The sequence below is a fragment of the Dipodomys spectabilis genome, unplaced genomic scaffold (genome assembly GCF_019054845.1).
Source record: "Dipodomys spectabilis isolate Male_0828 unplaced genomic scaffold, ASM1905484v1 ptg000030l, whole genome shotgun sequence".
NCBI lineage: Eukaryota > Metazoa > Chordata > Mammalia > Rodentia > Heteromyidae > Dipodomys > Dipodomys spectabilis.
The window spans coordinates 7970651-8041525 of NW_024870707.1; the positions used below are offsets into that span (position 1 = coordinate 7970651).

The 70875-nt window shown below is 45.6% G+C and overlaps 1 protein-coding gene across 3 annotated transcripts; it reads left to right on the top strand.

Annotated features, from left to right (window-relative positions):
* Nucleotides 1-722: 722 nt before the first annotated feature.
* LOC122105256 (inner centromere protein) lies at nt 723-32781 on the top strand. Of its 3 annotated transcripts, none has more exons than XM_042676412.1 (19): nt 723-858; nt 4426-4576; nt 5000-5113; nt 6456-7222; nt 15484-15535; nt 16568-16622; nt 16739-16835; nt 18796-18847; nt 19254-19371; nt 19452-19586; nt 20008-20019; nt 21998-22107; nt 22181-22301; nt 22691-22813; nt 23907-24085; nt 25411-25477; nt 25661-25768; nt 29092-29242; nt 30600-32781. In XM_042676412.1, exons 1-19 carry the CDS (start codon nt 849-851, stop codon nt 30809-30811), a joined length of 2634 nt encoding a protein of 877 aa, XP_042532346.1. In that variant the 5' UTR covers nt 723-848; the 3' UTR covers nt 30812-32781. The 3 variants fall into 3 exon arrangements, with proteins under 3 accessions (XP_042532346.1, XP_042532348.1, XP_042532349.1); XM_042676414.1 differs by having other exon boundaries at nt 25664-25768; XM_042676415.1 differs by lacking the exon at nt 20008-20019 and having other exon boundaries at nt 25664-25768.
* The last annotated feature ends 38094 nt before the right edge of the window (nt 32782-70875 follow it).

The following is a 70875-nucleotide window of genomic DNA, read 5'->3' on the forward strand; positions in this document are numbered from 1 at the left end:
TGTGTTCGGAGAGAGGCCGGGCTCGTAAACTCGCCCGGGGTTGAGCCACGGCTGTCAGAAAAACTCGGCTCTGTAAGTGCAAACTGGTGCTATTTACAAGGTAGTTTTGAACTCAGGGCCTGGTCGCTGTCTCTGTTCCCAAGGCTGGCGCTCTACCACTTGAGCCACAGCTCCGCTTCTGGCTGATGGGTGGCTAACAGGAAATAAGAGTCTCACGGGCTTTCCTGGCTGGCCTGGCTTCAAACCACAGTCCCCAGATCTTATCCTCTTTGAGTAGCTGCGGTCAGCTTTACCACGCATTTTATCGGGAACGAAGTTTCGAGAAAGCCAGACGCAAGACCGGCGAAGAGTCAGGCGAACGGCGTCCGCATCCCCTCAGAACCCGCGTCTCATTTCTCTCACTTCGTGCGAGAGTACTTCGCTGAGCCGGGCCTTCGCATTGCACGCCGGGATTTGTAGTTCCTGGAGTCCCGCGCGTCCCGGGCCAACGCAGGAGTCCTCCGTGTTCGACGCACCGTTCCCGGAAGCTGAGGAGGCTTAAAGCGTCTATAACTTCCTTTCCCCGCCTCTTGGTCCCGCAGATTGGCAATCCAGAAATCCAATGGGTGGGTTGACTGATGTTTTCTGCTACTTTATTGGCTTGGAGTTTTGTAACCGCCCTGACAAACTTGCCAACCATTGGCTGAGCCTTCAGGTTTGAAAATCGTAGATTTCGCCCGCGCTGCACCACCCGGTGGCTCCTCCGGTGAAGTGAGCCCTGAAGGCTCGCAGCCGTGGGGGTCCGGGCAGGCTGGGCTTCGGGGTCCGGAGGTCGTGGAGTTGGGTCGGAACAGTCCTTAGGAGACGCGATGCAGTCGAGTGAGTGCGCGCGGGCGGCCAGCGGGGTACGGGTGGGTAGCGACTCGATCGTCCTCGGTTCTGGGCTCCTTCCCTGCCCGGTCGAGGCCGGGGGTGTGACCCATTCCCTCACTCCCGCCGCTTCCGGCCTGGGAATGGAGGGGGTCCGCCTATCCCGGTGGCGAGGTGACCTGCCTTGGTTCTAGGGTCCTGGGTGACGCCCCAACTTCCCATCTTGGCCCGAAGCAGCGACTTCCCGGGTGCCTGACATCTTGTTCTGTGTCTGGGAGACTGTTGACTTACTTAAGCTCCGGAAGTTGGAAACGGACCGGATTGTTTGGCTCAAGTGTGCCCGGAGGCCTCTCCGTACCGTGAAGCCCCTCGTCCAAGCTCCCCTGCTGCTGCGGGGTCTCTTTTTAAAGTGTCCATTTCTGTTTCCTGAGGCCCATGCCGCCCGTTACTTTGACACAGCCCCACCCCGTCTCTGGGAGCTGCTCCTGGGGGGTGGCCCAGAGCCAAGCCTTGACGCCCACCTTTCTGAAGCTGAAGTCCCGGAGTCTCCTCTAGCTAGTGATTAGAGTGCAGTTTTAATCCACGCTTCGCCCTCGATTTCCCGGGGGATGGATTTAAACTCGTGGCCTCAGTTTCCTTATCTAGCTTGGAGGAGGATTCAATAAAAGGGAGTGGCTAGTAGAATAGACCATTCTGTTTGGAGGGGTGGTAGGGAGGTGCTGAACTTCCTACACTTTTAAGTAGTTGTACAAAGGGTTTTCATTTGAGCATGTCAATTTATGACTACAAGGTATCTCAGTCAATGTCAACCTTCTCGTGTACAGGTTCTTAAACCAGTTAAGGATAAGGATTTTGCTACTGTTCACAGGAGACTGATTTTTGTAATTCTGACTCTTTCCAGGGTCACCTCTGTTCTAACAGTGACTTTTTTTTTTCATTCTTTAAAATGGCTAAGTCATGGTCTACTAAAATCCATGGGAAATGCTTTTTTGGATTTTGTGAAAGAAGCATTTTGCAGGTTTGAAATAGGTACCCATTGTTGCTCTCTGTAGCTCCTTTGCATATCTTTCGCTCTTTCTTCCTTTCTTTCTTTCCCTCTCTCTCTTTCTTTCTTTCTTTTTTTTTTTTTGGTCAGTTGTGGGGCTTGAATTCTGGGCTTGGGTGCTGTCCCTCAGTTCTTCAGCTCAAGGTGAGCGCTCTACCTCTTGAGCCACAGCGCCACTTCCAGTTTTCTAGTGGTTTATTGGAGATAAGAGTCTCACAGACTTTCCTGCCTGGGCTGGCTTTGAACTGTGATCCTCAGATCTCAGCCTCCTGGGTAGCTAGGATTACAGGCGTGAGCCACTGGCATCCGGCATCTTTGGTTTTCTTGAGCAGTTTTTTTTCCCCCTTCTGGCCTTGAACTGGGGTTTTGCACTTTGCCAGGGCTGTGATCTGGGTGCAGAGGAATTAAGAGAGATGGCAGAGGAGAAGCTATGCCCTTGATTCCTTGGCTGCAGAGCAGAGATCTTTGCCTAAACTCTCTCTCAATTAGTGTTGCCCTTGGCACCTAAGAGCTGGGCCTCTGGGTGTGTTTTGGCCTGCCCTAACCTGTGCTGAGGTGTTAGTGGTGCTGGTGGTAGGAGGGTGCGGCAAGGAGAATATGTGGCATTAGTTGATGGATGGATTAATTCATTTGAGTACCAGGCACTGTGCTGAGCTCTAAGTTCTGGCTGATGAGCAAGATGAAGGGCTTGCCCTGGGAAACAGTAAGTGGACAGACAAGTAATGAACAAGTCACTCAAGTACTGTACAGAGAATTAAAACCAGTGATTGCCATTGTGGCCTGGGTGATACTTTACATTGGTGTTCATTCCTCCCTGATGATCTGAGATCGGAAGGAGGAAGCCATACAAAATTGGAAACAAAATGTTCCTGATGGAGGGCAGAGCTTGTTTTTTTGTTTTTTTGTTTGTTTTTTTGCTGATCATGGGCCTGGGCGCTGTTCTTCAGCTCTTCAACTCAAGGCTAGCACTCTACCACTTGAGCCACAGCGCCACTTCCGGATTTTTTGCTTATGTGGTGCCGAGGAATAGAACCCAGGGCCTCATGCATGCAAGGCAGGCACTCTACCACTGATCCACCTTCCCAGCCCCCAGAGCTTGTTTTAAGGACAATGGCTAGTGTTCCCCAATATCAGGACCAAAAAAGCCTCCTGAGGCTGCGATCTGACATGGTCTTAAGCTCCAGAAGGATCAAAGAATTAGCATCCTTTCATCCTACATGGATGCTGAGCTAGGCATGATTCTTTTTGCTTTTCATGGTCTGAATCAGGATGGTGGGTCACTGCCTGACATAAGGATTCATTCCGTGATGGCTTGAGACGTCAGACTTTCATTCATCATACTATGATTATAACATTCTTCCTCCTGGCTTGGGGCTTTGGCAGTGATTTTATGATCAGATCCTAAGCTCCTAAGCAGACGAGGATGCCCAAGCTCCTAACCATTTAAAAAATTAAGAAAAAAGCTGGGTGCCAGTGGCTCACACTTGTAATCCTAGCTACTCAGGAGGCTGAGATCTGAGGATCTCGGTTCAAAGCCAGCCTGGGCAGGAAAGTCCATGAGACTTATCTCCAATAAACCACTAGAAAACCGGAAGTGGTGTTGTGGCTCAAGCAGTAGAGCACTCACCTTGAGCTGAAGAGCTGAGGGACAGCGCCCAAGCCCAGAGTTCAAGCCTCACGACCAACAAAAAAAATTTTTTAAAGAAAAATTTGGGGGTCAGAGGTTTGACTCAGGTGATAAGAATACCAGAGAATGAGCAAATGTGTCAGATAATGAGTTCTAGTCCTTGCCTTAAGCAAACAAACAAAAATTTGTGTTCTTTTGTTGTTGTTGTTTTGTCGTCCGTCCTCCCCCCCTGCCCTCCCTGCCCTGCTACTGATATTTGTAGACAGGTTTTCCTAAAAGCAAGGAATTGTTTATCAACATTTCTCTCAGGCTCCCCCAACCCATTTTTAGGTCATTTCAGTTGTGGAGTATGTCTCTGAACCTTTACTCGAACAAAGAACCCCTTTCTAGTCACTGACTTTATAAAGAGACAGCTGGAGTCAATGTCATCACTTGATGGCTGGCATCAGCTCATATTCAGCATAGGTGTCTTACTCCTTTCTTACCCATTTACAAACAGTAGGAGGAGAGCCCATCATAGAGTAAGAATAGGCTTGTGTTTGGGGCAGGGATAGGGTGTAGTTGCAGTTTCTCTCAGATCTAGGAAGGCAGGTGGCCATATCCAGGTATCTTAAGCCCCCAAAAGGCCATTTGTAAGGTTCAAATCCAAATTAGTTGGGAAGCGTGGACTCCTAAGGACAGCCATACTGTGTGTGGGAACTGTGTGTGTATCGGGGAAGGGGGGTTTGAAGCTTCTTTTCCTAGAAATGAGGCCATTGGCTTGGCATTTGGAGTTCTGCATTGGGGAGGAGATGCACTCAGAAGGGTCTGGTTTTTTATGGTGACTTATGAGTGAGGGCTGTGTGGTAGACTCTTCTGGCCCCCAGACTCAAGTCCTTGTGCCTCTTGTCTCTGCCTTTTCCAGACAAAGCCAATATGGAGACCACAGCCCCAGGGCCCATTCACCTGCTGGAGCTATGTGACCAAAAGCTTATGGACTTTGTCTGCAACATGGACAATAAAGACATGGTGTGGCTCCAGGAAATTGAAGAGGAGGCCAAGCGCATGTTCACCAGGTTAAGGCAGGGGCCTGTTGGTGTGGTGGTGACTGGGGGTGGTGGCAGGTGCTGCCAGTGTTGCTGTAGTTTTCTGTTTGACAGGCCAAACGGCCTGTTGGGGCTCCTTCCTGAGCACCTCATGAGCTGGAGGTGAGTAGGGGAAGAAGAGCTTGAATACCTTGCCTGGCTCACAGTGGCTGAGCTGGGCCTCTCAGGTGCAGGGCTGTGGTGACTCTTCTGGAAGCTTGCTTCTTTGTCATGTTTCTAGGAGGAAGCCCTGGGTACCTGGCTTGTACTTCATTTTGGAGAGCTCTTTTGGTGCTACTTGCCCCAGTTTGACCTATCACTGCCAGAACAGGGGAAGAATGGAGGCTAGTGGGAAGGGAGGCCAGTAGTTTCCAGGAAGCCTCAAGTGTGACCCTCCTTGTATTTACAAAACAGAGAATTCAGCAAAGAGCCCGAGCTAATGCCCAAGACTCCTTCTCAGAAGAACCGACAGAAGAAGAGACGAGTTTCTAATGTTCAGGATGAAAATCGGGATCCCATCAGGAAAAGGTAGGAGAAGCTAGGGAAGGGTGAGTGGGGCAGGTAGCCTCCATAGGTGAGCTTGCTTCTAAAGTTGTAACTAGGGGCAGCAGAGCTGGGTGTCGATGACTCACACCTATAATCCTAGCTACTCAGGAAACTGAGAGCTGAGGATCAAGTTCAGAGCCAGCCCAAGCAGGCAGGAAAGTCCATGAGACTCTTATCTCCAATGAACTACCAAATAGCTGAAATAACACTGTGGCTTAAAGTGCTAGAGCACTAGCCTTGAGCACAGAAAGCTCAGGGACAGTACCTAAGCCCTGAGTTCAAGCCCCAGGACTGACATAAAAAAGTGGGGGAGACAACAACTTATGGTCCCCTTGCTGGGGATGAGATGTTACAGGGAAATGAAGTGTTCACTGAGACCAGTTTAGAGTGGGTGTGCCCCTTATTGTGTAGGTGTGTGTTGGGGGGGGGTGGTATTGGTAGGGGTTTATCTAAACCTTGGAGAGGAGGAGAGGGGAAGGACTTCCAGACTGGCAGAAGAAAGAGCAGCTGACCTTTTTTTTTTCTCTTTTTTTTGGTCGGCCGTGGGGCTTGAACTCTGAGCCTGGGCGCTGTCCTTCAGCTCTTCAGCTCAAGGCTAGCGCTCTACCACTTGAACCACAGCACCACTTCCATTTTTCTGGGTGGTTTATTGGAGATAAGAGTATTATGGGCTTTCCTACCCAGGCTGGCTTTGAACCGTGAGCCTCAGATCTGAGCCTCCTGTGTAGCTAGGATTACAGGTGTGAGCCACCAGTACCTAGCAATAGCTGACCTTTTACCTTTTGATCCCCAATCTTCCTATATCTGAGCTTGGTATAGTCAGACATAGGAATGATGGTAATTGGAGTATTAGAGCTGAAGCCCTGGGTCTGAGAGTCAAGGCAGGCCTGGGTGTAAGCTGCTAGCTCTGCCTTAGCAGCTGCATGCCTTAGAAAGTAATCTTTGACTTCTCTGACTCTCTTCATTCCTCCTCCAAAGTGCGGGAATCATGGAGTTCACCTTCCAGGACTACCTTGTAGCAAAAAACGAGAGCACAAGTGAAGTTTGAAGCCAAGGTTCTTAGCACAGCATCATTAACTTAGATGTCAGCTGTTTGGTGAGGCCTAGGTGTCATTTCTAGTTTCTACTTAAGGAGACTGGATCTCATAGAGGAGCAACTGGGATCTGGTGGCTTGAGGTGGAAGAGCTGCTCTGTGACCCCTTTGATCCATACTTCATCCAAGCTGGTAGCCACTGGGGGCATCTGTTATGCCCTAACTTGTTTACAGGGGTGCTTCCTTGCCCTCATGGATTGCCAACAGTCTCTGTTCTGTCACCCTAATAGGTTATCCCGCAGAAGGACTCGGAGCAGCCAGCTGAGCACCCGACAGCTCCGCAGCAGAGACAAGGTGGAGAAACTGGCCACAGTAGTGGCAGAGAATGGCTCCCCTGTGCTGCGGCGGATAACCAGGGCGGCTGCCGCAGCTGCAGCAGCTTCTGTGCCATCGGCTGCTCCTTTGCCCACCTCTGGGTCTCCCATAGAACTGACCAAGAAGGTTACGGTGAAGATAGGCATCAGTGACCGCCAGAATGCAGAGAGGCGTCTCACTGAGCTCACAGCTGCCCTGACTCTGTCAGAAGCTGTGAACCCCACCCCACCTCCAGCTTCTCAGGACGTCTTGATTTCAGATGAAGAACCAACACCCAAGAAATCAGAGGCTGGGAGACTGGAGTCTGTGACAGTGAGCTCCCTGATGACTACCCCCCAGGACCCTAAGAATGGAGGGGCTGGAACAGGGCGATCTGCCTCCAAGCTTAAGATTGCTCAAGCTTCCCGAGACTCAACTGACTCTTCATATTATCCATGGCAAGAGCGAGTGCTGGTCCCCATCCTGCCAGATAACTGCTCCAAAACCAACGGCTCCCGTAGGCATACTCGGTCAATGCGGCACAGCCTGATTCCTTCAGGGCCCCAAGTCTCACTGGCCCAACAGTACTCCCTGGCCCACAAGTACTCCCTTGTGACCAAACAGGATGGTACCAGCCGCAGATCAAGCAGAAGGGTTTCCAAGAAGGCCACCAAAGAGCCAGCTGCTTCTGCCCGCATCATCTGTGAGTGTGGGGTATCCTGGGTTGGGAGTGGTCCTGAGTGCCAGGCTCACCTAGAGGGTTTCTAAGGGACTTTCTATAGACCTGTCTGTGGTGATGTAAATTTTCTATATTTTTGCTTTTCTGTGTGACATGTAGGTCTAGCTAGCCATGGCTGATCATTGAACTCTTAATTTGGTTGAGGAATCGAGGTTATTTGTTTATACCTTATGTTTTTGGTGGTACTGTAGATTGAACTCAAGGCTTTGCACACAGTAGGCAAGTACTCTACCAGTGAGCTATATCCCTGGACTTTAGTATTTTAGAGATTAGAGTCTTTGCTGTGTAGCCCAGACCAGCTTCAGACTCTTCCTTCTGTCTCCTGGGTGCTGGGATTGCAGGAATAGTTTACTAAGGAGGTAAATTTTAAGTGTCACCACATTTTACTCAGTTTAGATACAAATGGCCACCTGTAGCTAGTGGCTGCCATATTGGATAGTAGAGATCTAGATCAACCTTGTTTTTATAGAGGGAACTGAGGTTGGTCCCAGTGTCCCTATTGTATTGTAGATGGCTACACTAAAGCTTGAACCTGAGCCTTTTCCCTAGAGCCAGAGGATTCCTCCCCCTCCCCAGTTCTGTAAAGCCTGACTTAAATTCACCATGTGTGTGTGTGCTGCCTCCTATGAAAGAAACCATGTTTGGTCTGGAGATGTGAGTTCTCATTGCAGCAGGCTTATTGTTGGAGCAGGTGCTTTGCATATCTGCAGAGAGGAGAGGAGGGGAGAATCAAGTGACTCTAGAGACTAATGGCCTGGTTTTGAGTGCAGCTTGACCATCATCTACCCAACTCTGTGACCTTGAACGGGTTATGGAAATACCTTCATAGGCCTCAGAGATTTATCTGTGAACTTGGCTAAGTGTCACCTCTTGAGAATGTTGGGAGCTTTCTTTGATTGGTCCAGATAGAGTGGCTAGGATGGCTCCTGGTATAGGAAGGGCACTGTAATATTAGCTGGTTTGGTTATTCAGATCTCAACTCCAGATGTTGAGTTGATGTCCTAGTGGGAACAGGAGTTTATGAATCACAGAGGAGAGGTGACAGCTCTGGGGGTCAGGGCTGGCTGCATGATGGGGTGAGACTGGGCTGGGAGGGTTTGGAAGGATGCCTGTAATCCTAGTTACTCAGGAGGCAGAGATCTCAGGATTGCAATTCAAAGCCAGCCCAGGTAAGATGGTCTGTGAGACTCTTATCTCCAGTTAAAAAGATTTGTCAGCTTTGAACAAAATAGCTTAAGGCCCTGAGTTCAAGTTCAAGCCTTAGTACTAATAGCTCTCACTCTACACACACACACACACACACACACACACACACACACACACACACACACACACACACACACACACACACACACACACACACACGCGCGCGCGCGCACACACACACACACACGGCCAAGAGGAAGTGAGGAGAGTAGGCAGGGAGACTGGGTAGGAGCTAGTTGCAGGGTCTAAGCCAGAGAATGGACCTAGCAGTAGGACTGATGGAGAGGATGGGCCAGGGTTTACACTAGGGTATAGTCACTAGCAGCTGGATTTGGCTGACACTTCAAGGCTTAACGAAAGAAAAGCCTATGTAATTTGTCTGCAGCACCACCATGGCTTGTCAGCATTTTTGCACTTGAACGGAGAAGGACACTGAGGCATAAGGAGTCCATAGAACCTGACAGTTGGGAAGATGGCTCTAACCTGGCAGTTTTTTTTTGTTTTTGTTGGTCGTGGGGCTTGAACGCTGTCCCTCAGCTCTTCAGCTCAAAGCTAGCACTCTACCACTTGAGGCTTCAATGCCACTTCTGGTTTTCTGGTGGTTTATTGGAGATAAGAGTTTCACGGACTTTCCTGCCCAGGGCTGGCTTTGAACCACGATCCTAAGATCTCAGCCTCCTGCGTAGCTAGGATTACAGGCGTGAGCCACCGGCGCCCGGCTTAACCTGGCAGTTTTAAGCCCTTGTTCCTGTTCAGTTTCTTCCTGCATGTGAGGGGGTCTCTGAGCTGACTGGGGCATGAACAAGTCTGTCTGATGCTAATTCTAGTTCATTTCGTGACTTGAGAGGGACACAAGAAAGCAGAGTCCAGGATCTGGAGTCACTAAGCCCCTGGGTGGCTTTTGGTGTACCCCTTCACTATCTTACTGCCCCATCTATGAAATGGTGATGGTGTGTGGCTTGAAGGTGGAGAGAGACCTTAGTGCTTGTGTATGGGAAATTTGGTTTAAACACAACCTTAAAAGGACTGTGTGGCTGAAACTCAATGGAGAGTGGCCAGGTTGCCCCAGAGCAAGGACCAGCAAGTAGGAAGATATGCTTTCTGGGAGCCTTCTGACACCAGGCTCTGGGGTGGGGCTTGGGTTCCTGTGGAAACAAACTTTGACTTAAGAATCTGCAGGAATGGAGTGGGAAGGACAGGCAGGGAATGGAGACTGGCAGGAACGGCAGGGCACAGGGACCTCTGGAAGCAGTGTGGAGCCCTAGAGGGTAGAGCTGCAGGGAGGGGGCGTGAAGCCCCTGCCCTCTGCCCTGGGGAGGGGCTGCCTGGAAGCAGTTCACAGGAATGGATAAGCAAGGAATAGTGGCCCCTGCTGCAGGATTTCTAGAGGGTTCTATACCAGCCAAGTTCCTCATTGGGTCTCCTTGTCTACTTCTGTATTGACAAACAGCTCTTCAGTCCTCTTGCCAGGGAGAGTGACTTCCCTGCTATCAGATCTGCTAGGAGGCCAGAATGGCATAAAGTGGGCATTGATCATTCCAAGAAGTTCTTGCATTGGTGAAGGTTGGGTGGTCACATGGGCATCTTTTCACCCATCAGGGAGTGTGGATCTGGAGAGATGAGGGAAGCCATATCTTCTGGCTCCAGTGGGAACAGTTTCCTCCTGTAACTGCAAGGCTCACTCTGTAGCTGCTCCCTCGCTGTCTCCCAGCCTGGCTGTTGTACCCCAGAAAGAAGAGGCCCCTGCTTCCGATGCCTTGCTTCTTGCTTGGTTCTGTCTATGTCTTGCTGGTTGGCCATTCCAGCATCTTGCCTGTCTTCCCTTTTTCCTGGGTGCTACCTGGCCTCACGTTGGCTTCCTGTCAGCCCCAGCTCTGGTCATACCCCCTGGTCTATGCTGAGCTGGCCCTTTTCTTCATCCCATCAGCATTTTTCCTACCCATGGGCTTGGCAGGTGCTTTCCCTTCTTTCCAGACCAGTGGCTTTCAAGTTTTGGTCTTAGTACTTGTCTCCAGTTTTACAAATGATAAAGGCCTCAAGGTTTTTGATTATGAGATTATATCTATTGATAGTTACTTTTTTTTTTGATAGTTTTTTTTTTTTTTGCCACTTCTGGGGCTTGAACTCAGGGCCTGGGCACTGTCCCTGAGCTGCTTTTGTTCAAGGTTAGTGTTTTCTGTGTATGTGGTACTGAGAAATTGAACCCAGGGCTTCATGTATGCTAGGCAAGCACTCTACTACCAAGTCACATCCGTAGCCTGATAGTTACTTTTAGAAATAAAAACTGGAATTAACCATTTATAATGCTACTTAATTGTGTGTGTGTGTGTGTGTGTATGTGTGTGTTTAAGTGTGAGACTTGGGCTTGAACTTAGGGCCTGGGCATTGTCTCTCAGCCTTTGTGCTCAAGGCTAACACTAACACTTGAGCCACGGCTTCACTTCTGGCTTTTTGGTGGTTCATTTGGAGATAAGAATCTCATGGGCCTTCTTGCCTGGGCTTTGAACCAAGATCCTCAGGTCTCAGCCTCTTGAGTAGCTAGGATTACAGGTGTGAGCCACTGGCTTCTGACTTAATATTTTATTTTATAGTTTAATACTTAATATTAAAGATTTAAAATATTACCTAAGAGCCAGGTGTCATTGTGTATTCCTATAATCTAAGCTACTTGGGTGATGGAGGCAAGAAGATTGTGAGTTAGAGACCAGCTCTGGCAAAAGTAGCATACTCTATCATAAACACAAAATAAAAACCTGTCAGAATAGGTTAAGTGACAGGGCACTTGCTTGGTTGGGTTTACTCCCAGCAATGCCCCCACCACAAAAAAGTATCATGCCTCTTATCTGTTAACATAAGTTTTTTGTTTTTTGGGGTTTTTTTTTTGATTGTGGGGCTTGAACTCTGGGCGCTGTCCCTTGGCTCTTCAGCTCAAGGCTAGTGCTCTACCACTTGAGCCACAGCACCACTTCTGGTTTTCTGGTGGTTGTTTGGAGATAAGAATTTCATGGACTTTTCTACCTGGGTTGGCTTTGAACTTTGATCCTCAGATCTCAGCCTGCTGAGTAGCTAGGATTATAGGCATGAGTCACCAGCCCCTGGCTGACCTAAGATTTTGTTTTGTTTTATTTTGTTTTGTTGTTGGTTGTGGGGCTTGAACTCTGGGCCTGGGTGCTGTCCTTCAGCTCCTCAGCTCAAGGCTAGTGCTCTACCACTTGAGCTACCAGTGCCACTTATGGTTTTCTGAGTGGTTTATTGGAGATAAGAGTCTCACAGACTTTCCTGCCCTGGCTGGCTTTGAACTTAGATCCTTAGATCTCAGCCTCCTGAGTAGCTAGGATTACAGGTGTGAGCCACCAGTGCTTAGCTAACATAAGATATTTTAAAAATTTACTTTATTGTTATTATAGAGGTGTTATACAGAGAGGTTATATTTATATGAATCAGGTAATGAGTACATTTCCTTTCTTACCGTCTTCTGTTCCCGTATTCTGTCCCATTCCCTCCTTCCATCTCCACTTACCAGTTGTATAGTTCAGTTTTATCAGTGTCCAGTGAGCTCTACTGTTACACTTTTTCATCTTTTTCCTCAAGTTCTGTGCTCTCTCCCCACCTTCCCAAAGATATACATGCAAATACACTGTATATAAGGTAAAGAATACAGAATCATCAGAAAGAGAAAAAATAATTTAAAAAATCTTTTGTTTCCATATCTTAGGAGTTCATTTTAGTATACATGTTATTTTATATAAATGTGAAGAGGTGCTTAGGCATTATAACTTTGTGATTTTCTCCTAAGACTATTCTCTTTTGGTCTCACTGTATGTGAGTATCTAGAATCCTGTGTAACTTGCCATCCCACTGCATTTTAGATCTGTTTTCCTCATATCAGAGAGAACATGCACCATTTGTTTCTCTGATCTTGGCTTACCTCACTTAACATGATTTAACATGAGATTTTTTTTTTTGGTCGGTCATGGGGCTTGAACTCTGGGCTTGGACGCTGTCCCTCAGCTCTTCAGCTCAAGGTGAGAGCACTACTGCTTGAGCAACAGCGCCACTTCGGTTTTCTAGTGGTTTATTGTAGATAAGAGTCTCACAAGCCTGGTGTCGGTGGCTCACACCTGTAATCCTAGCTACTCAGGAGGCTAAGATCTAAGGACCTTGGTTCAAAGCCAGCCCGGGCAGGAAAGTCCACGTGAGACTCTTATCTCCAATAAACCACTAGAAAACCAGAAGTGGCGCTGTAGCTCAATTGGTAGAGCGCTTGCCTTGAGCTGAAGAGCACAGGGACAACACCCAAGCCCAGAGTTCAAGCCCCACGACTGACAAAAAAAAAAAGAGTCTCACAGACTTTCCTGCTTGGTCTGGCTTTGATCCAGGATCCTCAGATCTCAGCCTCCTGAGTAGCTAGGCTTATAGGCGTGAACCACTGGTGTCAAGTGAGATTTTTTTTTAATTAAATGAAAATATCTTTTCCAAAACAAAAATGCAGAGAGGAGACTGGCTTCATTGCACAGTTTACATATCTCTCTTTATGGTTAGGCTTAGCCAAAGACAGCCAGCATCTGCATCTGATTATTCTATTAAAGTGGTTTGGGTTAAAGTATCTGGAAAAATCTGGCCTCATACACTAGTGTAGTTGAAATGAGCTTTTTCAAATAGTTGTATATATTTTTATTACGTCCAATACAATGAGACAGCTCATTGGTCTATCACACACTTTGAAAGGGTTATTTAACTGTGTGGTTTTAGAACTTCATACATTGGTCATTTGGAAGCTATGTTTTGCTGAGTTACATACATCTTCCAAATGTCCACACATTATTAGATAATATTTTTATTTTTTATTTTTTTTTCATTTTTTTGTCAGTTGAGCCTGGGTGCTGTCCCTCAGCTTTTCAAGTGCTCTATCACTTGAGCCACAGCGCCACTTCCAGCTTTTTCTGCTTATGTGGTGCTGAAGAATCAAACCCAGAGCCTCATGCATACAAGGCAAGCACTCTACCACTAAGCCACCTTCCCAGCCCCCTAGATAATATTTTTAAAAAGCACATTTGCATTGCTGCACTATTAGCCAAGTTATGGAAATGGCCCAGGTGCCATAGACAGACAATGGAATTTTACTCATCTGCTAGAAAAAATAAGGTTATGTCATTTGCAGGGAAATGGATGGACCTAGAACAAATCATGCTAAGTGAGGTAAGCCAAGCTCAGAAAGACAAATGAGGCATGTTTCCTCTCATATGTGGAGCTAGATCTAAAATGTAACTGGACATGATAACTTATACAGGTCTCTAGACATTCACACACATTCAGACTAAAGGAGGATACCCTTAGGGGAGGAACCCAAAGGTGTAACTTCTCTGAACATTTAAAATACAATTTATTGAAATAAAGGAAATTAAAATAAAAAAAGACTTGTTTTCTGATCTGTCAGGGATATCTTTAGGTATAAAAAAAGGCTGTGGTGCTTCTGTGTTTTTTTCAAAGTTCTACTTTTGGCCTTTCTTTGGCTCAGTTTATTGTTGTCAATGAGTATGTTGTTTAACAGACTTCATTCAGTCTTAAGAAAATGGCTTCTCTGAATATCTAACATTGAACCACCACAGATTGCCAGCTGTTCTTTCAGTTAGAAACAGTGCTTTATAAATGTCAGGGCTGGGCTGGGAGGGTGGCTCAGTGGTAGAGTGCTTGCCTTGCATGCCTGAGGCCCTGGGTTTGATTCCTCAGCACCACATAAGCAAAAAGAAAAAAGCCAGAAGTGGTGCTGTGGCTCAAGTAGTAAGTAGAGCACTAGCCTTGAGCTGAAAAGCGAAGGGACAGTGCCCAGGCCCAGAGTTCAGGCCCCACGACCGGATCCCCCCCCCCAAAAAAAATGACAGGGCTTAGCCAGGCGCCGGTGGCTCATGCCTATAATCCTAGCTACTCAGGAGGCTGAGATCTGAGGATCATGATCTGAGGATCATGGTTCAAACCCAGCGCAGACAGGAAAGTCCATCCGTGAAACTCTTATCTCCAATAAAAACATCGGAAATCTGGAAGTGGCACTGTAGCTCAAGTGGTTGAGCGCTGGCCTTGAGCTGAAGAGCTGAAGGACAGCACCTAAGCCCCAGAGTTCAAGCCCCACGACCGACTGGAAAAAAAAAAAAAGGACAGGATTAGTTCAGCCAGTTACTCAAATCTGGGCACTTTTCATAGAGACTTGGGTTTGGAGCAAATGGGCATCTTGCATATGCCCACCTTTGTTATGCAGAGTATTACAGAGACACAACTGGAGTACAGATGTAATACAACTGATACCTCTTCAGAGTCATTCCTGAGTGTATGATAGGACACCCTTGATTAGTGTTAAGCTTCATTTTCTCCTTTCCCCTTGGCTTCATTAATGCAGGGCAAAGGGGAAGTAATACTTCAGGATTATAATGAAAACAGAACCTGAGGGATGCCATGAAGTGCTCTTGGGAATTTGTAGAGGTCAGAGAATACTCTTTGCACACCACTGGCCTGAACATCTTCCCATCCTTCATCTTTGTATCCCATCATCCAGGCCAGTCAGGGCTTTCAGAATCCTTTGTTCTTTTCTGTCATTGCACATACCACAAGTGTCCTTTCTGGGGTTTTTTGGCAGTATTTCTGTTGGTTTACCATTGCGTCCCAAAGCCTGTGTCAGAACCCAGCACATAGTAAGTAGACACTTGATGAATATTGTTGTCTTGTATTGGTCTCATGCTGGGAGCTGGGCCCACAGCTCTGGCGACATTGTCTTTTCCCTAAGAAACTCATAGTCCAGCGAAAGAGCAGAGATGTGCCCTTGGATGAGTGTGTTGTCAGGAGACATGAAGCCAACAGTTCTGCTGAGGGTGCAAGGATGAATACAAGTGTGAGGCCCAGGCCTCAACTGGGGCTCTGTCTGTGACAGGAGCGGTTGCATCACTCCTGTTAGAGGCGGATGCTGTAGACCTTTGGTGTGGTACTTGGTTGTTTCTGATGACACCTTTTGTTCCTTTGTGTTTCCTCAGGTCACAGTTACTTGGAGAGGCTCCTGAATGTTGAGGTACCTCAGAAAGCTGGGTGAGTTGAGTTCCAGGGCTTAGGGATAATCCTATACTGAGCAGGACACACTTGAACTGAAGGGTCAAGTGAAGACTGTGGCAGAGGCATTTCCTGGGGCTGAACCTGCCTTCTTCAGCCTGGGCTGCCCATGGCCCTACTGCAGTCCTTTCCTTTTAGTCTAGCCGCCTCCACACCCCTCCCCCCACCCCCGTCCCGTCCCCTATCAAACTAGGCAGTGAGCAATGTGGGTATCGGGTCTCTGTGTAGCACTTGTCAGCCCTGGCTAGCCTTGATCTCTCGAGTATGGACTCCATGGGTTGTAAATGTAGCTGAGCAGCCATGGGAAGCCAACTTCAATCAGGATGGGGGTGTCAGGGAATACTGTCCACTCTAGGGTTACATCTAGGGTTACTTCTGGGGGCCAAGATACAGAGGCCATGTCTTGTCATCATTAAAACTATCGCCTTTCCTCCTTGCTCTGGGGCAGAAGCCAGTGCTTGAGATGGGAGGATGGGATTACTAAGCACAGTGCTGGCTTGGCCAGTCCCTGGTGTGTAGTGAGCAGCCTCAAAAGAGATGGGGTTCTTCTGGGCCCAGGAGATTGAGGCAGAGCTGGAAGTAAAGCTCTCTATTACTGTAAGGAATAACCTGAGATACATTAACTCATAAGGAGAAGTTTTGGAGATTTCAGTCCATGTCCAAATAGGCCTATGGTGGTAGAGACCATACCTGAAGGCTACCCACTAGGCTCCACCCCAAAAGTTTCCACTATCTCCTACTACATTGGGAAACTTTAGCCCCTAGGCCTTTGGAGGACATTTATGATCTAGAATATAGAGGTTCCTGCCTGAATCAGTGTGATAGGATAAGATGAAGTAGAATTCAGAAACTTCCTCTGCTCAAGAAGCTACTGTTCATTGGCTGTGTCCTTGCATCCAAGGGGGCAACCTGTGGTCCAGGTTAGATCATCCCACACTCACCCCATCCCGGAGAGTCAGGAGAGCTTCGATTCCCTGGGCAGCTCTCACAGAGCCTTTGTTCTGCTTTCAGTCCCGAGCAGGATCCCAGCAAGGAGGCTGAGCCCAGAGAGGCAGCGGAGACAGAGGTAAGGTGGCCAGGGAGGGAAGGCCTTGAGGCCTCCAGGGCTCAAGAGCTACAACATGGCTGTCCTGAGTCCTAGATTGCAGGTGCAATGTCCTCAAGCCTCACTTCTCCCTGCAGGTCTCTAAGAATGATGGGAGCACGCTGTGTACCTTTAGTACACCCAGACTGAAGCCTGTGGCATATGGGCAAGAAACATCCCCTCAACAGCAGCAGGGTGAGTACACTCAGATTCCCAGAGCTGCAGTGGGCTGTGGTGGCCTCAGCTTGGCCCTGTTTCTAGAGACAAGAAGCCCCCTTTTTTAGGTAACAGGTCTTTTGGTTGCTGCTGGGTGCTTTGTGTGAATAATGGTGGCTGGCTGGACCAGGAAGCAGGGGGCAGGACCAGAATTAGGTTATGAATATAAAGGTACCAGTGCCATGCCTCAAGCCCTGGTTAAATCAGAAAGAAACCTAGGTTAAATCAGGAAGAGCTAGCTGTAGGTTGGGGGTCTGAACTCTTACATGGCCTCCAGCTTTGTCTCTTCCACTGGCTTGGTTTTTTTAAACTTTTTTTTTTCAAAATTTTAATTTTAATTTGCTTTAGTTTGCTTTTAAGATAGCTTGAGCTAGGTAACAATCTTCCTACTTTCACCTGTTGAGTAGCTGGGATTCCAAGCTTTATCACCACACCTGGTCTTCCGGTGCACTTCTGACTTCTATCTTTTCTTGACTAAAGAGGACAGAGGGCTCTGAGAGCGGGTCTGGATCTACCTGGCTTACAGGGTACTGGAAGAGTCTTGGAGTCTGGCTGATGTCTCCCCGGCAGGGCACTTTTTTTTCTCTTGTGGGAAAATACTATGTGGGTGTTTTGTTTTGTTTAGTTTTTGTGTATATGGGAGCTTGAACTCAGGGCCTCATGTTTGTACTTGCCTTTTTTGCCCAAGTCTGGTGTTTTACCACTTAAGCCATACTTCCACTTCTGGCTTCTTGCCGGTTAATTGGAAGTAAGACTCTCTCAGACTTTTCTGCCTGGGCTGAATTCAAATGGAGATCCTCAAAATCTCAGCCTCCTGCATAGCTGGGATTATAGGCTTGAGCTCTGAGATTGCTGACTACTGGTTTTAAAATCTTCTACAAAGGGGTAAGTGAGGGTGGGAAGGTGGCTCAGTGGTAGAGTGCTTGTCTTGCGTGCATGAGGCCCTGGGTTCAATTCCTCAGCACCACATAAGCAGAAAAGGCTGGAAGTGGTGCTATGGCTCAAATGGCAGAGCGCTAGCCTTGAGCTGAAGAGCTGAGGGACAGCGCCCAGACCCAGAGTTCAAGCCCCACAACTGACCAAAAAAAGGTGGAGGGTTAAAGTGATAGTAGTCATGCTAGCCCCACAGTCCCCAGGGGTGCTGCAAGGGACCGTTTGGAATAAAAGGTGCTTTCCTTCTTTTTTAAAAATATCGGCTAGGAATGTGGCTTAGTGGTAGAGTACTTGCCTAGCATGCATGAAGTCCTGGTTTCAATTCCTCAGTACCACATACACAGAAAAAGTCAGAAGTGGTGTTGTGTTTCAAGTGGTAGAGTGGTAGCCTGAGCAAAAGAAGCTCAGGGACAGTGCCCAGGCCCTGAGTTCAAGCCCCAAGACTGGCAAAAAAAAATACTTTATTGTTAGATAGATGATATACAAAGGGATTACGATGACATGAGTCAGGCACATTTCCTTTCATCCAGTATCTACCCTTCCCTCACTCTCTCCAAGGTGCTTTCTTAAGTGATGGTGAAACCAACCATACTGATTGTCCCTCATGGTGGCCCTGTGTAGGAGGCCTCCCCTCCTGTCCTGGTGGCACCCGCTGAAGGCCAGGCCGTGCGCGTGTAGCAGCTGTGCTAAACACTGCTCTTTGTGTCAGAGAGTGGAGCATGGTGAGGGCTTTGATGGGACTGCTCTGCCATTCCTGCCATAGATGTCTGGGCGTGGTGAGGGCTTTGTCCTGGAGATATGTTTTGGGCTTTGGTTGAATTTAGATTCCTCAAGGCCAGTTGGTGTTAAGCTTCTGCCTCAGGCTACCTAGAGGCTATCAGGAAAGGGAGGCTTGCCTTTGCTATGGTCACTGCCGCTACCAGTGGGCCCCTTCCTTGGGCCCTTCATGCACCCCTTACCCTCGTCAGCATCATGCGTCAATCTTGTTGAAATTGTTCTCTTCCAGAGTCCAAGACTGACCCAGCAGATGGACACAGGGAGCCGCCCCAGAGCATCAGGTTTGTGCTGTGAAGAGGCAAGCCAGTGACTGGGAGGGGCTCAGGAACATGACCCAAGCATGTGTGTGTGGACATGTGGTCCCAAGCTCTGTCACCTGTTGTTTGGGGTGGTGGCCTGGTGTTTTGTCTCAGCAAATGCAGTAGCATGACGCCTGAGATGAGCAGCTGGCTGGGAAATCAGGTGATGTGGCTGTAGACCCTGACTCTCTCTATCCTCCTGGCTGTGTGACTGGACACTTCCCTTTCTCTGAGTAGGCATCATGATTTGATCTGCACAGTCCCTTCTGATCTAGAGTCCTATGGTCTGGGCCCAGATTTGCTCACAGAGTGAGCTCTTGTGAGGTGTGGCAGGGCTGCAGGAAGATTCCTAGATTTGCCCTGTAATGCTGTCACCTGTCCTGGACAGAAGGAAACGTAGCTACAAGCAGGCAATGAGTGAGTTGGATGAGGAGAATTTCCAGGAGGATGAGGACCTACAGCCCCCCAGGACCAAGACCCCTTCTCCGCCCTGTCCAGCCAACAAGGTGAGCAGGTTCTTGCCCTTACCTTGCATTCTGCCCTGTCTGCCCACTCAGTGCTGACCCTTGCTTGCCCTTGTCGGCAGGTGGTGCGGCCCCTCCGGACCTTCCTGCATACAGTACAGAGGAACCAGTTGCTCATGACCCCTACCTCGGCCTCCCGCAGCAGCATCATGAAATCCTTCATTAAGCGCAATACTCCTCTGCGCGTGGACCCTAAGGTGAGAGAGGCTGCCCCCTACTGGGCTTTGCTGGAACTGGAACCATGGCTGAAGGCTCTGGTCTTCTATTAGGCTACTGAGAGCCTGGATCCAGGAGGAGGAAAGTCTGGCCTGGCCCTGGGCAAGGGCCTTATGGATTCTGACTGTAACCCAGAGTCTCAGCCATGTTAGAGAGTCCTGGGCTGGCAGGTAGCAGCGTGGGCATAGCAGACCACTGTGCTTCCCTCCATTCCCCCAGCCTAGGTAGTGCGAGTGGCGTATGAGGATACTTTGTTGGGGGAGAGGGTTGGGTTGACATGGACGTTAGAGGTGCAGGCCCAGAGCAGATGTGCTGCTGCAGTTGGGCGCATGGTCTGCTCTGTGTGCCATCTCCTAGCCTGACATTAACTCTCAGCTTTTTGCTGTCTCCTCTCCTCCACAGTGCAGCTTTGTTGTAAGTAAAGTTTGTCTTGTCCTGTCCTGTAACCAAGCAGTGTGTAGTGGTTTTCCTCTGTAGCCCTGTTTGCATAGCTTATAGTCCTTATATAATCACTAACATCACTGGAAAAGAGATGAGGCCGTGGGAGACACTTGAGGTGTTCATCCATGCTGGGGACCTGTGTCTTCCCTCTGCCATCTCTGGTCCTGACATTGCACTGCTCTGGGAAGGATACAGTGGGGTGTGACAGCCACAGTTTGAAGTGCATCCCATGCCATTTCTTTCCCCTAGCACTGAAGCCTGTGGGTCTGTGAAGAGAACAGACAGGTTGTGGCTGGTCCTTAGAGTCTCTGAGAGATTTATTAGATCACACTTGAGCAATGACTTTGATGGGAAAGGATGGGGAGTTCTGGCTACTGAACCCATGCTGGAGACTGGGTCTGCCCTCTTGGTTACAGTGGAATTGTTGGCAGTGGCCTCTGGAAAAAGATCACCCAAACTGTTCTCTTCTCAGACACCTCCAAGCTGAGCTGAGCCAGCCTGTTGGCCAAGAGCAAGAGCCGTGGGTTGCTCACAGTCCTGGTTCTGTGTCTGTTGCCAAGCTACAGTGCCTTTCTTTATTCCCATAGGAGTTCTGAGAAGCCACTCACTGCCACCCTGAGGTCTTCTGCCTCTAGCTGAGGGCGTTGGCATGTGGGAGGGGCTTCTCAGCAGCTGGCAGTGGGTCTTGAGCTTGCCTCTCTAGTTTACAAGGTGATAGTGCATGCCTTCCAATATACTGACTAGTGAGCTTTGTGGCCTTATGTACCTGTTTTTGTGCCAGGTACCTGCTGTGCACTGGGCCCCTAGGAAGCGTCATGTGTGTTTTTTCTCTCGGCCAATTTCCTGGGCCTGACTACGAGGCCCAGGAAATTACCCATACCTGCTTTGGGCAGTTCAGATCTCTGCAAGGACATCTGGTGGGTATAGCTAGTCCTTAGCTGGTAGACCAGGGACCGAGGAAGGTTCTAGATTCCTGGGATTGTGGACACTCTTCCTAACTTCTGGTCCTAAGTCACAAAATGGAGAGTCTCACGAATACTTTGTGGAGATTTGGTGGCTCCAGGCATGACTGAGTCAGGCACTGAGTGCAGGGTCTGGTATAAAGTGGGGGGTTGGTGCCTGGCAGAGAGAGTGGGCGGTCGGGTGAGGCCTCTGGAGATGGAAGGGCTCCAGCTTGCCACTTCCTCCCACCCTTTGGATCTTGTGGGTGGCTCTGGGAAGCAGGGATGACCCAGCTCACTTGAGGACTGAGGAAGAGGAGAAATTAATTGTATGAGACTCAGAAGCCTTGAATTTTCTTATAAAATTGGTAAAATTCAGCCTAAGAGCATAAGTAATGAAAGCTTGTATCTCAGATTTTCAGTTAATGTATTTCTAGTTCTAAATTCTCCCTTGGCTTTTTCACTCAAGGCTGTTTCTGGCTTTTTGTGGCTAACTGGAGAAAAGAGTCTCATAGACTTTCCTACCCAGGCTGGTTTTGAACTGCTCTTTAGATCTCAGCCTTCTGAGTAACTAAGATTACAAGCATGAGCCACTAGCACCTGACTTAAAAATGATAGTTCTTAAATCAAGCATTAGCTGTAACTTTCTTTCTGAGCTGCCTTTCTGTCTCTTCTCAGTCTCAGTCCCCATTCTCTTTTCAAGTGCACTGTTTAACTAACTGCAGTGTACATGTTTGGTTTTGAGATTGAGTTTTGTGCCACCCACAACTTGGCAGCACCCAGTTGAAGGCACTTGCAACTATGGCTCTGGGAAAGTGTTTGTGTCCTGGTATCAGAGATGGAAGTCTTGGGGCTGGCCTGGCTGGGCACGAAGGGCATGCTGGAACCATCTCTGCATTTAAGAAGCAATCAGATGCTTTTGCTCACTTGGCTGAGGGTTGATGGCACACAGCTGGCAGCCTGGGGGCTCGGGTTTGTCCTCACAACCCAGTTCACCCCCAAACTCCCAGGAGAAGGAGCGGCAGCGCCTGGAGAACCTTCGGCGGAAGGAGGTGGCGGAGCAGCTGCGCAGGCAGAAGGTGGAGGAGGACAAGCGGCGGCGGCTGGAGGAAGTGAAGCAGTAAGTGGCCGGGCTCCCAGCATGTCCTGCGCTGACCCTAGCAGGGCTCCTCATGACTGCCCTGTGCCCACAGGAAGAGGGAAGAGCGCCTCCGCAAGGTGCTGCAGGCCCGAGAGCGGGTGGAACAGATGAAGGAGGAGAAGAAGAAGCAGATTGAGCAGAAATTCGCTCAGCTTGATGAGAAGACGGAGAAGGTTTTGAGCCTGGGTTGGTGGTGGCCAAGCTGTTAGGTGGGCTTGGTGGTGGCCAAGCTGTTAGGTGGGCTGGGTCATAGTTGAGCCCACACATCGCAGACTTAGTGGCCTCCAGGGTAGGACTGGACCCCTCCAAAAGTTTATGGGTTTGGCCTCATCTGTCCCTTGGGTCCTTGGGTCCATTCTGAGCTGAGAATTTGGTATCTGGCCTCTGGTTTTTCCTAGAGCCTTTGGTGCCTGGGTAATCCTGGGCAGGCATAGCTGCCAATGCCCCTTTCCTATGGGCAGCAGCAGGGAGACAGGGTGACCATCAAGCAGAGTTCAGGGACCCGCTGTACAGGGCTGAGAAACTGGCTGCTCTAGTAAGCACCTGTGGGTGGGTTCTGTAGGCCAAAGAGGAACGGCTAGCCGAGGAGAAGGCCAAGAAGAAGGCTGCAGCCAAGAAGATGGAAGAGGTGGAGGCCCGCAGGAAGCAGGAGGAGGAGGCACGCAGGCTCAAGTGGCTCCAACAGGTTTGTGTGCACAGAACAGGCACTGTCATTGCTGCGAGGTATACTCCACCTTGTGGGATTGAGCCTGGGAAATCTTCAAGCCCAGAGGAGGTGCACCCAGTGCCTTGGAGATAAGGTGGTGACTGCCACCCACTCCTTACCTTCTCTAGGAGCCATATTCCCATCTCTGCAATGCCATGTATTGCTGCATGACCTTGGGCAGGCTACTTGACCTTTCTGTGCTTCTGTTACTACGAGTAGCAATGGTGTTTTCCTGAGGGTTAGGTGAGTTAATGAATGTATTCATTAATAGATATAGTGCTTAGGATGTTCTGCACATGGTTGCTGCCAAGATCCATCTCAAATGTTACACTGGAAGAGTAGCAACCTGCCTCTTTCTAGGAATTGTTAGAAACCAAATGGTAAGAAACCAAAGGTCATCACTGAAAAGTTCTATTACTATTAGGATTTATTGCATACCAAGTTAGGCATCATTTTGACTTAACTCAGCGACTTCGTGAGACGTAGGTACTACTGCTGTCCTATGGAGGGAAAATCAAAGGCTGCAGGAGTCAAGCAAGTCGCCCAATGTCGCAGTTCTTTTTTTTTTGGTGCCAGTATTGGGGCTTGAACTCAGTGTCTGGGTGTGGTCCCTAAGCGTTTTTTTGCTCAAGGCTTGGTGCTCTCCTACTTGAGCCCCAGTTCCACTTATGGCTTTTGAGGGGTTAATTGGAGATGATAGTCTTATGGGCTTTCCTGCCTGGGCTGGCTTTGAACAGTAGTCCTCAGATCTCAGCCTCCTGAGTAGCTAGGATTATAGGTGTGAGCCATTACTGCCCAGCTTCATATAGCTCTTGAGTCTGGCTGCATGGTGCTGAGCTTCCCTTGTTGTATCTGCAGCTGCTGTTGCCAGATGCCTTTCAGGCTGGCTGGGGCAATCCTTGCAGGTTTTGCAGAGTCTTGCTGGGAGGTCTTGTGGCACAGCCTCTATTGTTGTACTGGTGGCAGCCCATGGGAGAGGAGCGGGCCCTGACCCCTCCAGCCAGCCTGTCCCCCGCCCTGTGGCCCAGGCCTAGCCCCAGCGCCCTCACCTCTCCCTGCATCCTGGTCTCAGGAGGAGGAGGAGCGGCGCCACCAAGAGCTGCTGCAGAAGAAGAAGAAGGAGGAGGAGGAGCAGGAGCGGCTGCGCAAGGCCACTGAGGCCAGGCGGCTGGCGGAGCAGCGGGAGCAAGAACGGCAGCAGGCTGAGCAGGAGCGACGGCGACTGGAGCAAGAGCGGCTCCAGGCCGAGAAGTAAGGAAGCCTTCGTGAGAGGTTGGCCGGAAATGTGGCCCTCACCTCTTTTTGGTTCCCCACTTCACTCTAACTTTTCCGTTGGTTTCAAAGCCAGATGTCTGCAGCTTAGACCACTGGGTTAGGTGCACATTGGCTCTGGGAGAGTCAAGAAGCATGAGGTTGGGTCATTGTGTTCTACCTTCACCCGGAGTCCTTTCCTCAAGTGTCCTAGTAGGATGGGGGGAATCTTGGGATGAGCTAGCCTCATGTTGGTGATGACGATGACTCGGGTTATTCCTGAGTTGCCCCCATTCCCAGCCTGGCCCTGTTGGGAACCAGTGGTCTAATGAGCCCTACATTCTTCTGGTTCTGAAGAAGCAGTGGTGTGTGTTTCTGTTCAAGAGACAGAAATCGCATATTTGGTTTTTTTTTTTGTTGTTTTTTGTACTAGTACTGGGGCTTGGGTGCTATCCCTGAGCTCTGTTGCTCAAGGCTAGTGCTCTACCACCTGAGCCACTCCTGTTTTTGTTTTTGTTTTTGGTAGTTAATTGGGGATAAGAGTCTCATGGACTTTTCCTGCCCAGACTGGATCCTCAAGCTCTCAGCCTCCTGAGTAGCTCAGGATTACAAACGTGAGCCACAGGCATCACATTTAGTTTTATTACTGCTTATCCAGGGCCCCTCCTGTGCCTGGTTGTGCTGAGCCCTGGGGATATCTAGGGGATAGTCCCCACTTACTGTGGGCCAGATCTATGAGTACTGTACCATTGATATGTGCAGATATGCAAGTCCAGCAGCTATGATCTGCAGCCCCCACCTCCTGGGGACCTCCAGCCTTGTGGTGGTACAGGGTTCATGAATAAGTGAGGCAAGAGGGCCAGGGAGGCCATCAGACCTGTCTTCTGGTGCTAACTGCTGTTCCTGGTCCTCTGGGGACAGAGTCAGCGTTCCCAGTGTCTGGGAAGGAGAGATGGGAGAAGTGGCAAGTATTCTGTTTCAGAATTGGGTGGCACAGGACAGTATTGGGGGCCTGCCCCACAGGTGGAGAGGACTAGAGGACTAGAAGTAGTGCAGATCATCTCATTTAGTTGTTGTGACAGTGATGGGGGACAGGTATCACAGAAGAGAAGGCCTGTAGCCTCAAGTCTGCTTGCACTGCAGTGGGCGCTGGCTCCACTTGTGCTCCTGATGCTTTCAGGAGTGCATATTCCCAGTGTGGGGGTCGAAGGTGCAGCTGTTCTCTAAGCCAGTGTCCCATTTGCTATCTCACTCTCTAAAGGGTATGCACAGATCCCAGGGCCTAGACTCTCTTCCACCTTAACAAGCTCTTGCTTGATCTTTAGGGAGAAGGAGAAGGCCATGCGGCTACAGAAGGAGCGGCTGCAGAAGGAACTGGAGGAGAAAAAGAAGGTAGGGGGTTGGGGGGGGGGGGGTCGCGTGGGCTCCCCCATGTGGCCTGTGTGAGCTGCGGGATTGAGAGGCCTGGTCCCACGGGAGCAGGGCTTCCCTGGCTTGCCTTGCTGCATGGGCTGCATTTGAGGTCAGGGGAGGGGAGGCCGCATACACACAACACCCTTTTGCCTGTGGGGATCACAGGAGGAGCAGCAGCGTCTGGCTGAGCAGCGGCTACAGGAGGAGCAGAAGAAAGCCAAGGAGGAGGCAAGGGCCGGCAAAAACCTGAACGTGACCGTGGACGTGCAGGTGAGATTCACGCCCCTCGCACAGGGCTCTGTCTGTTCCGATTATTTTCTGCCTAGTAGTTACAGATACAGTCTGTGCATATTAGGAAGATAGAGGACCATACTCTTCAGAGAGGAACCCAAAAGTTCATAACTCCTCTGAGCATCTAAAATACTATTTATCACAATGAATTCCAGGAAATGGGACCATATTTTTGTTGTTTTTTGGGAGGGGGGGGCGGCGGCAAAAGGGGAGCACAGAAATGGAGGGAGGAAGGATAAACAAATACAGACATAGTATTCAATATACACTACGTAAAAAATGAACTATGCAGCTTGTGGGCAGGGATGACGGAGAAATGGGGAAAGCGAAGGAAGGGGTAACATTAAGAAGATTTGTACTCATTTTCCAACTCATGGAATTGTGATCCCTCTGTACAACACAGTAACAATAACAATAAAATTACATTTAATCATTTTTTAAAAGGGGATGGTTCATGTCCCTTGATTTTATATTTTTGGGGGTGGTGGTAACAAGAGTGTAGCCCAAGCTGGCCTCCTCAGTCTGGGATTTTATGTGTGTAACACTGTGGTAGGATTCTGTATTTATTTATTTATGCCAGTCCTGGGGCTTGAACTCAGGGCCTGGGCACTGTCCCCGAACTTTTTTGGCTCAAGAGTAGCACTCTACTACTTCAGCCACAGTATCACTTTCTGCTTTTCTATTTATATGTTACTGAGGAATCGAACGTAGGGCTTTACGCATGATAGGCAAGCATTCTACCACTAAGCCACATTCCCAGCTCTGTTTTTACTATTTTTGATAGGTATATTCCTTAATGTAAAATAATATTTTACTTGAAAAAAAACCCCAGAATTTTAAGAATGTATAAAGTTAAAAAGGGGGTCTTCAGAAGAAAACTGTAGCTCAGTGTGTGTCCTATGTTTTTACATATATAATGATTTTATTATTTTTTTTATTGTGAAAATAGCGTACAGAGGAGTTACAATTACATGGGCAAGATAATGAGTTCATTCCTTTTTTTTTTTTTTTTAATATTTTCTTCTTTTTGTCCCCGTGGCCGACCTCTAAGCTCCCACCCTCTGGACAGAGGAGAGAGAGGGGAAGAAGGAGTTCAGGAGTCTTGTCTCCCCTCCATCTTCCTGCCCAGGTCAGGCCAGGATCTGCCTCTCTTCTCCCAATCCCTGTTCCCATTCTTCTAAAGGAGTGACAGGAGAAACCATCCGTCTGTGTTTGTGATTGTGATTAACATCGCAAAAACGTTCAAAGAATCCCAAATCGATTAGAAGCCCGTTGGGTTTCACTTCTCAGGCTGCTCCATACAGTGGCTACAGTGGCTTCCATTTCCATTTTTGTCGGCCATGAGAGGTTGTTGTCTCCCCTCCCTATCTCTTTTGATTTTTACAAATTGTTAGGGAAATGGTGACATACAGAACGGTTACAATATGCCAGCCCGCACCGGTGGCTCGCGCCTGTAATCCTAGCTGCTCAGGAGGCTGAGATCTGAGGATCACGGTTCAAAGTCAGCCGGGGCAGGAAAGTCACCAGACTCTTATCTCCAATAAGGCACTAGAAAATCAGAAGTGGCGCTGTGGTTCAAGCGGTAGAGTGCTCGCTTTGAGCTGAAGAGCTTAGGGATAGCGCACAGGCCCATAGTTTAAGACCCACCACCGACCCCAAAAAAAAAAGGAAGAGTACATTTTTTTTTTTTAATTAATAAGTTGTTGTTTTTTTTTTTTTTTTGTCGTGGGGTTTGAACTCTGGGCTTGGGCACTGTCCTTGTGCTCTTCAGCTCAAGGCGAGCGCTCTACCCAATGAGTTCATTTCTTATCAAGCATTGTTGCCTCCTCTTTGTTTCCCCTTCCCATCCCTTCCCATACTCTCCCCCACTTCCCCCCACCCAATCCTCCCCCACCCCCCCACCAAAGTTGTAAAGTTCGTTTTTCGACATAACGAGTTGTACATCTCATTGTTGCAATGGGTCCACCTGTATCCCTAGTTAAATGATTTGTTTTTGCCCTTCCCCTCCTAAATTATACCAACATCAAATACAATGAAAGCAGGGGTTATACCGTGGGGGAGGGACATACAAAGCAACATAGAAATCATCTTATAAGTATGTTAGAAACAGGGCTGGGCAGGTGGCTCAGTGGTAGAGTGCTTCCCTTGCATGCATGAGGCCCTGGGTTCGATTCCTCAGCACCACATAAGCAAAAAGAAAAGAGCCGGAAGTGGCGCTGTGGCTCAAGTGGTAGAACGCTAGCCTTGAGCTGAAGAGCTAAGGGACAGCACCCAGGCCCAGAGTTTAGGCCCCACAACCGGACCCCCCCCCAAAAAAAAAAATGTTAGAAACATTGCATGAAAGAAAAAAAAACATTTGAATACTTATCTTGGGGTTCATATTATTATTATTATTAGCCATTCCTGGAGCTTGAACTCTGGGCCTAGGCACTGACCCTAGCTTCTTTGGCTCAAGGCTAGTAGTGCTCTACCACTTTAAGCCATAGTGCCACTTCTGACTTTTTCTGAGTAGTTTATTGGATATAAAAGTCTTCATCGATTTCCTTGCCTGGGCTGGCTTTGAACTGTGATCCTCAGATCTCAGCCTCCTGAGTAGCTAGGATTACAGATGTGAGCCACTGGCACCTGACAAATATAGCCATTTTATATTCACAGACATATAGGCACCCATACATACTCATATAAGTAATGGTCCCATTGGGAAGCTTGAGTTTTTTCTTTTCATTTGGTATATTATAGACATCTATTTTTAATACATGCAGATGTCTTATTTTTTTTAAATTATTACTATAAAGGTGATGTACAGAGGGGTTATGGTTACCTAAGTCGGGTAAAGAATACATTTCTTTATGGACAATGTCACCCCTTCCCTTGCTCTCTCTCAGTTGATGTCTTATTTTTGGTGTGTGTTCCAGTTAATTAAACTGATTTTCTCCAGCTCTTGTTAATGAGAACTTAAGCTCTTTTCAGTTCGGTGCTAACATCAGGCCAAAAAAAAAAAAAATCTAGAATGAGGAGAGATTTTCACAGCTGTTAAGTTAGGATGGTGAAAACTAAGTGAGCTAAATGGCTGTTTATGTAGATCGTTCAGTTATTGTTCAATCACATGGTCTGCTGGAGCCATTCTGAAGGTAACATACTACCCTGGAAAAGATACAGATGCAAAGTGGTACCTAGTCTGTGACTTGTTTTTTTCTTGAGAGATGAGGGCAGCAGTGAGAGCTCCACGCCTCCTACTGGTGAGATACAGGAGTACAGGGTAGGAGGCTTGACAGCCATGTTGATTTTTCCCCCCTCCCCAGTCTCCAGTTTGTACCTCATATCCAATGACTCCACAAGGGCCCAAGAGCCACCCCAAAATCAACCCAGATAACTATGGGATGGACCTGAATAGTGATGACTCCACTGATGATGAGGCTCATCCCCGGAAACCCATCCCCATCTGGGCCAGAGGTAAGTGGGGCCCCGAGCTCCCCAGAAGACTTGGATCCTCCCCTGTCCTTACCTGTCAGGGCCTAGCAGTAATGGGGCTGCCTGCTGCAGGTCGTCCAGGCTGTTGTGCCAGTACCTGGCAACAAGGTATTGACCTAACAAACCTGTCTTGGGCCTTGAGTGTTCATCTGCAGACCAGACCTAGGGTGTTGGGTTCCTTTGATCTCTGAGCACAAAAGTGTTGAGTGCACTGACCCAAGACTCCAGGCCTCTCCTTAGAGTCTTGCCCAGTAGGGCTGCTAAGGCTTGGAGTAACATTGCACCTGGGTGTGAGGAGAACAGAACGCTGGTAGGGGTTAGGCAGTGTGCTGAGAGTGGAGCCTGGGTTTCCAGCACAGGCCCGAAGGAGGAGCATGGGGCACAGGAGAGGATGCGACCTACAGTTTTCAGATTTCTGTAGGAGTGGAGGCATGCATGAGTGTTACCTGAGGCTGGAGCAGAGGCCGAGCCCTGTAGGTGTGGAGCAGGACTGGACCAGGATAGGTGCTTTGCAGATTTGCCGATCTGGAGGCTAGAGCAGGGCATAGGCCCCAAAGGGAAGAGCGTGGAAACCCCATGGTGGCTAGCTCTGTACAGATTGCTCATTCTTGAGAGTTTTACTTCATTTGAACTCCTCAATAACTGAAATCTTACTCTCTTTAGCCATCAATCAGTCTCAAGCCACTTGAGAAGTGGCCAGCCGGTGTGGGTGTGACGAGCAGTCACCTGATGGTGGCTGTCCTTAGGTGGCCCGCTTTCACTCTGCTCCTTTGTGCAGGGGTGGGGGATCATCAGCCCAGCTGGGCTTTACTGAGAGCACAGCGAATCAGGAGCAGCACCTGCTGCTGGACAAGGGCTGGGCCCATGCCCCAGGGTCTCCCTCATCCTGGCTGGCAGGGCTGTGCCCTCCCACAGCCTCAGCCCCATGTCCACGGCACCTTGGCCTACAGAGCTGATGATAGTAGCTAGCTCACCAAGGAGGTGGGAGGGAGATGGCTTCCTGTGCCTGTGCTGTGCTTCTACCAGGCTCCTCTTTGCAACCTGGCTCTGCCACTTGTGTGCTGTGTGTCTTGAGGCAAGTCTCCCTGTGTACAAAATAGGGTAAGCAGCACCCCAGCCAAGGGCTCATGGAGCTCAGCCTGGCTCCTGGGTTCTCTTGGAGTGCCTTGCTTGGCTTTGGCTGCCAGCAGATGTCAGCGAGGAGGAGGACAAGGGCACTAGGCGGTGCTGTGGGCAGGGGGTTGGCTCAGCAGGAGAGGATGGGCAGGGGCAGCGCTGCCACGTGGGCGTGGGGAGGAGGAAGTAGGGAAGCTCACCCAGCCTTCTGTGTTCCTCTCAGGCACCCAGCTCAGCCAGGCCATCGTCCACCAGTACTACCACCCCCCGAACCTTGCGGAGCTCTTTGGAACCATTCTCCCCCTGGACTTGGAGGACATCTTCAAGAAGAGCAAGCCCCGCTACCACAAGCGCACCAGCTCTGCCGTGTGGAACTCACCGCCCCTGCAGGGGCCCCGGGTCCCCAGCAGCCTAGCCTACAGCCTGAAGTACTGAGGCATGCGTGCACTCTGCCCTTCCGGCAGTCTCGGGACCTGTGTCTTGTCTTTGTCTGTCTTGTCTGTGTTTTGTCTGTGTGGTGTGCGTGTTGGGCTGGTGCCCTGCCGCCTGGTGTGCCATTGCTGAGGGCTCTGCCGTGGAGTGGCTGTGGCTGTCCTCTGAGTGCCAGGCTTTTGTGCTGCAAGGGGAAAGGGAGCCCCAGACCAGTTTGGAGGTTGGTTCAAGAACTAGGAGCAGCCCCAACTGGCCCTCAGGCAGTACTGTGTATATAGATTCTTCTATTTCAGTTGAATTTTAGTTTCTAGTGTCTGAGAGGTAGATTAATAAAGTATATGCCTTGAAGCCTGCTGTGGATATTGTGGAGATGGGGATTTTCAGTAGAATGTTCTGGAGGCACTGCAGTGTACCTCAAGATCACCTGTGGGGGCGGGGCCCACCCTGTGGTACTGGTGTGTGGGTGATTCTGATCAGACAACTTCCAGGAAACGGGTTAGTATCTCAAGATCGCGCAGGTAAAGCTGCTTCCTGTTTTGGGGGTAGATATTCCTTGTTTGTTAAAGGGACGTGTTCCTCAGAGTGTCCACTCCCAAGGTCCACTCTTGCTGAGGTCTGCAGGTCTGTGCCAAAGCCTGAGACCCATGGAGAAGAGCGATGCCCCTTGAGCCCCCTTGGGACCAGTACTTGTAAGCAGTGCTCAATAAGAGCTTAGCACCAGGGAAGGCTGGCCCTGGTCCTGCCCGCTAGCTGCCCACTGCTCATGCCCCTCACGTGGGGGTCGCAAACTATGGCCTATGGGTCCAGCCAAGCTGTAGGCAGTATTTAGTTAGATGAGAACACACCTAATAGAAAGGTCCATTCACTCACCTGTTGTCCCCAGCTGCTGTGCAGACTGCTACTCTACAGAACTCTTGCAGCCCGAGAAGTTGAAACATTTTCTGTCTGAACTGAAACAGTTTGCCAACTCCTGCCTTAGGACAAAATAAAGGTTAAATACAACAGTGCCTTAAGCAATGAGGAAGTGGTGACCCTACATGGTAGAGTGCAGGCTCAGAAGACTCTGCCTGTGGAAAGCAAAGCTTTCCACAGTTCCAGCTGGTTCCACCTGTTATCTGAGACTGCAGTAGACTGAAAAGCAGGTGTCTTGTCTGAAACCACAATACCAAAATATCACTTCTTGTGCATGTAATTATATAGTATCCTAAGGAAAAGTTGTTCAGCACAACGGCCAGTGTATTGGTCAGTATTTCTTGTTTTGTCCATTCTAATAGGTCATGGTTTTGGGTTGCATTTCCCTAATGACCTAATGGTAATTAAGTGCTTTTAAATTTGGGTTTACTGTTGAGTTTAAAAGATGAATGCCATCTTTTGCCAGACATGTGCCCTGCAGTATTTGCTCCCACTTGCAGCTTGCTTTTCATTAAAAAATTTCCTTCACAGAGAAGAAATTTTAATGTGACCAACTTTACTATTTTATAGGTTATATTCTTCTGGTGTCATGTCTAAGAATTCTTTAGCCCCAGATCCCAAAAATTTTCTTCAGTGCTGTCTTCTAAATATGTCTTTATTTTACATGTTATGTCTTGGTATATGATCTTTTTTGAGTTACTTTTTTTTTTAATTAAAGGGTGAGATTTATGTGTTTTGTTTGTGTTTAAGGGCTTATTGGTAGTTGTTCCAGCAATATTCGTTAAAAAGACTGTCTTTTCTCCATTGGATTCCTCCTGTCTTTGTCAAAACTCAATTCATCATCATCAATTCCTGAGTTCAGACTAAGTAGGGACTGAGAAAAAGGAAGAAAGAATCAGCCACACTGATGTGATCGAGTTTTTAGGGATTTTTTTTGTTGTTTGTTTTGATGTCGGTTAACTCAGGGTATGGGTGCTATCCCTTCGCTCAAGGCTGTTGCTCTACTACTTGTGCTACAACTCCACTTTCAGGTTTTTTGCTGGTGAATAAGAGTCTCCTGGTCTTCCCTGCCTGAGCTGGTTTCCAACCATGATCATCAGAACTCAGTCTCCTGAGTAGCTAGGATTATAGGCTTGAGTCCCCAGTGCCCAGCAGTTTCTGACTTCTTAACCTCCTCCATTGATGCTTGTTTCTTCTTTTCCACCTATCACTGGATTTCAACACCAATAAGTCTTAATCTGGTGGTGCAGTTCTTCCAGGTTTAATTGTCCTTTTCAAAATTATTTTGGCTATTCTGTTTTAACTTTCCATGGAAAGTTTGAAATTTTGAATATCTACAGAAACATTCCACTTGGATTTTGGCTGGAACTGCAGTTTGTCCTTAGATAAGTTTTGGAGAAAAGGATATAATTCTTTCAACCCATGAACACCACAGCTCCTCTGTTGGCATCTTTGGTTTCTTTACCAGCAGCATTCTGTGGTTTTACCATCCATAAACTATATATTTTGTGAGATATATTTATTTTCTTGGAGTTACTGTAAATGGTATTGTTTGTCTGATTTTGTTTGTTTCATTCCATTGCTGGCATGTAGAAATACAATTGATTCTTGTGTGTGGACCTGTGTCTTGTAACGCAACTTAAAGCAACACTCAGCGAAATTTGTAGCCCTAAATGCTTTCATTAGGACAAAGTCAGTCCTCACCAGTGAACTCAATTTCTTCTACGTTAAGAAACTAGAAAAGGAAGAGCAAATTCTAGTGTAAGGTGCAAAATAGCAGTAGCAGAAAAGAAGCCACTGGTATTAGAAAAGTAAGAGAAAATTCTAAACTGGTTACTGAGAAATTCAAGATTGACCGGTCAGAGGTGAACAGAGGTGAGGTACCAACTTGTAAGTCAGGAGACATTGGCATCACAACCAATTGTTGCTACACAGGAGAGTGAGGCCAGAAGATCTAGAGTTGCAGGCTGGCCTAGACTATGTAATGAGTTCGAGGCCAACTTGGGCCACATAATAGGACCCTGACACAAACAAAACAAGAAAACAATACAAAAATCCCAAAACGAAATGAGAATGTATTTGGCAATTTAAATAAATGGAAATATGAATTTCTCAGTTTACTGAAGAAATAGAAGCCCTAGTTGGACTTTTAATTTCAGAAAACTATATTCTAGAGAGTTGAGTGGTGAATATTGCCACATTTTTGTGGGGGAAAAAAACACTTTTTTTTTTTTTTTTGTGATTTCTTTAAGAAATCTGGAGGAAAGAATACTCCATTCCTCTTATGAAACAAACATTGCCCTGGCCACAAACCAAAGATATTTCAAGAAAGGTAGACCATTGGCCCTCATAAACCAAGCACCCTGCGGGAGTGGAGGGGGAGACAGACTTCCTATGTATCCTTGGCTGTCCTTGTCTTTCTACCTCCAGCTTCTGTGTGTTGGGATTACAGGTATATACACCAGCATTCCTGTCAATTGCTAACACAGTTTTAGCTATTGAAGCCCGACAAAATAGAGTTAGCATTCAAAAGTTAGTGTCATTCACTAATACAAGAGGAAAATGAGACAATTAGTAAGTAGGTACAGAAACTCAACAATTTGACAATTTGTTATTAGTAATTCATGATTAAAAGTGATGTGTACTTTGAGGGGTTTTCCTCACTTTAATAAAGCACTTGTATAAAAAATAGAAACACTTGGGCTGAGAATGTGGCTCAATGGCTTGCCTAGCATACATGAGGCCCTAGGTTCGGTTCCTCAGTACCATATGCAAACACAAAAAAAGCTAAAATTAATTTTAAAAATAGGCAAGCCAGGGCCAGTGGCTCATTCCTGTAATCCTAGCAACTTAAGAGGCTGAAATCTGAGGCTTGCAGTTCAAAGCCAGCCAGGTAGTAAAGTCCATGAATTCATGTCCAGTTAACCACCCGGAAACTGACGTGGTGCTGTGGCTCAAGTGATAGAGCCCTCGCCTTGAGCTGAATTGCTCAGAGACAGCACCCAGACCTAGAGTTCAAGCCCCATGACTGACAAAAAAAAAAAAAAAGGAAAAATAGAAGCAAAATCCTGTAGCAACCAACAGTCCATGGTGAATGGCTATGTTCCTTCTCTGCCAGGCTCAGTGCACAGATGCCCACTCTTCTGAACAGGTAAGGTTGTAGCAAGAAAGAGCACTAAGAAAAAGATAAATGTATTAGGAAGGAAGAATTAAACTCTTCAGGGTTTAGGGATAGAGCTCAGTGGTGGATATAGAGTGGATATAAAGTGTGTATACAGTGTGCGTTTAGCATGCCAAAGGGTTTGAGTTCATTCGCCAGCACCAGCCAAGCCAAACCTGAGTTGACTTGTAGCAAATACAATATCTACTGAAAAGTTATTAGACCTGAGTGAGTTTAGCGTGGTTGCAGAATGCAAGACATGTAAACTATTGTATTTCTCCATGTTAACTGTAATCAGAAATAGAAATGATGCAAATGATTGTAACATCTATAATTACAAAAACATTAGGAATACATTTGACAAATGGTCTAGAAGACCAGTGCAGAGCAAACTACAAAGCATTGCTGAGAAAAAGAAGACAAATGGGATATACTTACTGTGTTCATGGACTGGAAACTATTAAAATGTTGGTATCTGCACCTCCAAATATTCTAACTCCATTTCAACCCAGTGGTAGAGCTCTGTCCTTTTGCAAGAAATCTCAGGAACATTGCCCAGTTCAAGTCCCATAACTGATCCCCTACACCAGAAAAAAGTAAATCTTTGTGCTTTTTCAGTTACTTACAGTTGGGTTTTGGTGGCTCATGCCTATACTCCTAACTATTCAGGAGGCTGAGATCTGAGGATGGTGGTTTCAGGCCAATCTGGGCAGGAGAGTGTGAGACTCATCCCATTACCCATCCAAAAAAGTCAGAAGTGGAGCTATGGCTTAAGTGGTACAGTACTAGCCTTGAGCAAAAATGTTCAGGGACAGCACCCAGGACCTGAATTCAAGAACCCCCCCCCCCCCAAACAAAAAGAAAACATTCATCATCTTTCATTTTCATTCACCTTAGGGAGGGATGGTGTGAACAACACCCATATTCCCAGGAATGGACTGGGCCCTAGTCTTCACACTGGTCAGAGAAGATGAAAGAGGTTCTCTTGCTTTAGCAGGATCCGTTCAGGAACGCCAACTCCCTGGCTGTGACCCACCCTCTGCCCTACCTGGCTCACTTCCTTTTGTCAAGGCCTAGTTTGTTGCTATGGGGTGAGGCTTTCCTGTCTCACTCAGGTGGACAAGGATGTACCCTCTTCCTGGTTCGCTCTGAGGTTCTAACAGTACCAAACCCATGTAGACAGACATCCTCTTCAATGACCAACTTCCATGTGGGCAAGACACAGGTTGTTTTAATCCGTAATGATGGGCCTGTGTGTATCTCTTTATCAGTCCAGCTTTCTCTGTATTTATCCTGTCTGCACTGAGGACACAGAACCCCTGTACCATCTGTGCTTCCTCCATAGTCTGCTTTAGGAAGGTTAGCTGTTATCCCTAAGCAGAATGGAGGGGTTTCCTCAGGCCTAACTCATGACGTCATAGTTATCATCTGACAGATGACATGGGGAATTAACTTCTGCTGACTTTGGAGCATGTAATATGGTCAGCTCTTCCTCTGAACTGACCCATACAAATTAGCTGAAGGTAAACAGTTGCTCCAGCCCAAGCATTTTAGTTTTCCTTTGTCATTCTCTTAACAAAAAAAGAGCTTCCTTTAAATGTTTATGGTAGTTTAGAGGAGTCTGTTCTATAGTCTGAGTTTCTTAGGTATAGTCTACCCAAACCTTTGCTAATTATATTGAAGCAATATGTTCAAAGTTCTGCTTCCTGTACAAGATAGAACTTTCCTTGAGTGCTCAAATGATTGAATATGTGTTTGTGTGCTGATCCTGGGCTTGAACTCAAGGAATTGGGCACTTCCTGAACTTTTATGCTCACGGCTAGCACTCTACCACTTGAGCCACAGCTCCACTTCTGGCTTTTCATTGGTTAATTGGAGGTAAGAGTCATCTGCTCAAGGCTGGCTTCCAACCATGACGCTCAAATCTCAGTTTCCTAAGTAGGCAGGATTTCAGGCAAGAGCCACTGGCACTTGGCTCAACCGGTCTTCTTTTTTTTACTGCTAGATAAGACTTCCTCTTAAGCTTAACCCCAGCCCTTTCATTTCATTTTTTTTTTCTTTTCTTTTTTTTTTGGGGGGGGGGTCCAGTCGTGGGGCCTGAACTCTGGGCCTGGGCACTGTCCCTCAGTTCTTCAGCTCAAGGCTAGTGTTCTACCACTTGAGCCACAGCGCCACTTCCAGCTTTTTTCTTTTTGCTTATGTGGTGCTGAGGAATCGAACCCAGGGCCTCATGCATGCAAGGCAAGCGCTCTACCACTGAGCCACCTTCCCAGCCCCTCATTTCATTTTTTTGAGATAGAGTCTTGGTGCCTTTGCACAAGTTGGCTTGAACTACAAATCTCCTCCACCTTTCAAGTAGCTGATATTATAGGCATGTACTAGAGTGTCCAGCTTGATGATGATTCTTACTCATTTACAAATTTTTATTACTTTTCTCTAAGTAGCTGTACAAAGGGGTTTTGATTCAACCTGTCGGTTTATATATGAGCAGAATGCATCTTGATAAACGTTACCCATTCTATCATTTTCCTGTCAGTTTATATATGAGTACAGTGCATCTTTTTTTTTTTTTTTTTTTGGTTGTGGGGCTTGAACTCTGGGCCTGGGCCCTGTCCTTCAGCTCTTCAGCTCAAGGCTAGCACTCTACCACTTGAGCCACAGCGCCACTTCCGTTTTTTTCTGCTTATGTGGTGCTGAGGAATCAAACCCAGAGCCTCATGCATGCAAGACAAGCACTCTACCACTGAGCCACCTTCCCAGCCCACAGTGCATCTTTTTGTTGTTGGTCATGTGCCTTGAACTCTGGGCCTGGCCACTGTCCCTTAGCTGTTCAGCTCTAGGTTAACACTCTACCACTTGAGCCACAGTGCCACTTCTAGTTTTCTGAGTGGTTTATTGAAGATAAGAGTCTCAGGGGAAGTGGCACTGTGGATCAAGTGGTAGAATGCTGCCCTGAGCTGAAGAGCTGAGGGACAGTGCCCCGGCCCAGAGTTCAAGCTCCTTGATCAATTAAAACAAAATTGCGCTGGTCGCCCGTGGCTCACGCCTGTCATCTTAACTACTCAGGAGGCTGAGATCTGAGCATGGCAGTTCAAAGCCAGCCCAGGCAGGAAAGTTCTGAGACTCTTCTGCTGACTTTTTTTTTTTTTGGGGGGGTGGGGGGGAGGTCCGGTCGTGGGTCCTGAACTCTGGGCCTGGGCGCTGTCCCTTAGCTCTTCAGCTCAAGGCTAGCACTCTACCACTTGAGCCACAGTGCCACTTCCGGCTTTTTTCTTTTTTCTTATGTGGTGCTAAGGAATCGAACCCAGGGCCTCTGGCATGCAAGGCAAGCGCTCTACCACTGAGCTACCTTCCCAGCCCAGTTCTGAGACTCTTATCTCCAATAAACTACCAGAAAACCAAAAGTGGTGCTATACCTTAAGTGGTAGAGCTCTAGCCTTGAAGAGCTGAGGGTAAGCACTCAGGCCCAGTTTAAGTCTCACGACCAACCAAAAAAAAAAGTCTCACAGCCGGGTGCCAGTGGCTCAAGTCTGTAATCCTAGCTACTCAGGAGGCTGAGATCTGAGGATCATGGTTCAAAGCCAGCCTGCACAGGAAAGTCCGTGAAACTCTTATCTCCAATAAACCACCAGAAAACCGGAAGTGGTGGTGTAGCTCAAGCACTAGAGCGCTAGCCTTGAGCTGAAGAGCTGAGGGACAGCGCTCAGGCCCAGAGTTCAAGCCCCATGACTGACCAAAAATAAATAAATAAAAGTCTCATGGACTTTCCTGCCTGGGCTCACTTTGAACTGCGATTGTCAGATGTTTGCCTCTTAAGTAGCTAGTATTACAGGCGTGAGCCACCAGCGCCTGGTTGTACAATGCATCTTGATCAATGTCACCCCTTCTATTATTTCCCCCCATCTCTCCCAAACTCACCCATCCCCTCAAATTACCTGGTACCATTTTCACACATGTGCATTGAATATTATGACTGCATTTGCCTCCATTGACCTTGTTCCTTCCCCTTGGCCTCCTGATAACATTTGTTTGTTTCCTGGTGATGAGTAATCATGAGGTTTGAACCTCTAGGTGACACCAGTCCATGTAGAATCCAGATAAAGAGCTGCAATATACCATTGGCCACTAGGTGGAGGCCATTAAATTCTATTCCTGAGTGCTATGCTCAAAATGACCAAAATAAAATGCCATTCATGTTCTGTTTTCCTCTTATTGACAGAAGGAAGCATTGCTCCATTATGGTCATGCAGGTGTATGTAATGGTTCTCAGATTTCATCCCAACAAAGCAAAAAAAAAAAAAAAGCAAATTTGAAGTTAACACAGGCTGATGAAATTATGATAGAGTTGAAGCTGATCATTATGAGCAGAATAAGGAGAAAAAATATAGTTATTATTGATGTTTTGCCAAAGGTAAGGAAGTAAAAATTGAAGGATGGTGCTGGGCCTAGCTGGCTCACACCTGGAATCCTAGTAACTCAGGAGGCTGACATCTGAGGATCTTGGTGTAATGCCAGCCTGTGTAGGCAAATATGAATCTCCAACTATTTGGAAAAAACTGGAAGTAGAGGTATGGCTGAAGTGGTAGAGCAAAAAAAGCTAAGCTAGAGCACAAGGTCCTGAGTTCAAGCCCTCATATCAGGGTGGGAAAGAAAAAGCCAGTTGGGGCAGAAAAGTTCATGAGACTCTGACTCATGTGACTGTCACAGCAAGAAAGCTGTGTGAGAGGCTGATGCTCTGAGGTCAAGCTCTTTGGCAAAAATTATGATAGAAACTCTAAAGAGAATAGGAATATATCTCAGGAAAAAGTCATCTTTTGAATGACTAGTGAAATTAGAGGGCACAAAAACACGAATGAATTCAAATAAAACTCAAATAGACTGAACAAAATAAGACAATGCGGGTCATGAAAGAAGAATTCGATCAAGTAATTCAAGTTCTGAGAAAGACCAAATGAAAATTCTAGAAATGAAAATCTTAATGTAAAAAAAAACAACAAGCTCTCAGTTGAAAATGTCTTCAGGAGACTGAGTCAAATTGAGGGTAGAACATCAAGGCTTGAAGAGAGAAGGTGGTTGTATTTGGACATGCAGAAAAAACTAGAGAAGAAAGCTGACACGCAAATGAAGCATGAAATGCCTCTGGGACACCTTTAGAAGCCCTAATGCATGAATTACGTGTATACAAGAAGGAGAAAAGTTACAAGACAAAGCCATAGGAAAATCAATTGTTCTTTTTAAATTCACTCCGTTTCTGTACCTCCTCTTACACTCTCAAAGACGTAAACAGAGCAAAAAACCAGAAAAAAGAATAAAGAAAACGTATTTCCATTTCCTGGAGTTCATTTTGAGAAATACTACTTTGTATGATCAGTTGCACATAGGCATTGTGCCTTTCTGTACCTCTCCTAACCATATCCTCCTCTGGTTTCACTGTGTGTGAAGACCTAGAGTCCTGTATCATTCATCAGGTCCCAGTATTTTATCCCTAGCTTTCACATATGAGGGAAAATGTACCATTTGTGTCTCTGAATTTGTCTTACCTCACTTAACATGATTTGTTCTAGTCCATCCATTTCCCTGCAAATGATTATAGTATTCTTTCAAATGGCTGTGTAAAATTCCATGTGTAGAGGTACCACATTTTTTGGATCTATTCATCTACTATAGGGCATCTGGGCTGTTTCTACAGCTAGGCTGTTATGAATAGTGCAGCAATGACATGGATAGGAAAATGTCTTTAAGGTATCCTGGCTTGTGATGTTCTGAGTAGATGGCCAGGAATGGTATGGCTGGGTCATAGGGGAGATTTGTGTTTGTTGAGGAACCTCCAGACTATTGTCCAGAGTAGCTGTACTAGTTTACATTTCCACCAACAGTGCAATAGGGTTTTTCCCCCCACATCCTTGCCAACATTTCTTGCTGTTCAAATTTACAATGTTGGCTAGTCTAAGTGGGGTGAGATGGAATCTCAGAGTTGTGATTTGTACTTCCTTAATGGGCAGGGATAATGAGCAATTTCCTCCTGTGTTTCTTTGCCATTCTTACTTCTTTTGAGAAATCTCCCCTTAGCTCCTTTGTCCCTTTGGCAATTCGTTTATTAGCTTTGGGAGGGATTCGTTTCTTGAGCTCCTTGCATACTGGATATTAGGTCTGTGTCTGATGTATTGCTGGTAAAGATCATCTCCCAGTCTGTTGTCTGTTGTTCTTGTTTAGAAACTGTCCTTTGCTGTGCAGAAACTTTATTTTGCTGTAATCCTATTTGTCAAGTCTCTCTCCTATCTGCTGTGCCTTTGGGACTCTTTCCAACAAGTTTCTGCCATGTTTATGAGTTGTATTTCTCCTACTCACTCTTGTAAGTTTCAAAGTTTCAGGTCTGATGGTGAGGTCTATGATCCACTTCTAGTTGGTATTTGTGTGTGGTATGTACCTGAGTTTTCTCTCTGGGCAGTTTTTATTTCTTTCCATATTAATGGTACATAGATGCTTGGTTTAGAAATCTATCTGGATCCAATAGCATGGAAGTGTCATTAACAGCTCAGGGCCTGACTCAAATATGAAATTGTGATATTTGAACCTGGAGTTCATGGTGTTATAAACACACTTTCCAAGCACAATTGAAGACATAAATATGAAGAATTATCTCAGCAAAGTAAATTTACTTCTGTGCACAAGTTTGGACCATTAGCCAAAATCTGGCCAGCAAGCCAAAGAGCAGGCAGGCTGCTTCCTATTTATCCCAATTCAGCAGGCCCCACCCATCTGCTCCGATTGGCTGAGCTCTGCTTGTGACTGGCTAGTTTGAAGAGGGCAAGATGTATTTATACAAAGTGACCATTAAAAGGTTTTGAAATAAGATTAGTACACAAGTCATTTTAAAACATAACCACATCCTCTGCTATTTCTTGACCAATTTGAAGTGTCTTCTGAGGTGTATCTTAATTCCATTTTGGAACAACCTACATTAAAAAAAAAATCCTTCCTTATCCCAAAGCAGTTTCTTTTTACCTTTGTTTACTTGCTAATATTGTCTTAGCAGAATATAACAGAATAATCAACAAGAGCCAAGCTGTCAGGCCAAAATATGAACTTCTCTTCCTCTTCCTCCTCCTCCTCCTCCTCCTCCTCCTCCTCCTCCTCCTCCTCCTCCTCCTCCTCCTTTTTTGCTGGTCCAGGGGCTTGAACTGACCCTCTGAGCCTCTTTGTACTCAAGGCTACGACTCTATCACTTTGAGCAACAGCATCACTTCCAGATTTTTGGGAGTAATTTATTGGAGATAATAGTCCCACAGACTTTCCTGCCTCAGCTAGCTTTGAACTGCGAGCCTCAGATCTCAGCCTCCTGAGTAACTAGGATTATAGGTGTGAGCCACTGCCACCCAGCTAGCATGAACAATTAAGCAGTTCACACTGATAGAAAAGATGTCTTTTCTCACAATTATAATTGTGACCCTGGTGACATATCCTGAAAGATAATGGTTCACTATTTGTAGCTCTATGCAAGGACAACTTCCACAAAAGAAATCCTCCCCTCCCCCTTTTTTTGGTCCCAGTTCCAGGGCTAGAACTCAGGGCTTTGATTTTTGTCCCTGAGCTTCTTTTGCTCAAGGCTAACACTTGACCACTTGAGCCACAGCTCCACTTCCTGCTTTTTTGGTAGCTTATTGGATTGAACAGACTTTCCTGCCAAGGCTGGCTTTGAATTGTGATCTTCAGATTTCAGCCTCCTGAGTAGCTAGGATTATAGGCGTGAGTCGTCAGCACCCAGCCTGCCTCTTTGATTTCTTGGATTAATATTGATTTTAAAAGGAATCACCCTTCTCGTCACTCTTTTTCAGCCTAAAGATCCATAGTTAGAATCATATTTATGTTCCTCTTCATCTTCTAGCGTTTCCTCCTGCTAAATTGTTTCTTTTCATTTTTATCATTCTTTTTCCTTTACGTCCTATTCTTGTTCCTTTCCTCTTGGCTTCAAATGTCATAGGCTTCCTTCCCATTCTGTTTCTGTTAGATTAATGGTTGGGGAAAATGCAGCACCACACTCCTTATCCGTGGAGCAGGATTTCCTCACACAATGGAACTTTTTTCTGTAAGGTGCTTTACATTTTGCACAAAACTACCAACTTTTTTTTGGATGAGCTCTTATTTCACTTGGTTCACTTAATTCATTCATGCATCTTTAAACTGATTTTCTTTGGCATTTATTAGGTTTTTAGGTATTTCCTTCCACTTCTGAGCATGTGATTGATAGGGCAATGGATTCAGCAATGTCTGTGAGTGAATACTAGGAAGTGGTTGAGCCTTATGTTAATAGTTGCCATGAAAGATATGCCATGGCATAAATAAAAGAATCTTTTCTTCCTGGGTGCTGGTGGATCATGCCTGTAATCCTAGCTACTCAAGAGGCTGAGGTCTGAGGATCCAGCCCTGGCAGCAAAGTCTACGAGACTTTTAGCTCCAGTTAGCCACCAGAAAGCCAGAAGTGGTACTGTGACTCAAAGTGGTAGAGTGCTAGCCTTGAGAAAAAGAGCTCAGGAACAGCGCCCAGGCCCTGAGTTCAAGCCCCATGACTGGCAAAAAGAAAAAGAAAAAAAGAATCTTTTCTCAATCAGTACAATGAAACTCTGGCCAGTGTGAAAATGATGAGAGTGAATTTCCTTTTTCCTTTTATGCTTTCTAGCACAACTAACAGGAAAATCAGAGGCTGACATTGTTGTTGATAATGTCAAAGCAGTTGGTGCACATACTCTTTAAAAAGTATATAGTGTGAATAGTTTTATGGAATCTAATGTCTTTTCCTTTAAGAAAGTCTTCCAAAAACTATGTAAAGTGAATTAAGTCAGGTGTAGAGAGGAAAAGGACATATCTTCTCTCTCACTTGTGGAAGTTAAATCTAATTTGTGAGTATATACATATATATATATATTTTTTTCTTTTGGGGGGTCCGGTTGTGGGGCTTGAACTCTGGGCCTGAGCGCTGTCCCTCAGCTCTTCAGCTCAAGGCTAGTGCTCTACCACTTGAGCCACAGCGCCACTTCTGGCTTTTTTTTCTTTTTGCTTATGTGGTGCTGAGGAATCGAACCCAGGGCCTCAGGCATGCAAGGCAAGCGCTCTACCACTGAGCCAACTTCCCAGCCCCTAAAAGTTTTGTTTTGTTTTGTTTTTGGTTGTGGGGCCTGCAAGGCTAGCGCTCTACCACTTGAGCCACAGCGTCATTTCTGGCTTTTTCTGCTTATGTGGTGCTGAGGAATTGAACCCAGGGCCTCATGCATGCAAGGCAAGCGCATTACCACTGAGCCACCTTCCCAGCCCCTTGTGAATATATATGTAAACACATATTAGCTCATATGCACATGTACACAAACACATTAACTAAAGTTTGTTATATGCAGGCAAGAATTCCAATGGTATAACTCCTTTCAACAACGAACTCATAGTCTAAACAATGATGACAAGGAACTGGAGGTGTCAGGGAGTGAAGTCAAGGGAAGAATTAGATGAATGAAGGAGGGAGAAAGCAGTCGCCATGTTCAATGTACACCTGTGCAAATGGAACCAGGAAAATTGAGGGGATGGGTGGTGTTGGGAGAGAGGGGAGGGAATGGTGGAAGTAGTGACTCTGGTCATGATACATTATAGTCATCAATTGCCGGGTTGAATTGAAATTCCTTTGTACAACTACATAATATTATTATTAATAATAATAATTATAATAAAGCCCTCCATGTCCCAATTCCTTTACCTTGGAAATGCTCAGCAAATGATGGAAAAAGACAAGAAATATTGAGAAGGCTTTCCAATTCCTGTTTCTCACAATGTATACACCACACACACACACACACACACACACACACACACACACACACACAGATTTAAAGGCAAAACTTAGCAGGTACTCAAGAAGCCCACATTTGTTACAGTGATCAACAAAGACAAATACTATAATAAAAAAGAAAGGAAAATTCTAGCTCTTAAGGGTCACTTTGGTAGAGTCCAAAAATCATTTGAATATTATTCTATTGACATAATTTAAAATTCAGATTTCCATACAGTTATACAGGAAACCCTTTTAGTTTGGCACCCATACATAAGTAGAGTAGGTTCCTGTTTGAGAACTATGGGAGACAGATTGTTTAAAACAAAAATGAAAGCCTGATGCTGGTGGCTCATCCTGTAAGTTCTAGCAGCTCTGGAAACTGAGGATGGAAAGATGGTGGTTCAGAACCAGCCCACGCAGATAAGTTCCTGTATCCAACAAAGAAACATTGCTATAGGAGTGGCTTAAGTGGTAAAGCACCAGTGTAGTAAGTGCCAAGCCTGTCTTCAAACTCTAGTACTCTTGAAACAAACCGCACTAATTGTACAAATAATCTAATTATTTATTGATTTATTATTATTATTTATTATTTAATGTTCCAATATTCTATTTAAAGCAATCTACTGTAGGGAACTTAGAAATATGTCAACACCATAATTACAAATGGAATATCACCTGCAGCTGGAGAAAATGAGATGCTTTTAAGATTAAAAGTTGTTCTGGAGGGAAAATTGGAAGAGAATGAGGGAAGGGGTGACATTGTCCAAAAAGACATGTACTCTAAATGTACTGTGACGTATGTCACTGTAATTACTCTATATATTATGTTTGTAATAACAATAAAAAATTAAACTAGATTTGAATAATTAGGGTGTGGAGCTCCAGAGTGCTGAGTCAAGTTGGAGGTCCCTAGAAGGTCTTGGAGATAGCTCATTTTTAAGGCTTTAGATTTAACAAGTAAAAATGGTAAAGCAATGTTAGTTGAGCACAAATTTTAGCAGCTCTGTGATGAAAGAGTGGAATCAGAGGAGTTGAGTGTGGAATTCTCAGCATCACCTGCAGCATCTTTCCTGGATACATGACTTAAAACTAAGTCAGCTTAGGGAACCCTGAATCAGTTTTACCTTTTGGGGAAAGAATCCAGATAGACCAGCACTACTTGGCATAAATAACTCAGGAGCAATAACACTTGAGTAGATAATCTGATTTTGTTTTTAGAAGAACTTGCTGGATACTAGTTATTGAAACTAAAGAAAAGCCAACAATATAAAAATCAATAGGAAGAGTGGTTTTAGGTTTAACTACTTGACGTGGTAGTGACAGCCAAGCAAGAGGGTTACACTCCCTTGAAGTCACTCCACTTGAATTAAAGCATCCACGAGGTGGGAAGGGGGATTAATGAGGGAGAAGGATGGAAGGGCTGATACAGACAAAGATGCATTGGCCTCGTACTGTGACTTAGGGAATTACAACCTCTTTGTAAAACTACTTAATAATAAAAATTTTAAAATGAATATATATGTATATAAATTAGATGAAATCTTTGCCAGGGAAACAAAACCTGAGTTTATCAATCATGATAAACGCTAGTATTCTTGCTTTTAAAAAAAATATAATGTAGCGAAACTTGGTAGCTCATGTCTATAATCCTAGCTCCCTCCTCTATCTATCTATATATACACCTCTCTCTCTCTCTCTCTCTCTCTCTCTCTCTCTCTCTCTCTCTCTCTATATATATATATATATATATATATGGAACTGAAGATGGCTCCTATTTCCTACCTTTCTCTATATAGCTTAACTATTTTTGGTGCTTTAAAGTCATTATCTCCCATCCTTAATCATCCCTAACAACTTCCTCTTCCAACTTGGAAATGTAGTCTTTCTTTAACCCGATTTTCCTCATTTACTCAATCACTCAGAAGAACCATAGAGCCAGGTGCTGGTGGCTCACGCCTGTAATCGTAGCTACTCAGAAGATTGAGATCTGGTGATAGTCGTTCAAATGCATCCCAGGCAGGAAAGCCCCTGAGACTCTTATCTCCAATAAAGTACTCAGAAAAAGTTGGAAGTGGCACTGTGGCTCAAGTGGCATAGAGAGAGAGAGAGAGAGAGACAGACAGACAGACAGACAGACATAGAATGTGACAGCTTATCCTACAATCTATTGGAGATATATTTAGTTAAAATTAAGTAAAACAATTAAAAAAAAAAAAAGGTTCCTTTTCTGAATAGGAATCTTGCCAAAGGGCAGTTAGATGGAGTAAACGGGCAAGATAGTAGAAGAGAAGCACATAGACTGACATGCTTTCTAGGGGGCAGTGTTGAGTCTTGGCCTTGCACAGTGGCACTGGTGGTGTCCATTGCTTGTTACCTTTGCCATCATAAACACCCCTGTCTGCAGAAAGAGAAAGTAGCATCACATTGCAGAACCATTCCTGCCAAAGATTTACCTTTCTGTTGCCTGATGATCAGGTGTCCATAGGTCACAAGGTTTTGCCCCAGAAAGGCATTATTGACAACACAAAAGTTCACTTCAAAATCAAAGCACCATCAGTGAAAGACCAAACACCACAAGATAATAATAGACAAAGGGAAAGGTGCAGCGCAAGTAATTTATTGAAGTTCTCCAATTTTCAAAGCTTTATAGTTTGTTTCATGATTGTAGCCCTGAATGATGCCAGGAACAATGGATTCCTATTTAGGAAAACATTTCATGCCAGCATTTACCTGAAAACAAACAAAAAGAAAGGGAAAAATGTGAGATCAGACATAAAGATTCTATAGCAAAGATACTAACAAAAATACATAATCCTGGAGTTTTGTCATACAACAACAACTTTGGATGGCAGAAGTCGCAAAAATCAGAGTATCTTGGGAAAACTCCTGAGGAGTTCAACAGATAACATCACAAACAATGCACAGGAGAGAGCATCCTTTGGGAAACCACACAAATCCCAGGTGGGCTGACCCAATAAACTACAAAATGAACAGTGAGGGAAGGCGGCGGTAAGGGAGGGATGGGTGAGAGTATTGAAAGGCGTGACATTGATCAAGATACATTGTATATTCCTAAACGGCTTTGCTAAATGGCCACTCCTTTGTAAGACCACTTAAAGATAACTTGAAAAGTGAAATAATGTTTAATAAAGAATGAGGCTGAGGCGTTCTTGGAACAGGAAAGGGGAGGAGCAAAAGAAAAGAACTGCTCTGTGTCCTGCTATGTCCTAGCTGTGAAAAGCACTTTCCTCTCTCATGGGAGAGCCAGCATAGAGAGCTAGCCAGGGCTGAGGGGGATTCAGAGGACCAGCCCTCTTTGTAGTGGAGGGAATTCCAGGGAGGGAATTTTCAGTCTGGGAAGTGGGCAGAGGATCCAACCCCACGCAGGCAGTAGCTAGCTCCCGTTCTGGCTCTCCCATCTGTTTCTGTTCTTATTCTTCACGTTCTGCACAATATTGTACTATCCTCAGGAAAGCTACAAGGCAGAGGTAGCAGGATTTGCCCTGAAAGGTCCCTTCCAAATGCCAAATTTGTCTTTCTCAGGACATCATAGAGAACACCCTGAGAAGAACAGGTCTACCATAGGGGCTGTGTGTAGCTGGGTTGCATTCAGCAGTTTAATTCAGCTTCCTCCTTGTAGGTCCAGATCAATTTCCCATAGGTGACCAGAAAATCAGGTGGCCTCTCTTCTGTGTGCACACAGGAAATTACAGGCCAACCTCTTTCCTGTGTCCTTGGCTGATTAAACCTCAGTGTATAAAGGAGAAAGGAATTACCAGTGCAGATGCCATTAGTGTTCTATCGTAAAAGGAAATTTTATCTATGCATTTCTTCACTTTCAGTAAGGCTTCTGCAGATCCTCTAGGTGAATTGTATTCATCAAGCCGCTGCTTCAGTTTTGTTTTGGTACGAATAAGCAAACTGATATGTTCACGGAGAACATCTGGGCAGACATCAGCATGCGCTGCAGCATGAGAGTAGAAAGATAATGTTGTTTAGAAAGTCCAAGATTTTCCCACTTACACAGACTTGAGACTAGAAACTGGGAAGAAACACCAGGGCTTTCTGCTCCTGTCTAAAGAGAGGGTCAGGTAGACACTCCAGGCTGGCTTCCCGAAGCTCTCACGGGAACAGGAAAACGAGGATTTTATGATCTCATTTTGACTTTGCTTAAAAAATTATGCATATTCATTCTGAAGGCTTTTCTAGGTGGCTTAAATTCCCTTTACTATGTTGGGGAACATTATTTATTTCCACCAATGGAGCTGCACATGATTAGTTTTGGATAGTAGATCAGGGGAATTTTAAATGTGACAATTTAAAAATGAATCAGAGTCATGCTCTTACAAAAAAACTGCCACAAGACCTTGAGGAAGTAAGTTGTTAAATTAGGGAATATTGAAGTTTAAAATTTGGATATTTTTCGTGCCATTACTGGGAATTGAACTCAGAGCCTGGGGATTTTCCTTAGGTGCTTTTCTCTAGGTTAGCAATCTACCACTTGAGGCACAGACCAACTCTGGGTTTTCTGGGGGTTAATTGGAGGTTGGAGTCTCACAGACTTCTGCCTGCAGTGGCTTTGAACCGTGATTCTCAGAGCTTGGCTTTCTAAGCAGCTAGGATCACAAACAGTCATGAGCTATTGGCTCCTGGCTCCTTGACAATTTGGGTGTTTCGTCAAGTTAAGTTATACATTTTTTTGTTTGTTGCCCGCACTATTAATGTCATCAAATAAATCATTACCTAAATCAAAAAACAATGATATATAAAAATTAATTCATAATCTAGTCTATGTTCTTAGGTACAGAGTGGCCTGAAAAGCTAAAATTAGGAATAATGTTTTAACAAAGACCAGAGCTTCTTCAAAATTGGGACATTCTATTACCTTCTATAGATGCCTAGATCATTAATGAGAATGAGAGAAGGAAAATGAATTTATCTGGTTCTTTCTCAAATTGTGGTTACATGCAGAAGAACCATTTTTCAAACCCTGGATTACAAGATCTCCATGGGGCTTCTTCTGGTTTTCTTTTTTCACTCAGGTCTGGCCACAAACACTTAGACCTCAAGCTTTATCTTAATTGGAAATACAGGTTTTCACCACCAGATCAAGCTCCAAGGTCTGGCATTCACAGGTTGATTTAACGTCTTCTGTAGAGATCCTGACCAAATAACATCATGCAATGGGAAGTATTAGGACAGGGTAGGGTCAGGGACAGCTGGGAGAGCAGGAGGGAGAATTCAGAAGTCAAATGAAAAGTAAAAGCCAGTGATACTTGGTTCTTTCCTCATGGTGGGAATGACAGACCATGTATGGTTGAAAGAGTGGCTAGAATTAAATCTGGAATAAATGAAAATCTTTGTAATAATGGTTGTACCACTTTTCCTTCCATTGCTATTAGGATTCCCAGAATACAGGCAGGGCTGTGCTAAATCTCAGAATGTATTGAAATAGTTTTATTCAGAGATTCAGAGACAATGGATCTTTTGGGCTGTGGGCCTTCTAGCTACATGGGAAGAATTGAAATTTAGGAGTTCAAAATCTATAGAACCCTGTATTGACACTCTGTTGAACAAAAATGATTGATAATGCCATGCTCATGAACAACCCATGAGGCTTTTTATGCATTCATCTTCCACCCTCATCCGATGTATCTGTGGCTGTAGCTGTGAGTACTAATAAGGAGAAACTCACAGAACGTGCACATTTGTCCCAAATGTAAAACAGATGGGAAGTGGATAGAGCCTAGACTCCCATTCCATCCACTACTTCTGAAATACAGGTCACAGTCTTGAAGGAGTGACACACTGAATCATCCCTAAAAATTGCTTAAAGATCCTAGTATTAAAGAAATAAAAGACATTATGCTTGGGGGGGAGGCCGCCTTAAGAAAGTCAGGAAAATAAAATGGAGAATACTGAAAGTTCCCTTAACTCAACCCCCACCACAAATAAATTATATCTAGTGTTGAGAGATGGAACTTACCAAAGCTGGTGCTGGACAGGCTATAAATAACATTTACCTTCGTAGCAGCAGAGGGCCAAAGTGACCAGCAGGAGAAACACCAACAGCCTCATGCTAGTTAATTTGCTTTGAGCTATCAGCTTTAGCCAATGCGGAGAGAGAAATTTGGTCTTGAGCTCTCTGTCCTGTGGTGTACATGGAGTTCAAGGTTATTTATACCTAGTGAGCCTCACTGAACCTCCATGTAGAAGCATGTGTCAGGTCCCATGGATTTGCTGGCACCCCTCCGTCCTCAAGGATGTCAGAACCCATCACTTAGTGGGAATAGCACTCTCTTCCTCCATCCTGTTTGGACCAAAGCCCAGGAAATCAAGCTCACAGGAGCTTTGCCATGTTCACCAGGCCACCATTTACGTTCCCTACTAACAGATTCCACAAAAGTCTCCTTGCTCTTAAGATTTTTATAATAATCTCTGTTTCTGTCTCAGTCTATGTGCACAGGGAGAAATGGACAAGAAGAGGACAAATCCCCAGCATACAGTGCCGGAGCCTGGCGGCAACGAAAGCAAATCCTGATTTAGGGGGCGAGGCTGAGGGAAAAAAAAGATAGAAGACAAAGGATGGGGTCCGGAGGTCCGCAGCTCAAGACTGCAGCACCGTTTATTTTTAACTTTCCCTAATATATACTATTAGAAGTCAAGAAGTAGCATAAGGTTACTATAGTCCAGAAAAACAAGGAAAATTTCAGTAAAAACAGACTGCAGTAAAAACAAGACAAGGTCAACTGGTTGACAGTAAAACAAACTCTGCAGACCTAGCAATGCAATCCCGGGCACCTGATGTCTTTCAAGTAAGCCAGTTCCTTGTACATGCCTTCAAGCCATCACAGGGGTCAAGATGACCTTTGAGCTTTACTGTTGGCTCCCAATACACAAGAAAGTGGGGAGCACTTTAGTTGCAAGGGAGATTGTTTATAAGCTGACCGAATTTGGACTCCTCAACTGAGATTTGTGACAGCAGTCAAGATGTGCTTCATTGCACATTCCTACACAGAAAGCAACCATCACCTACTTACATCTACCAACACCACCTCCTCACCATCCATGTACCCGAAAAGTTTCTTTGTTTACTTTTCTTTTTTTTGCTAGTGTTGAAGTTTAGATTCTTGGCCTAGGTACTGTCTCTGAGCTCCTTTTATGCTAGGCTAGCATTGTACCTATTGAGCCACATCATCATTTCCGGCTTTTTCTGTGATTTAATTGTAGATAAGAGTGTCAACAGATTTTCCTGCCTGGGCTAGCTTCAAACCAGGATCACCAGATATCAGCTCCTGAGAAGCTAGGATTACAGGCATGAGCCAACACTGCCCCGCATGAAAACAATTTTTGAAAATCTGTTTTACCTGGGGCTGGGAAGGTGGCTCAGTGGTAGAGCACTTGCCTTGCATGCATGAGGCCCTGGGTTCGATTCCTCAGCACCACATAAGCAAAAAGAAAAAAGCCGGAAGTGGCGCTGTGGCTCAAGTGGTAGAGCGCTAGCCTTGAGCTGAAGAGCTGAGGGACAGCGCCCAGGCCCAGAGTTCAGGCCCCACGACCTGACCCCCCCCCAAAAAAAAAGAAAATCTGTTTTACCTGTCTCAGCTCATCTCAATCAATAAACACAGATTGTTGCTTATTTTTAATTGATTAATTGACATCTTTGAAGAGCTTTAAGTTTTCAGGCCAGCAAAATTATTGTCAGGGAGTGAAATCTACTACAAGGAGGGAAAGTAAGAAGCTCTGGAAAGTAGAAATGGCAATAATGTATATTTCCCTCTGGAGGAACAGAAATGACAAGAGATATTTCAATAATTCACCAACCCATTCCCTTCCCAATGCATCATAAACCAATTGGAACACCTTTGCGGTCTCAAAAGTGGAAGCAACCCTACTGACCTTCACTAGGTAAATAGATACACTTTGGTGCACCTAGGAATTAAGGTTTTATTGCCATTAAAAGGTTGTAAACAAGTGAAAACAAGCCAATATCAAAAGCTATTGTGTTATCATAGTAATATATTTAAGAAATACAGAATGATGGAGACAGGAAAATGACAAGTGGGGACCAGGGTTCTGGGAAGAGGTGGATAATTAGAGCCCTGAGGATTTGGGGACATGAGGTAATTCTGTGTGACACGTCATGAATGCACATCTTTCCACACATGTCCAAGCTATAAAATATGGAAGGTCAAATGAGTTTTACAGGTAAAATCTTGACCCGTGTGGCATCTACATGTTCTTATGTGTGTGTTCTTGTTATAAGAAAATAGTGCCCTGTGTCCAAAACGAGCTTTACAACGTTGGTGCGGGGGTGGGGGGGGAGGAGAAGGATTGGGATTAGGGGGGGAGGGGGGAGGCTGGGAAGGGATGTGAAGGATAAACAAAGGAGGAGGCTGCAATGCTTGGTAAGAAATGTACGCATTATCCTGCCCATGTAACTGTAACTCCTCTGTACAGTATGTTCACAAATAAAATTAAATTAAATTAAAAAAAAAAAATAGTGCCCTGATGCAAGCTGTTCATGATAAGGGATGTGTGGCTGTTCTGAAATCCAGCAGAAAGCTCTGTTCCAGTGAATATAACATTTCCCTTGTAAACACATTGAAATCTCAAATTGCCTGGACTAATAATTAAAAATAAAGTGAAAAGGTCATATCAAAAGGAATTTTAAAAACATAAGAGGGTGAAGGAGGTTGAATATTGTCAAAACAGAGGATCTGCAACTATGAGAACAGAATAAGGAAAACTGTTGAAATGGTTGATGAAGGCAGGTGGAGTGAGAAACATTTGAGTTTCAATGGAGAAACTACATATGCTTGTGGGAAAGTAACAATTAAAGCCCCCAAGCCTTCTATGATGAATGTCAGCTAATTAGTAAATCAATCCATCATGGATTCTTGATCAACCACCACTTACACATAAATAATTGATTGACCGCAATCAATGCACAGAGAAAAGCTCAAGACAGCCTTACTATAGCAATGCCTTTCTTAACACTTCTCTATTATAGCTCATGCCAGTGGCTCATGCCTGCAATCCTGGCTACAAAGGAGGCAGAATTGTGAGGTTTGTGGTTCAAAGCCAGGCCCTGGCAGAAAAGTCCTTGAGTCCAAATATCTGCCCAAATAAGGGGAAAGTGGAGCTGTGGGTCAAATGGTACAGCACTGGCTTCCCAGGTTCAAGCTAACCTCTGGCAGCTCTACTCTAGCATCCTTAGCAGTCTGCTTTACCTGACAGCCTCAGTTTCCTCTTCTGTTCAGTAAAGGTGATGGTAAGGGGAGATGTAAGGGGAGGGTAAGGTGATGGTAAGGAATGGAGGGAGGAAGGGTGGATGTTGTCATGGTGTTCCAGTATCCTAAGTAACAAATGAACTATGCAACTTGTGGGTCTGGGCAGAGGGAGAAATGGGGGAAAGCAAAGGCAGGGGTGATACTGACTTAAGACTCATTGCACTCATTACCAGACTTATGGAATTGTCACCCTTTTGTATAACTTCTTCACAAGAATAATAAAGACCAAGCTAATGCATGAAATGCAAACTAATAAGCGATGATAACCCTGTACCATGGGATTTGTCAGGGGGATACGATGATCTCAATAAAATCAGCATCTGACTGTAATGGTGATGGTTGTATAACCAAAAGAAAATACAAATGAATCAAGTGAAATGAATAATTTTTTTCCCAAACAAAATGGCAAATGCACTCTCCCTTGCCAACAAGGAAGTTTTCTTTGCTCTAAAGGTAAACAGAATAGACTGCAAAATCTCCTGTTTAAACATTACAGAAGGATGTCCTCCAGCTCTCTGACCAGGAATGGTTTTCTGTGATATTTTTTGGTTGGTTGGCTGATTTTTGAGTGGATTTTTTAAATTAGTAATTTATAGGGTTTACTGTGGTGGTGGTGGTGGTGGTTCTTGTTGCTGTTCTTGTTTTGCCAGTCCTGAGGCTTGACCTCAGGGCCTGGGCACTGTCCCTGAGCTTCTTTTGCTCAAGGCTAGCACTCTACCCCTTGAACTACAACACTACTTCCAGTTTTTTTCTGTTTATGTGGTACTGAGGAATTGAACCCAGGGCTTCATGTATGCTAGGCAAGCACTCTATCATTAAGCCACATTCCCAGCCCAGTTAGTAGGTTTTAACTCAAGGTCTCCTGTTCACTCAGCTTCCTTGATTGGCTGGGGTCTACCTTCTGAGTCTTGCCTCCAGAGTGGCTTTTGCTGGTTATTTTGGAAATGAAATCTGCTGGGCTTTTCTGCTCTGTCTAGTCTCAAGTCATGACTTGCAGGTCCTCTGCCTCCTGAGTACTTAGGATTGAAAGTGTCAGTCACTTGTGCCTGGCTTCATTCTTGCTCTGCCCTACAGTTGATAACAGAATCCATCAGTTTCCTGTTATTTCTACTCTTGTAATGACTACATCATTGTGTTCTGTCTCTGATCCTGGGGACATGATTGTTTTGATAAGGGAAGATAATTTTCCAGCAGACAAGAAGGTAGAGAGGATGTTGGAAATGGGAGAACAGGTGCATAAGTAACTCACTATGCACTTACCCCACAAGAATGTATGACAGCCTGGGCATAAAGGTGCTAGAGAGTCCATCTCCAACAATAAAGCCATGGCCCAGACTTGAGCAAGTAAGACAAGGAAGAGTATTAGGTGCTGAGTTCAATCCCTTGAAGCAGTAGAACACACACACACACACACACACACACACATACCAAAAAACAAATAAAAAGACAAAAAGAAATGAGATTAACTGAAGTGTCACAATTAACTCTTCAGAATGAATTCCAGAAATTCACAATTTACACTTGGTCAAGTGGCTGCTATATTTAGCTAATTGGCTGAAAAAAAATCGAATACCAGGGCAAATCCTTAACATTACTGAGTACCAAAGCAGTTCAATAAGATAAATCATTTTCCAATAGCCAATGCATAGCAGTAAATAGCACCTAAAGAAAAGCATTGCCAACAACAGCACCAGCAGCATCACAGAGTTCAAATTGGCTTCCATGGAAACTCACATACATGAAGTTGGAAAACGCAGCTTTCCCTCTGGACATGCAGGATATCACGGGGGTGCACGCCTTGCTCCTTGTGGAAATATTGGAACAATGTTAAAGGTCAAATTCTCTCAATGTAGCATCCACCAGAATTCTGGTGGAGTTGGTGTATGCTCTGTTTTAATTTCTTTCCTTTGTTGGGGGGGGGGGGTCCGGTCGTGGGGCCTGAACTCTGGGCCTGGGCGCTGTCCCTCAGCTCTTCACCTCAAGGCTAGCACTCTACCACTTGAGCCACAGTGCCACTTCCGGCTTTTTTCTTTTTTCTTATGTGGTGCTGAGGAATCAAACCCAGGGCCTCATGCATGCAAGGCAAGTGCTCTACCACTGAGCCATCTTCCCAGCTCCTTTGTTTTAATTTCTAAACTACAGTTTAGATCTTTCTGAGAAATGGACAATGGGTTGATCTGTGGGTAGACAACCTGGGTTCAAGCTCTTCTCTGGCATTATGCATTGACAGGATCCTCAGCAGATTGCTCCAGCTCGCTGATTCTCCCATCTCTATAATAAATATATTAAGAATACAGCGTACCTCATCGGATTCCCAAAGAGACAGAAGAAGCAATGCAGGGCTGGGCACCACTGGTTCATGCTTGTTGAAAGGATCCTTCAGGACCTTCCCAGAGGACCATGCAGAGGCAGGCAGCACAGGAGAGACATAAGGTTTATTAGAGGGGCCATATCTCCCCGGGAGAGGGAGCACATGGCACCTGCCCCCATCCAAGATGAGGGGGAAGTGAAGGCAGAAGGGAGGTAAGGCCCATGCACTGGTAGGTCTGGGTGGGGAGAGGGAGTGGCCAACAGTAGGGTGCAAACTCCAGGGCAGGGAGGAGCTCAGGTCTGGGTGGAGCTGAGGATCCAAGGTGGGGATAAAACTAACACTTGTAATCCTAGCTACTCAGGGGGTTGAGATCTAAGGATCTCACTTCAAAGCCAGCCTGGGCAGGAAAGTCTGTGAGACTCTTATCTCCAAGTAACCACCACAAAAGCTGAAAGTAGAGCTGGGGCTCAAGCGGTAGAGTGCTAGCCTTATATAAAGGAGTTCAGGGACAGCAAGCTAGAACTGTTTCAAGCCCTAGGCTCAGAAAAAAAATATTAACAATGAAATATCCTGGGCCCAGAGTTTGGTAGTAAATATTACTGGTCATAATCATGTAACAAAACCAGAAAATTAGAAATAAGTCCAGCATAATGAACTGATCACCTCCTGCCCAAAGCAAGCAAATTGAAGCTCACTGGTCAAGAAGGGGTATTCATGTACCCTAAACGTTAACAAAATGTGCTTGGCTCCCATCCAATGCATTTTTGGTGTCAAGCTGAGTTAGTTACATTTCACCTCTTGAATATTTTCTTTTGTAGTCAATTTTAGTGGTGTATTATTATAGATTATTCTGTTCATTTGTTTGTGCTTAGCAGCGCTGGAGTGTGAACTCAGGGCCCCCTGCCTGCTAGGCAGCACTGTAACACTGGAGCAATGTCTCTGTGCTTTTAGGAAGGATCTTTCATCTTTGCCTCTGTTAGTCTCTGTGATCCTACTCAATATGGCCTCCGGCACAGCTAAGATGATGGGCAGGAGCCGCCATGCTGTCCTGTGCCAGGATTTCAGTTCTGAATCATGGAAGTAAAGTCCTGTGGGTGGTGGGTTGGGAGTGGATATTTACCCCCAAGTAGATGGAGTGTGGGCACTGCTGTGCACACAGTACAGCTGGCCCCATTGTCCTTTTGGTGGAGGGAATACAGCAGGGATTCTCTGGGTTGGTTCTGAGGATGGGGAACATGGTGCTTTGGGTGTAACCTTCTGCAGGGTCACTTGAAGATGCCGGTGTGCACGCAGACCTTTCCATGTTCAGTTCCTGTGCAGACACTGAATCTCACTCCTACCTCCCTGTCAGTCCCTCTGCTGCCTAGTTACACTGCATCCACGGGAATGGGGTCAGTAACAGTAATTTCAAATATACAAAGCTCTCGTTCTCAGGCTATCAATTTCAAGTTCTGTTTTTTTTTCTTTGGCCTAAGCAAATATTTGTTTTCAATATTTTTCTTTGTAACTAGAAGTAAGAATACGGTGGTTCACACCTGTAATCCTAGCTACTCAGGAAGCTGTGATCTGAGCATCATGTTTTGAAGCCAGCCTGTGCAGAAAAGTCACCGTGACAGTCGTATCTCCACCTAACCACCAGAAAATCGGAAGTGGAGCTGAGGCTCAAAGGCGTAGAAAAGCAAATATAAACAAATAAACCAAAAAAAGAGAGAACATATTCGTTTACGGCCGGTCCAGAAATCACAGACAAGAATGTTGAGGTAACCCAGAACAATATAACCATATTGCTGGAATATTCCAAAAAGGGAGTGAGGTATTACCAGGCAACTCCGGCCTCCCGAGGTGCTCATTTGTGTTATGTATTTGAAAAGTTAACTGATGGAGGAGGGGGAATGAAGACAGCACCTAGGAAGGCGTCTTGATGCAATCCACCCAGCATTCTTTGCATGTCCGGAGGAAGGTTACGGGAATGCACTAGCAGGTGTGAGCCTAGTCCAACGACACTGCGCATGCGTACGAAAGCCTCACCAGGAAATTCCTTTGTAGCACTGATGCTTGAAAAACAAAATAAAAACAATGCATTTCGTGTTCGCAGCCGCGCCACCACCGCCCTCCGACGCCAGGGACGCCTCCTGCTCACCCAGCTCCAGCCGAAGGAGAAGGGGATGGGGAAGGCCTCCCCACCGCGGCTCGCACCAAGCCGCCCGCCCGCCTGCAAGCCCACCGGCCGCAGAGCGCAGAGGACACAGCCGGCCACAAAAGCCACGTGCGACAGCGCGCCCCCTACTGGCCGGGTGAAGAAGCCGCAGGGCTGCGGGCCTGGGACTGAGGCGCGGCCGGTCATGAGATGAGACGCTCCCAGAAGTCGATTCGCCAGCTCCCTCTCCAGCGGCTGGGCCCAGACTTTGCTCAGGGCTTCAAAACTGACCTGCGCTTCCGGAGCGCAGCTATTGGTGTTTTGCAGGAGGCCAGTGAGGCCTAGCTGGTTGGCCTTTCTGAAGACACTGATCTGTGTGCTACCCATGCCAAATGGGTAGCAATGGTGCCGAAAGATAGCCAGCATACGTGGAGAACGGGCTCAAGAATCCACTAAAATGGGAGGCATTTCATTCTCAAAGCCCCCACCCCCACCCCTTTTCTTGTTATCAGTAGTCCTGGATGGGAGACTTTTTTCCCTCATGGGGTCAAAAGGTACCGAAGTATATGATTGCCAGTGGAGAAATAGGAGACAGAAATCAGGTATTGGCAGTTTTTCCATTTTCATTTGTGTGTGAAGTTTTAATATAACTGTGGGGATATAAAGCATTAATGCACGTCAAAATGGTTCAGTGAGCAAGTTTCAGCAGTTCAACTTTATTTTTTATTTTTTCGGTTGTGGGGCTTGAACTCTGGGCCTGGGCGCTGTCCCTCAGCTCTTCAGTCAAGGCTAGCACTCTACCACTTGAGCCACAGCACCACTTCCGGCTTTTTCTGCTTATGTGGTGCTGAGGAATCAAACCCAGGGCCTCATGCATGCAAGGCAAGCACTCTACCACTGAGCCACCTTCCTAGCCCCAGCAGTTCAACTTTATAACAATTATAAATAAGCCTGTTAAATTTTTCTGGACTATGCTAGCATTTGGATTTTTTTTAAACATAAGTTTCTTATTGATAGCAACTAAATAATAATAATAATAATATTAAATAATAGAGTAGTTTTCACTGAACAAAAATGTTAAACTTGCACAGTTCACATTAAATAGTATTAAACATACAATGTGAAAAGAGCACATTCTTATCACAGTGATGTATTTAGTGACCATATATATATATATATATATATATATATATATATGTATGTATGTATGTATGTATGTATGTATGTATGATTGCCAATATCAAACACACAATCAGCAAACTACATGACTTATTTTGGTAATTTATCCCTTGTTCTCTGCTGAGGCTGTGGGATCTATGCCCTTCATTTCTTCAGAGTATTGGGTGAGCTGGTACAACTAGCTCCTACTCTCCCCTAGACCACTTGTTTATGTACGCTCTTTTCTTGCACATTCTCAGAGTTAAGTAACTCTACATTGAGAAAACCCCATTAAACACCTAAGATGATTACCTTGAGCTTCTGCATAAAATTGGCACAAAGTTAAGTAACTCTACGTTGGGAAAACCTTATTAAACATCTAAGATGATTACCTTGAGCTTGTGCATAAAATCCTGGCACAAAGTTAAGTAAATCTACATTAAGAAAACTTCATTAAACACCTGAGATGATTACCTTGAGCTAATGCATAAAATCCTGGCACAACCAGGAGGTATTGTGATGTCTAAATCTTTATTTTGTGCCCTATCCCAGGAGGAAGAAGGAAGAAAAAATCATACATGCTTGATTCACCTCTGAATTGTCAAGTATAATGTCTTCTAATTTTGCACTCTGACGTCCTCTTTAATACAAAAGTTAGAGTTTAGGGACTCTTCATATGCCTGTAAATTGACTTGATAGATCAACTGTGATCAATAGAGTCTTCTCATTACCAAGCTGTAAAAAGCTCTCTCTTGTTCTTTCTCTTTCTCTCTCTCTGTGATACCTTGAGGCCTCCAGATAAGCTACATGCATTTTTTTTTTGTCGGTCATGGGGTTTGATCTCTGGGACTGAGCACTATCCCTGAACTCTTCAACTCAAGGCAAGCACTATACTACTTGTGTCACAGCTCCACTTCCAAGATAGACACATTTGAACAATATTTAGTTTGCCTCAGCAACAAAAACAAAGACCTCAAATTCACAGAAATGTACAGTGACCTAAAGGCAAGTCCTAGAATTTCAGTATGCTAATACTGTAGTGAAACAATAGTAATGGTCTATAAGAAAACTGGTGAGATATTGTTTTCAAACAAAATAATTTAAATGACTATCTTGAAGTAGTTGCACAACGGAGTGGCCATTCAACAAAGCAGTTTCCAAATACAATATATCTTGATCAGTGTCACCCCTTTCAACATTCTCACCCACCCCTCCCTTACATATTCCTTCCCTCACCCTTCTAATTCTGTAGAATATACATTGGATTTTTGTCTGCATTTCCCCCCTTTCTCCTCTTCTCTTGTCTACTACTTTTCTCATGACCCCACCACACCCCTTTCAAGTACCTACTTCCTGGTATTATATTTTGTTGAACTCTGACTTTGCCTTTCTAAGGTATGACACTATTTGGGTTAGCCATTGGAGCTACCATATTTCAGTTAGTAACATTAGTGTACACTTGCATACCATCCAACACATTTACTAAGGAGCTTTAAAGTTAAATCTGGCTCCCAAATAGAAAGGGAAACATGGATCTTTTGTCTTGTGGCCTTTACTTCACTTAACATATTTTTTCCAAGTCTCTTCATTTCTTTCCAAATGGTACAATATCATTCTTTCTGGCAGTTGAATGAAATTCCATTGTGTATATTTACCTGGTGAGACATTCTAAAGTACATGCAGCTGCCTCCAAAGTACTGCAGGAATTTTGACTTGTGAAATCATCACTGACTCAGAGACATCAATGTTGTATTCCAGTGGTTTTCCTCCAACGTGCAGAATGCACTTGATTACTGAGGATGTGATTTCCTCCTGATGTATCTTGTCACCACTACTCAAGGCAACCAGACCAGCAAGAGATCTACAGTCAGTACAATTATCCTACCTGGAAACCGATGTTACCTTAAGTCATCTCAGGGGATGAACTGCCATGTAGTCATAAAGTCCTCTAGCCCTAACAATACTTCCTGGCCCCCAAAGCTGCTGGACCTTTGTTGGGATCACGCAGCTCATTGTTAGACCAAACTCACATAAATACAACTTAGATTAACTATCTTTTCAATATTTGGATCTCTCAATAAATATATTTTCATAAATCATCAAAAAAAAAAAACAGTTTAAAGTTGCTTTCTTCCAGGGTTTTAAGTGTAAGGTTACTAGGAATCAACAGTCTAAACAACATGCACAATTCTATATGCAAATAATAGCCTTTCTGTGCTTTGATAAAAAAAGAAAAAAAACACAACAGAACCTACAAGGGAAACAATTACCTTTTTATTAACACTTGGGGCTTGAACTCTGGGCCTGAACACTGTCCCTCAGCTCTTCAGCTCAAGGCTAGGACTCTACCACTTGAACTACACCGCCACTTCTTGTTTTCTGTTTTCTGGTGGTTTATGAGATAAGAGTTTCACGGACTTTCCTGCCCGGGATAGCTTTTGAACTGTGATCCTCAGATCTCAGCCTCCTGAGTAGCTAGGATTATAGGCGTGAGCCACCGGCACCTGGCTAAATCCAAAACTTTTATAAAAGTTTATGCAAAGTGATATGTATGGGGAAAATCTTTGTATTTTATCAAGAGAATTTCTTGATAACTTAGTTAGGTTTTCGCTACTTAGAAAACACAAACTTAATCAAATTGGAATACTTTTAAGTGTCTCTTTAATGTTAAGTTTCTAAAATGACTATTTTATTATTTATTATAATTCATTGTATCACACACCTGTGACAAGCAAATATATAAATTTATAGATCTACATTATTGAAATGCTTTTCCAAAGTTATTAAAGTTCAAGCTATGTTAGTTCAATGTGGACAAAGTGGTCAATAACTGCTCTCTTTTCTCCTTATACATTCGATGTCAATCTATTAAACTGTCCATAAAGTTTTGCCAGTTCTTGTCTTTATAAAATGTACCATTAACATTGAGAAGCAGAGACTTGGGCTTTGATAATGATACTAGCCTTCTACAGGTTTATGAATATATGCTCCTAATTTTATCATAACTATTATCATTCTCCAAGAGTACTTATTTTTTCCAGTCTTGGGGCTTGAACTCAGGTCTTGGATGCTGTCCCTGAGCTCTTTTGCTCAAGGCTAGTGCTCTACCATTTGACTCACAGTACCACTTCTGATCTTCTAATAGTTCATTGGAGATAAGGTAATAACTAGCGGGGCTGAAGCCCACCACGCTGACCTCATCTCCCCACAGGCCCAGCCGCTGGTGGGGCCAGGGGGTCATGCAGTTGCACAGTAGGTGGCTTGGGGGAGGGGCATGAGTGGCAGTGAAACTATTAGAACTGTTGGACTGGGGGAGGGCCACAGCTTATATCTAGGCTGCGTGTTCTGAGGAGGGGATGGAGGTAGAGAGACACACTGGAGAGGAAAACGGCAAGAGGTACCTACTGAGGCAGAGCATGGTAAGCCGGAGGCCTGTGAGAGGACTATGGAGAGGGCTTTACCAGAGCAGAGCAGGGCAGGCAGGTGGAAAGGCCTGAGGCCTGCAGAGAAGCCTGCAAAGAGGACTATGGGTAGGGCTGGGAGGTTCCTGTGGAAAGGCCTGTGGAGAGTCAAGAGGCCTACAGAGAAGGAGGAAGGAAGGAACAGGAAAAGCTTTCCCCTTTGGAGGTTTGGAGCTTTGGGATGTCTGGGGTTTGGAGGTTTACAAACCAGCTAAATGGCAGTTTGCAGACTGACTAATAAAGGTCAGGGCCACCCTTTGGAGGTTTGGAGATTGAGGCAGCTTTTGGTTCTGGGTAGCTAGTCCAGAACAAGGTAGTCACAGGCTCCCTAGTCTGGTGTAAATAGTGTAAATAAAATTCCTTTGTCACTTTTAATTGTGCCTCTGTGGATTGTCTTGTTCTCAGGTCATAACATTTGGAGGCCCCAGTGAGAGAAACCATTTGGAAGGCATCAGGTCTTGGTTCTCAGGAAACCCCCTTGTAGGTGAAAGTGTTGGCCTTCAGGGGGGAGAGAGCCTCCCTCAAGTATCTGTTTCCCCAGGACCAACATGGACAGGAGTCATTTGGAAACCCTGCAGGGTTGAGTCTAGGCAGGCTTGCCAGATTGCATCTGGGGAACCTCAGTGGAAGGCTGAACCCAGCGTAACTTCCCTGAATCTGAGGCTGGGATGGGACATCTCATATGCCTCCTGGGGCTTAATTGAGAAGCCATTTGGGACCTCCTTGAGAGGTCATCTGGGACTTATTCAAGAGGTCATCTGGGAGATGTGGGACATGTTGGCTAAGTGCCTGTGGCTATTTTTCTGTTTTTATTACTAGTTTTATCTGTATACATCTCTGCTTACTCAAGACCCCAGGGCCCTGTATGATGAATGTAAGCTAATTAATAAATCAATCCATCATGGATTCTTTGTTGTTGTTGTTGTTGTTGTTGGCCGTGGGGCTTGAACTCTGGGCCTGGGTGCTGTCCCTGCGCTCTTCAGCTCAAGGTGAGTGCTCTACCACTTCAGCCACAGCACCACTTATGGTTTTCTAGTGGTTTATTGGAGATAAGAGCCTCACGGATGTTCCTGCCTGGGCTGGATTGAACCACAATCATCAGATCTCAGCCTCCTGAGCAGCTAGGATTACAGGCATGAGCCACCGGTGCCGGGCTTCATCATGGATTCTTGGTCAACCACCACTTATACATAAATAATTGATTGACCACAATCAATACACAGAGAAAAGCCTTCATCAGCAATGCTGTATGTCAAGACAGCCTTACTATAGCAATGCCTTTCTTAATAACACCCTATTAGAGCTTATGCTGGTGGCTCCTGCCTGCAATCCTGGCTACAAAGGAGGCAGAATTGTGAGGTTTGTGGTTCAAAGCCAGGCCCTGGCAGAAAAGTCTCTGAGACTCTTACCTCCAAATATCTGCCCAAATAAGGGGAAAGTGGAGCTGTGGCTCAAGTGGTACAGCACTGGCTTCCCAGGTTCAAGCTAACCTCTGGCAGTCTCTACTCTAGCATCCTTAGCAGTCTGCTTTACCTGACAGCCTCAGTTTCCTCTTCTGTTCAGTAAAGGTGATGGTAAGGGGAGATGTAAGGGGAGGGTAAGGTGATGGTAAGGAATGGAGGGAGGAAGGGTGGATGTTGTCATGGTGTTCCAGTATCCTAAGTAACAAATGAACTATGCAACTTGTGGGTCTGGGCAGAGGGAGAAATGGGGGAAAGCAAAGGCAGGAGTGATACTGACTTAAGATTCATTGCACTCATTACCAGACTTATGGAATTGTCATTCCTTTGTATAACTCCTTCACAAGAATAATAAAGACCAAGCTAATACATGAAATGCAAACTAATAAGTGATGATAACCCTGTACCATGGGATTTGTCAGGGGGATACAATGATCTCAATAAAATCAGCATCTGACTGTAAAGGTCAGAGGTGATGGTTGTGTAACCAAAAGAAAATACAAATGAATCAAGTGAAATGAATAATTTTTTCCCCAAACAAAATGGCAAATGCACTCTCCTTTGCCAACAAGGAAGTTTTCTTTGCTCTAAAGGTAAACAGAATAGACTGCAAAATCTCCTGTTCAAACACTACGGCAGGATGTCCTCCAGCTCTCTGACCAGGAATTGCCTTCCTCTTAGGAATTTTGGAGCTTTGGAGCTTTTGGAGGTCTGGGATTTTTATGTTTACAGACTGACTAATTGGTGGTTTGCAGACCAACTAATTGGTAGTTTGCAGACCAACTAATAAAGGTCAAGGCTGCCCTTTGGAGGCGTGGAGGTTTGGAGGTCCACATTACTCTTCGTTCTGGGACTAGCCCAGGACAAGGTAGTCACAGGCCCCTTTTCTAGTGTAAATAGTGTAAATGAAATTTCTTTGTCACTTTTAACCATGCCTTTGTGGATTATCTCATCCTCAGGTCATAATAATGAGAGTCTCACAGACTTTCCTGCTACAACTAGAAGAGCATTTCAACTCCAAAACTCCCATACTCGAATATATTTAAACCCTAATACCCCCGCTCCCCACCCCTTGTACCTCTGATTCTGTTCGGTGGTACTCGGTGCCCCTCTTCAGCCATGCTTCAGTCCTGATCTGATCTGTTGAGGTCTTGCTCTTCCGCTTTCCTTGTCTCAGCTTGATCTGTCCTAACACATGGTTTCAAAACCCGGGACAGAACTCCCCGGGAGACTCCTGTCCTTGAATCTCTATCTACCTCTTCTCCTTTCTTTCCTCTCCCCTCTTATTCCTTCCGTTCCAGGTGCCTTTAAGAGCCAGTCTTTTCTCCTGCTCACTTTGGCTAAACAGTGGCCATATGTGACGTGGAGCCCTCAGCTCTTGCTCCCTTACTGCCACCCAAGGGAGGTTACCTGAGCTCTTCAGCTCAAGGCTAGCACCCTACCACTGGAGCCACAGCTCCACTTCCGGTTTCCTGGTAGTTTATTGGAGATAAGAGTCTCAGGGATTTCCCTGCCTGGGCTGGCTTTGAACTGCAATGCTCAGATCCTGGCTGGGAGGCTAGGTCTTGACCTAGACCTATGTGGATGCAACTGGTGAGCTTAAATTTAAGAACGCATGGGTGCTCCCTCACCTCCCTAATCTCCGTTCTCCAGACCTCCAGATCATGATTTGACCTTGACGACCCACTACCAGCCATTTCTGCTTTGGGCACAGTAAAGTAAGGATTTTGGGTTTTCTCTTGGAGATACTCTGAGGGTTCAGCTTCTTTTCTGCCTGGGCCTGGGGTCTCCTCTGGCTGATGGAACTTGGGGACATCCATTCATTCATCTGAGGATTTGTTCTTGCCTTAACCTGGTATTCAGGGATGCCCCAATACAGGTTCTTGTCCCTCTCCTCTAGTTCACTGCCCTCTAACATGGGGTGCCAGCAGACTAGCTGACAGCCCTCTGGCTTGTCTTTAAATTACCTGGGGGCCCTTATTTGACACCCTCCCCCAAAAAACTTTGAAGGAACCGAGACTCTAGAGAAAATACAATGGGAGACAGGGCAAAGCAGGGGAGGCTGCATGATACTGGAGACAAGGAAGCTGAAAGTAATGAGAGACAAGAGGGAAATCTTGGAAGGTATACGGTTTCACATCTGAAGCTAGCTGCTAGCTCGAGACACCAATATTTTGCAAAGTATCCTGCTTCTGTTTTCTGCTGGCTTGCTCCTCTTGCTCAGCTGCCACTGGCAAAGTTAACCACGTGTATCTAGCTTCTGCTCTGTAAAAACAAAACTGGGTCACTTGCATGTTGTGATTTTTGCCTAAATAATCTGAGCTGGTTTTCAGCTGGGTTGCTGCTCTTTGTCTCCTGAATGACAGAGAGTGGTCCCCAAGCAGAGAAATAAAATATCCTCACTTAATGGTGTCTGGCTCTCATTCTGGTATTTGGGAAATTTTTCAGGATAAAACAACTTGTTCACCTTTGCATTCAGATTTGGCCTATAATCGCACCTGACAATACTGCAAAATGTCTCTCCAATGAAATGGCAAATGGTCAGAGATTCTCTGTGCCCAAGCCTTTTCCCTTCTTTGCTCTTGCCACTGCTTTCTTCCCTTCTGCTGTCCAGATTCTCTTAGCTGAACCTGTCTGTCCACTCCAAGCAGACTCCCTCTGCAGACCTTGCCCTGCAGCCTGCCAAGCTGAGGGACTGACACAGCATGTGGTTGGGTGAACCTCTACCTCAGCCAACCCCTCCAGAAAGGTAAAGCAACTTTAATTATGTTGGAAATAGAGTCATAGCAATGCATGAACAGCCCAGCTTGAACTCCAAAATCTAGAGCAGGGACCCTGTTGGCAAAATGGAGAATGGCAAGGACAGTTTATTGAGGAACAGTGAGGGCCACAGACCTTCCCTCAGGATTGAAGGCTGTGCCAAGGACTGCATTTTGGGGATGGGCTTAACAAGGAACCAGAAAATGGAAATAGGGTTATGGTCTCTTGGGGCCCAGGAAGATGTCCTGGACCAGGCCCACCATGGAATGCCTGGGGGTGGGGCTATTGTATTCTATGGGGCGAGGTTGGAATGACCGGCTTGTAGACAAGCACGTAAGCATACACCTGGTATTTTGCTTGACGGTGAGGAATGAGGCAGGACTAAATCCTTCAACCCCAAACATGCCAACAAGAGCTACTTAATGTAACCTTCAGCATCTTTAAATATTTGGCTTCGGGCTGGGAAGGTGGCCCAGTGGTAGAGCACTTGCCTTGCATGCATGAGGCCCTGGGTTCGATTCCTCAGCACCACATAAGCAAAAAGAAAGAAAGCTAGAAGTGGCACTGTGGCTCAAGTGGTAGAGCGCTAGCCTTGAGCTGAAGAGCTGAGGGACAGCGCCCAGGCCCAGAGTTCAGGCCCCACGACCGGACCACCCCACTCCTCCAAAAATCTGGCTTAAGAGATGAAAAAAGAAAGAAGAAGACTTCTTAAAGTTAAATGCCAAGGTTTAGCTACAGTCATGCAACCCAAAAATAAAATGCCTTATTCTAGACTATGGTCAAAACAAGCCTCTGCCTCATCTGCTACCTATCACTGACTGGCTGGCTTACAAACACACCAGGACTAGTCTCTCTCTCTCTCTCTCTCTCTCTCTCTCTCTCTCTTTCTATCTATCTATCTATCTATATATATCTCCCACCCTCCTATCTTTCTCTCCTCCCTACCCCCTTGCTCTAGTCCTCTGGTCCCATAATGGAGCACATAGACAGATAGCATACCCAAACAAACCTGTCGTGTGTGTGTGTGTGTGTGTGTGTGTGTGTGTGTGTGTGTGTGTGTGTGTGTGTGTGTTGGACTCAGACAATAATCCATTCCTTTTGTCTTTCTTCAGTCTACTCACTTCAGGATCTGGATTCCAAGTTCTCCCTTTAGACAGAGGTTGTAAAAGGCCCCCTGAGGGAACCCCTCCTTCCCATCTTTTCCCTAATCACAGCCATCCAATTGCTCAGCTAGTCCCTTTCTATTGCCACCACCCACACCTCTCTAATCACAAGAAAGCTTTCTTTCTGTACCTTCATTCTGGAAAAAGAAAATACTGTGGTCTAAAAATGGGTGAGCAACAGAGTTTAGGCTACCCCCCTCTCCCAAAATGCATGGTTGAAAATTCAGTACCTTTTATGAGTCAAAATGCCCCTTTTTTGGTATAAGAAGGGGGCTGCTGGATCCTTCTATGAAAAAAAGCAGAGGTGCCTTCTTCTTCAGCCCTCCAAGTCTGGTTGGGTACCTTCCTTCCCCCAATTCTCTTTGTAGGCACTTGAAATTGATGTCCACTAGGGAGTGTTCGAAGGTCAATTCATATGCTAATGTGCCATATTAAAAAAGTTGTTATAAAGCTTTTCTGTGCTTAGTAATCTATGCTTTCATAAGAGTGGAGATTCCTTAAATTCTGACCTGACAGTGGACGCCCCGCCCAACATGAGATTGCCCCAGCTGGGACACCTTATCTTTATGGTACTGATATGTGGGGGAAATGCTAACTTACTGTATTGTTTCTGTAGTGTATTAGCTTCCCTAACTTCTCATATAACTTCTTTCATAGTTCAGAGTGAAAAAAAAATGCTCCTAATGAAATCTGATCCTGGCAATCTGTCTACTGAATTTCTCATGTTCCCCTTGATAAGAAAGGACAAGACTTCAGGTCCCTAGCTGGGTGGTATTGTGTTAGGATCCTTCATGACCATCCCAGGAAACCACAGGGAGGCAGGCAGGAACAGGAGAAAGATTATTATAAGATTTACTATAGGGGCTATATCGCCCCTAGGAGAGGGAGCAATATGACATCTGCCCCCATCCAGGTGGGTAGCTCTAGGGGCAGTCTTGAGGTAAGTGCCAAGGTAGGTTTGGGTGGGAGAGAGGGAGTGGCCAGCAATATGGCAGGAACTCTAAGGCAGGGAAGGAGCTCAGGTCTGGGTGGAGCTGAGGACTCCAGATGTAAATAATGTTAACAGGGACAATGCTCAGCTTGAAGCACAGTTATGTAGGGAAAATGAGGACTGGTGATGCCATATTACAAACAAGGTAGTTAGTAACATAGAAGGCTATGTTTAGCTTCTAAGAGAGACAATAAGATGCAATCCTTCCTGAGAGAAATGCCCAAGAATTGAAGAGTAAATGGGAAACAAAGCCAGGAACTCAACAAATATATTGACACCAAGAGCGATGAAGACGTAAGATAGATACCACTCTGCAAAACTTTAAGCCAGACATTGCCTTTATTTGATAAATACCCTTGATGTAAAAAATCTCAGTGTCTCTCCCTCTGAGAGCACCCACATTGTCTTCCAGGGTGACTCAGCCTTTCTGCTTGTCTGTTTTTCTGCTTGCCTGCTTGCTTACTTACTCAACAAAGCACTGCCAAGTCTTCTTATTGAAGTTAAAGCCCCAAAGTGAAGAATCCCTACTTCAAGAGGGAAACTTCACATGCCTTCACATGGGCCCGTGACATAACTGTAACTGTATTGTCAGTCTCCTTATGTCCTTCACCTGCCTTCTGCTGAGTAAAGTCAGGGAGCCAATGGAAAAACATCTGGAGCTGGACTTCCTGGCTCTTCCTCCTAGTACTGGCTCCCCTGCTGATCCTCTGCCTCCTAAGAACTTTATTGCCCTGTATTCTAAATCTCTTGCAGAAATTTCTCATTGATCACCTAGCAGCAATGACACAGGCTGCAACTTGGAAACATGTAAATGCTATCCTTCTTCTATGAGCAACCAGAGACTCCCAAGATCCTCCCTTCCCCACAACAACCCCATGTCAGCAGGAAGTAGCCAGGAAAGACCACCACACCCCTCAACCTTTCATACCCCTTCAGCATCTCAAACAATGGGACTCTGCTTTGCTCTCATAACTCAATGTTGCTTCTATGGCCACTGACCATCTTCCCCTGGAGACTCTTCTGATAAGATCCTAGGATTCCCTATCCTTGAGCTATTCTCCGCAAAACCTCACTCTGGCCTTATCTGAAGGAACAGCACCTTCTGCCACAATTGAGAAGACATCATAAATCCAAAATAAAACCTCTGCTACAACTACAAGGATATTGCAAATTCAATGCTCTCATACTTGACTGTATTGAAGCCCTAAAACCCCATGCTCTTCGCCTCTTGTATCTCAACTCTGTTCGGTACTACTTGTTGCTCCTTTTGGGTGATGCTTAAATCTTGCTCTGATCTCTTGAGGTCTCTGCTTTCTTCTTTCCTTTCAAATGCTTCATCTTTCCTAACACCCATTAATGGAGTTTCTCTCTCCAACCAGGAGGAAAAGGAAAATGACATGTAGTATGCAGACACATGTTTACTGTCTTTTTGGCTAGAATGGACATG

What these genes read in the sequence shown, in the direction of transcription:
- LOC122105256 (XM_042676412.1), top strand. An exon ending in GGCTCAAGTGGCTCCAACAG is followed by an intron (nt 22,814 to 23,906) that starts GTTTGTGTGCAC and finishes TCCTGGTCTCAG; the next exon opens with GAGGAGGAGGAGCGGCGCCA. An exon ending in AACTGGAGGAGAAAAAGAAG is followed by an intron (nt 25,478 to 25,660) that starts GTAGGGGGTTGG and finishes CTGTGGGGATCA; the next exon opens with CAGGAGGAGCAGCAGCGTCT.